Genomic DNA, 72,089 nt, shown 5'->3' with positions numbered 1-72,089 from the left:
TAAATTATTTCCTTAACATGTCTACTTAGATCTTAACTTTCCATTTTGCTTCATCTCAGAAAATAATTTTTAACTTCACTAGCTGCTAGATATTCACCCAGATATTGTCAACATTTTTTTTCTTTTCAGCAGTTGACATAATTATAATGGGCTGAGTCACTTTATCTGTGAAAATAATAAAATAGAAACCATTTGCATTTAACTCCCAAAGCCCAGGTTACACATAAGCAACATCCACAGACAACCAATGGCAGGTCATTGAGGCAATGAGGGGATGGGACAATAAGCCATGGGAAGGTAGGAAGCTGGCATGATCTGGCGATGTGATGAAGAGACAATGGGATGATCAGACACAGGCGCGATGAGGCTATGGGAAGATGTGATGATGCGGAGGTGGGGGCACGGGGTGACAGGTAATGGGATGATGGGGCAAAAGGATGACAGGAGGATGGGCCATTGGGGTGACAGGGCAACAGGGCCTGGGTGACAGGGAGACTTGACAACGGGGTGATTGGAAGACGGCTCCATGGGGCAAAGGGACGACGGGATGATGGGGATTTGGGACAATGGAGTGATGTGGGGACCGGCTGATGGACGATGGGACGATGGGGCTATGACATGATGGGGTGATGGGACGATGGGGCAATGAGGCGACACCATAACGGGAGGATGGGGCAACAGGGAGAAGGCACAGGGGATGATAGGGTGATGGGAGAATGAGAGAAGAGATGAGGGGATGATGGACGACGGGACGATGGGGTGACAAGAGGACGGGACCACAGGACTCGCCTGAACCGCAGTGAGGACGCGGTGGACAGAGCCAGTCACCAGCCAGCCTCATCTGTGTCATTGCTAGAAGGAAGTCCTGCATCCACACAGCACTCCCCTGACTTCTAGGCCGATTTTCGGGCAGGACAGTGGGGCAGCCAGCAGAACAGGATTGCACCCTGCAAAGGCGGAACCTGGAAACTCTCTCAGCGTCCCAGTCAACCGTCATTCACATGTCATATTTGACAGCAGATGTCAACTGAAAATGTAAAACATAAAACATCAAAACTTCTCATATTAAACATATTCAAGCTCATAATATTGTAGTCAACTTTTGAAACAGGACTGAAGTTATATTTTATTCATATCAAAACAACAATCGAGGGACAGCTGAGTGGCTCTGTCGGTTAAGTGTCTACCTTCAGCTCAGGTCAAGATCCCAGGGTCCTAGGATCGAGTCCGCGTTGGGCTCCCTGCTCCGCGGGAGCCTGCTTCTCCCTCTGCCTCTGCCGCTCCCCCTGCTTGTGCTCTCTCTCTCTCTCTCTCACACACACACACACAAATAAATAAATGAAGTCTTAAAACAACAACAACAGCAATTGAATGTACCTTGACTTTTCTACAATTGATGGAAACAAACTCAATGATCTATTGAAGATTACTTCTTTCCTTCTTTTCAGTTGAAAGACCTGTATGTTCGCCAATCTCTTGGGTCTCTGTGGCAATGTTAAATAATTTTTATTTAACTTTTGGTTAAATAGTTCTGAACTATTTGGGAGGTTGAGTCTGTGTGTGCAGAGAGGAGTGTGGCACCTAGCAGAGAATTTTGAGCAACACCAAAATTCCCCCAACACAGAGGGAGTATCACCAAAAGAAAGAGAGGAGGAGGAGCAGAAAAGCAGAAGATAGTGGGACATGGAAGCCCAGACGGAGGTCAGACTTGAACAAGAACAATGTGCTCCGAAGGGTCAGATGTTTGTGAAATGTCAGCCACGGAGACTTGACAGGAATCTCTGACCTCAGTGAGGTGTAGTTTCTTGGAAACCTTGGCTGAGCAGTTTCAGGAGAACAGGGAGGCTGAAGCCACGTTCCAGTGAGTGCAGGAAGACCTGAATGTGAAGTAGGAACAGACATGACAGAGAACTTCAAAAAGTTTGGCTATGAACAGAATGACAGAAGCAAGATAAAGCCTTAAAAAAAATTTAAAAAATAAAAATATTGAAATGGATCATCTTCTGAATATTTAAAAAATACAACTGTCTGGCATGGGGAAAACAGAATCTTCCCAGTCATGTCAATAAGGACTTTTGCATAACTGGGGGCTAGGAGTTCATATTCATCCCATGAATTAGTAAAATCAGACAGCAAATTAGGAGATTTTTTTTCTTTGATTCCTATCACAGTCACATATTGAGTAAGTCTTTATATGCATAAACATTTATCATAATTGTAAACATAGAGAAATATATTGTACTAAAAAATAGATCTTTAGATCAGCACATGACAAAGTGTAAAATTAAAAAACATTTAAACTTTTTTTCCTTATGATTTTATTTATTTATTTGACAGCGAGAGAGAGGGAACACAAGCGGGGGAGTGGGAGAGGGAGAAGCAGGCTTCCTGCGGAGCAGGGAGCCCGATGCGGGGCTCGATGCGGGGCTCGATGCGGGGCTCGATCCCAGGACCCTGAGATCATGAACTGAGCCAAAGGCAGACACTTAACGACCGAGCCACCCAGGCGCCCCAGAAAACATTTAAACTTTTAGTGAGTCTGGATTCCCCAGTAAATCCTTTCTTTCCTTATCAGCTCCCATCTGATCTGATACACCCACTTTGGCATGAAAGCATATGTGGATTTACTAAGAAAACATGCAAAATAGCCTATTGCTTTGAGAATATTTCTTCCATGAACAGATTACATTGAAAAGAAATCATATCCTCCTCTGCCCTTTCAAGGATAGTAGGAAAATAAATAAAATAATTTTGGCCCTGGAATCAAGTAAGTTTTTCTTCTTCATTAACAAGCTGACAGGAAAACTCAGGAATTAAGGAAAAGGTTTGTGACACTGGAGATACTGAAAGTCATTGGTGGTCACTGGTACATGAAACCCAGCAAGTGGCCAATTTCACTGCCCTCCTTCTTACTGGTTAGTGAATAAAGGAATGGTTGGTTGATGCAAATATTTAGAGCAGGCCGTGGTTAGGGAACAATTGGTGTGGCCTCCAACATTTTTTTCAAAACCTGAAGAATAAAAATTATTTTAAAATTGTATTTGGGATGATCTGCTGGGGCTGGGGGGCGGGGGGGGGGGGAGCCAAACACCAGCATCCTCTTTCTGGCAGCCTCCTCCTACTTCTTGCTGTTTCCTTTCTCATTTATCCTATTCTCATTATTACTCAAGCCTTGTAGATGGGGCCATCATTCCCCTTCTTTCTTGGATTCAGCATCTATGTTTTTCCCTGTGTGCACAGATATCAGGTCTTTTTTAAAGGAGAGTTAAATAGTTATACATGACTGCTTATCTCTGTCATGTATGATTTGAACTGGAAATAGGTAGGCACAATCTCAACTAGTATGTTGGAAGTGCTAAGTGAATGATGCCCCCAGTCTTAGTGCAGGCTGCTTAACAAACTGCCAAACACTGTGTCTTATAAACAACAAAAGTGTATTTGTCAGGATCCTGGAGGCTGGAAGGCTAAGATCAGGGTGTCAGCATGGTTCAGTTCTGGTGAGAGGCCTCTTCGGGCTTGCAAATGGCCAGCTTCTCTTTGTCTCCTCACCTGGTAGAGAGCAGACAGAGGCGGCAAACTCTCCTGTGACTCTCATAAAGGCATTGATCCCATTCACAAGACCGCCTCCCTATACTATCCTCACCTAATCCCAATTATCTCCCAAATACTCCACCTCCTCATACCATTACACTGAGGAGCAGTGTTTCAACATGAATTTTGGGTACACACATTCAGTCCAGAACACCCTGATAAGAAAATCCCCAAATATTGTGGGTATGACAAAGTTTTATTAGAATAGTTTTTAGTTTCCACATTTGCTTGGGATGAAGAACACATTTTTTGATGCTTGCTTCATTTTTTTATGGCACATTAATCCTAATTGTTGACTCGGTAAATGTTACAGTGCTACGCTCTGATGATGATCCTGAAGGAGCTACCAAATTCCATAGACTTTCTCAAAGTCTTTATCAAAAATGATGCCGATGCTCCTGCTGCTGATGATGATAACAACTGCAAATACTTTGCCCTTGTAAGGGACCCATTCAATCCTTTCAACGTAGTTGTTAATACTGTTATGTCCAAACAGCACCTCCTAAGAGTTTAGATAAAACAAAACAACCTAATAAGTCAATGGCCAATCCAGGTTTAAAAATCTGCTATCTCAGATTCCAAACTCCACCTCCTCATCCACAACATTCGACATCTGTGCAAACTGCATGTAGTGAACTACACTTATTTTCTGGAAAGCCTAGACTTCTTACACGTCAGCGTTCCTTTATTGTCTCCTACCTCACTGATTACAAATTCTCTGTGTTGTCATTGTCTTCCACCTCTGAATATGTTCATGCATAGACCAAATGACAACGTAATTTGATTATTTTGCATAAGCCAAATGAAATGATCAATTGGCAATTATTTCTGAGAGCCTATAATGTGACCAACAAAAGTAATAGTTTTATTAATAATTTTAAAATAACCATATTTAATATATCCCAGATGGCTCATTGAGATTGCTTTGTTATTTCTCACCATAAATTTTTGAGAATCTGGGACACAAGACCCATGAGAGTTCCAGCCCCTGCACCAGAGAGGGACTGAATTAGAAACATTTCAGTGACTCCTGTATAGAAAACACTGAGCTAGTGGTTCTTATGGAGTAAAAAGAACTATTACTCATGCTACAAATTTAGGTGAATATGGGAAATGATTGGAAAAATAGAAGATAACATATACTAAGAGGTAGAGTGTGAGAAATGGAGCAGAGCATCACCACTGCCATCAACAGAGCAACTGGGGAGTCAGAAATCCAGGCTTCCCCTGGACCACAGTGAAACCCAGCACGCAAGGCTCCGTCGCTGCACCCCCAATGGCCAGCAGGCGGCGCCCGAACTCACCGAAATGGCCCACCCGGCCCCGCCCACCAGCGGGACTCCTCCAGGTCCGCGAGGGCGGCGTCCCTGGGAGAACCGCAGCTTCGCGCGCCGCAGGAGCCCAGCCCCGGCCCAGGCGCCGGGGACTCCGGGATCAGATGAAGTCGCAAGGACAGTGAGTAAACTCTCCGTCGTCGGGCGTGACCGCCGAGGGATCCTGTGCGGCGCCTTGCACGGAGCTGTTCCTGTTCTGGGTCGGCCCCTGCGTGGATCCTGTCCTTCGCTGCGCAGTATTTTAGCCAGAGCGATGTACAAAGGGCGCGTCTTCTCGGGATGCACGGCCTGAACTGAGAGCGTGCTGCGTGGGGTATGTTTGCAGATCTGGGGAGATTGTTTGGGGGAGAAAGACATGAATTCAGGGAAAGGGAAAATGTGTGCCTATAATACAAATGATTTCATTCAATTTTAAAGGTTCATTTCTGCTACAATATTAAGGTGGTCAAAATTTTTTAATTTTAAGTAGTTTTCATCAGAAACTTTGCAGACCAGAAGGGAGTGGCACATTATATTCAAACTGCTGAAAGAAAAAAGCTTCCAAGTAGGAATACTCTAGCTGCAAAACCATCGTTCAGAAGTGAAGGAGAAAGAGTTTTTGCATAATAGAATTATGAGGTGAGCAGGGCTCAATTGTGGCATAATCATCTGGCTTTTATGCCTTTGGATACACCTGTCACAGTAACAACTATCATAGCTATGTTGGGTATGTCCCTGATGCTTTATGCAATTACTCAATTTTGATAACGTTATGAGTTGTTGTATTCTCACGATTCAGGGAATAGATCATGGGATGGTATATTGAATGGAATATGGTATTCTCATTATTCTTGTTTTGAAGCTGAGAAAACTAAACTATAGGACAATGAAAACAATTGCCCCAATCATGCACTAAATTGAGGGAAAGATTCAGAAATGCCTCGTTAACAAATGCATAGGTCACCTGAGAAGACCAGAGTAATCCACCAGAAAAAAATGGAATAGGACAGAAGTTGTCAAACACTTACTGACACAACTTTCTTTTTTTTTTAAGAGAGATAGAGAATGGGGGAGCAGGAGGTGGGGCAGAGGGAGAGGGAGAGAATCTTAAGTAAGCTCTGCCCTCAACCGGAGCCCTACTCGGGGCTTGATCTCACCACCGTGAGATCGTGACCTGAGTCGAAATCAAGAGTTGGTGGCTTAACCCACTGAGGCACCCTGGCACAACTATTTTAGGCTTATTACATTTGCCACTTTTATTAACCACCCTGAGGACCTACAATATCCCTAACGTGCAGAAGACTGGGTGGGAGAAGAGATGTAGAAGTGCTTCTGCTCTGGGGCGTCAGCGAATCACAAACATTTAAGTGACTCTCGATTATAAGGACCTGTGTAGGGGAAGGGGAGATAAGAGTAAAGGGCAAGGAAGTACAGGACCATAGGAAATTATTAGGATAATGAAAGTAGAAATATATTAAATGAAATGTATAAACCCTTGGTAGGAGTTTGGGGGTCAGTTTTTTTTTAAGATTTTTTTTTATTTATTTGACAGAGAGAGAGAGAGCATGAGCAGGGGGGAGAGGCAGAGGGAGAGGGAGAAGCAGACTCCCCACTGAGCAGGGAGCCCGATGCGGGACTCGATCCCAGGACCCTGGGATCATGACCTGCCAGGATGAGCTACATTGACCCCACCCTCTTCTCTCCTCGGGTGGAAATGGCAACAGGTGTCTCCAGTGGCTCTTCTCTGTATTTCATGGGGACTCCTCCTTTTTGGTGACTCCACTTTTTTGTGGCTCTTCTTTTCAGCAGTCACTCCACTCAGCCCTTTAGTGGCATTGACCCTGACCACATGGAGGTAGAGGACTATGGAGAGTCCTTTAGCATGTTTGGCCACGTTGGCTTCACTGGGCTGAACAGTGGTCCCAGGTGAACCCAGGAGAACGGCACCCTTGTCACAACGTGCAGAACGCACCTGTGGCGCGTGCCCTGTGTGTGCCCATGCCTCTACCAAGTATATGACAATCACAGAGGACCCCTCAGGCCTGATAGGCCAGCTGTTCGTGCTGAGTACAAGATCCTTCGTGATGTCATAAAGAATGGTTGCCAGGGCGCCTGGGTGGCTCCGTCGGGTGGCTCTGCCTTCAGCTCAGATCATGATCCCAGGGTCCTGGGATCGAGCCCCGCATCATCCGGCTCCCTGCTCTGTCTCTCTCCCTCTTGCTCTCGCAAAAATAAATAAATAAAATCTTTAAAAAAAAGGAATGGCTGTAAAAAAGGCACTTAACCAAAAAGGAGTTTGGCAGGCATTGTTTTTGTGCTCAAAGACACACACGAACACACGTACACACACTCTTGCCAAGATGGCACCAGGCCCACATCGCCTCTCCGTGTTCTAGTTGGTCACCAGCAGGTGGAGCCCGAGTCAGGTAGTGGGGAGAAGAGCAGGGGTGGAAGTGGCCTGATTAGTGGTGATGGGGACATTCTTGGTCCTTCCCGCCCAGGGGTCCTTCGAGCCCTCTGCATTTGTTTCTCTCCTTTTCACTCACTCGACGCCTGACCCTTCCTCACTCTCTCCTTACTTTCCTACAGGTGCTGTGTGTCTGCAGTGTGAACATTCCCATCACTGATGACCGCGGGACCCGTTTGCCCTGCATTGATGCTATGGAGCGGGGCAGCATCTCAGTGAGGAGGGGGCTTCCTTGCCCAGGGTGACTAATCAGCAGGGCGAGTTCATTCTGAGTTCAAAGTTGGTGTCAAAACAGATGGATATCACAGGTATTGCCCATGTCTCAGCAGCACTGACCATAGTCTCAGGCCTTAGCCCATCCATGTCAGGACCTAGCTTAGCAGTACCTCCCCCCCCCAGCCCCCCGGCCCACCTCCACCCCCCCACTCCCCCAGTTCTGTGCCCCCTGTGCCGTGGCTGCCTCTCTAATATCTGAAAAAGCCGAATTTTAAAGGAAGATCATCCTGTCTCTGAACCCCTTCAGAGCTGGGCTGCCTGGTGGTCATGGCTCAATTTTCATGTCCCTCGTTTGGAATCCAGTTCCCTTCCAGTGGCTGGAGGGTGACACGAGTGTTACTGGAAGATATGCGATCGTTTCTTCCCCAGGCCTGTGAGCAGTATTTTCTCCTTTCCCTCCCAGCTTTCCTAACCTTTCCATCAGCTGCCATTCCTTTAGCCACCTCCTGTCAGGAAGAAAAGCAGAGAACACCCCCTGCTTTAGCAAATCCAACCCACCCCTGGTCCACAGTTCCCGATGGGAGCTCCACCGCCACCAGCACTTTACCGGAACAGAGCCACGAGTCCTGGGTCCCCTCCTGGCCCAGAGCGTGTCCCATGGGGGGACGAGCGGAGACGGAGGCTGAGAACTGAGCAGCAGTGCTCACCTCTCCTGCTTTCCTCGGGAAAGGCGTGGGATCTTGGGTGCAGATGGACGCTGTGCCCTACCAGAGGTTCACGGTCATCGATTTTTTTTTTCCTCACCCTCTGAACTCAGGTCCTTCCCGACTTCAAAATTTTGAGTTCCACTTTGGGGAGCACGCCAATGCAATCCCATTAGAGGGGTTGAAGAATAGGGACCCACTCCCACATAGCGCTTTGCAGATGGTTTCACCCTATTCTTTGCGTTACATCCTCTTTCTTGCAACTCAGGAAGCTGTGGAGAGGCATGGGGCTCAAGAAGGGAGGGGACGTGCCCAAGGGCTACCGCTGGTAAGGGGCAGCATCCTATTTGAGCACAAGACAGATTGGGGACCTCTATTTTCTCCTCCACTCCACAGATGACAGGAGATAACTGAGGCCAGGTGGGTTGTGTGAGTTAGAGTTCCTTCTCTCCAGTGGGGCCAGCTCGACACCTTTGCAAGTGGTTGGTGCTAAACCTGTATGAAGTCCTAGACTGGCCTCAATCTCTGTCCTGAATATTTGGGTGCTACTTGAACCCCCAGATTCCTGGAGGGAGCCCTAGGTTTTTTTTTTTTTAAAGAAGATTGATTGACTGATTGATTTATAGCATGCGCCAGGGGGGCAGAGGGAGAGAGAATGTTAAGCAGACTCCACACTGAGCACAGAGCCCTACGCAGGGCTCTATCTCACGACCCTATGATCAGGACCTGAACTGAAACCAAGAGTTGATCACTTAACCGACTGCATTTGTGCCCCAGGAGCCCTATATCATGACTGCATTTGTGCTGGTGATAGGAGATTTGCTAACTACCTAGGCAGATCCTGTAGGAAGATGAGAATTGAGGTGGGGGGTAGCAAGGCACAGGGGAAGCAGGGCAGGGGCTCCCTGTGAACTGAGGCTCTAGAAGAGGTGACTCGTGGGCACTTGATCTGTCCTGACAGCCCACAACCATCTTGGGAGAGGGGATTGTGACATTTACTTAGTGTGTGGGTACACGGTCTCACAATCTAGCTCTCCCGGGTACACTTAACATGTTCCAAAAAGTGTATGTATATAACTTTTGTGCTATTCCTGCGACCAAAGCAGAACTGTCAACTTTTAACACGTACGTGGAATCCCAGAGAATGTCCACCCATGTCTTTAAGGTGGAGTACCCGGGGTTATGGGGATACAGGTACTCAATATTTCACCTTCTACCCCTCTCAGAAAAAATGCAGAGCACACAGCTCCAATGTTTATTTTTATTTATACTATATATACTACAGTTATAAAATACTCTGCATATTATAAAGTATATGTTTGTAATAGAAATTTTAAAATGGATAACTGAATCTATGATAAAACATTTTTAAATTGTATTTTTATTATTGGGGTGCCTGGGTGGCTCAGTCGGTTAAGCGTCTGCCTTCGGCTCAGGTCATGATCCCGGGGTCCTGGGATCGAGTCCTGCATCTGGCTCCCTGCTCAGTGGGGAGCCTGCTTCTCCCTCTGCTTGCTGCTCCCCCTGCTTGTGCTCTCTTTCTCTGACAAATAAATAAAATCTTTTAAAAAACTGTGCTGCAAGGAATATAATGATATTTCATAGAATCCAAGCAAAGGTTAAACAGTATAGCCTGAGGTAAGAACTACATAAACTCTAACAACTTCAGAACATTCTCATTAAGGTGATTTAGCTCCTAAGTCTCAGGTTCTGGCTTTCTTGAGTCAAATTCTTGAGAACAGCTCTCTGATTGGCTCACCCTGGTTTTATCAGCCATTGGCAGCGTGATATAGCTTGCAGATCCTGATGTCCTGGCTGGAGGGCAGTTCTAGAAGGGCTGTGAGAACAGATAATGAGTCCTACTCTGTTCCACCCTTGGCTTCCCAGTATCTACATCCTTCCCATTCACACTATTTCAGAGGTGCCCAATTGAGTGATCCCATCTGCAACTGTCATGACCCCAGTCAGAGAGGACAAATATCACATCCTTAAACTGCTTCTAATAAACATCATATACTTTGTCCAGTACAATCCTGTTGTGCCTTTTTGCAACTTATGGACCAAGTTGAAAATTTGAGCATGACCAGATCCATCCGAAAGAAGCAAAAGGAAGAGAAAAAACTTTTATAAAAAGGAATAATAAAGTTTTTCTTTTTTTTTTTTTTTTTTTACAATCCAAGAAGAAAGAACAAACATCTAGAGACTGCAGATCTAATTTCTGCAAGTGGTGACAAGGCAGTAATTGGATAGTAGGATATTCTTCTCCTCCCAACACATTCTCTTTGCCTATTTGGCTCCTCAGTTGGCCATGTTTATGCAGTCATATTTCTTGAGGCTCATTCTCCACTTCCTAGAGGGACCTGAGGTCTCTTACTTGAGTAACAAGACTTAGAAAGATGGTGTTATATTTGCAAATGACTTAGAAATTTGAGACAGAAAGGCGTCTATAGAGAAACACTGCAGATTATTCTGTGGACCCCTCCCGTCCAACTGCTGTGGCGCCTTCTTAAAGAGCTGATGGCATCAAATATGTTCAGTTTACAAATACAGCTCTAGTCCTATTATTTCCAGGATTCAATTGTTTCCTATAATACTATGAGTACAATCCAACGCTTTGGCATTTATAATAGACATCTGATACACAATTCAAATCTCCCTTCAAGACCTAAGGACCTACTCCCTCTGGCTACTGTAGGGCTGCTAGCGGACAGCGGCTGCTAGCGGACAGCCCTCCTTTATAGGCCCTCTCTGGAAACTCCTCTTTGTTACGGTGAGTCATTTAGCCCAAAGTTCTTCCCCCCACCCCCACCCCCGGGGGGCAGCCTATATCCATTACTGGTCCAGGTGGGGTAGAAAGACCTGGTCCCTGCACTCTACCTCTAAAGGGTCATCTCAGCTTCAGAGCTCCCTTGGGATCAGCCAAAGCCATGATAGGACTGGACTGCAGCTCAACTCCCTCTGCCCCAATTATTGACCCATGCACTTCCCAACAAACTCCTTGCAAGTAATAATCTCTCATCTCAGGGTCTGCTTCTTGGGAGCTAACCTCCAACAGCACAATATAAGAGATCTTCCATTTTGGACCCCCAGAAGCCCAAGCTGACATGATATTCCCCCAGACAGGTACATACTCTCTTTATGTGTGCTACTTTCTCTTTCTTGTTCTTCATGACTCATTTAGGACTGTTACTTTCACCAGAAAGCCCTGATAGTCTGAGTCTACTAATCTCTCAGAGCACAACTCCTATCATGTGGCATCCAGCACTAAAATGTAACAGATCATGTTTCTTTCTTCCAACTAGACTAGGAGCTAATTCATGGTGGGGATGGGACTCTTGATCTCTTTATCTGCAGTATATAGTACAATCTTTCACACATAACAAGACATTCTTGCCTGAATAGAAAAATATAAAAACAATGTAGTTTTAAAGGAAAGGAGGGATAAATCAATACCATATCGTCCTGACCTCTTAGGCATGGGAGAAAAATCTCTGTCTGGAGAGGAGAGAAGCCTGATTCCAGTTTGTGTTGCCAAGACATTCAAAACAATGAGAGGGCTCTGCTTGCCTGGCTCTGCTAAGGGATTATTTTAATTTTTTAGCCTTTTCACTCTTCCTAGATGGGCCATTTGGATTAACTATTTCTTGGAGTCAACAATGAAGGATCTCTCTTTCTCTGATGAACAGTTAGTTCATATCATTATATAGTAAGGGCACAGTAACATAATGACCTGAGACATAGGGCAGAACACTGTGTGGAGTTTCTCTTCTAGTGGACTCTTCTGGTCTATGTAGACGGTCATTTCTGAATACCGTATACTGTATTTGCCCTGGGTCCCAGTAAGGCTGATGGAGGCTCAGGGCCTAATTCTACAAACATATGAGAAGGATTAGAGGGCCCCCTCTCATGGCTATCTGACCTTCCTTTGCCACAGGTGAGGGAGCAGGGAAAGAGCAATCCAGTTTGGGGACTGAATCTCTTCTCTCTGACCTGCTGGGGGGATTCTTCCAAGGGGGCTTTGGAATCTTGGCCATGGAGTTTGTCCTTGAAGCATAGATAACTGAGGAGGGAAAGGTGGACTTGGGAACTGTAGGTCAAGTGAGGAGGTAGTGTTGAAAGACAAAGTGGGGGAGTAGGTTCTAGTATCTGCATGCTCTGTGTGTTAAAAGTAAAAGGCCAGTGGTGGGGTAAACATGATCCTTGGATATTATGGGATCCAGGGATAAAAATGGATTTGGAGGTGGTGATAAAATGGAAAATGAGGGGTAAAATGGCCCAGCGGGTAGGGAGAGGTTGGAGGTAAAGAGGTCAGAGCGAGTAGTGGACCCAGTGGATCCCAAAGATAACAGAGCACAGTCTTCCCTGGGTCCCCCTCCCTCCCCCTGTCCCAGAAAAGAATGTCAGCTCTCATGGTTGCTGTAGCTGCTCCAGAAAGATGCCCTCAAAAAGGAACTTGTGTATATCCCCTGCAGGAGACAGGAGGTTCATAGTGTTTCCGGGAGCAGACTGGGGACAGGTCAGGGTGTCACATAGCCCTTTACCGGGGTGGCTATGCTTGTCTGGACTTTCCTCAGTTTCTATACTTTGGCAAAATTAACATCTCTGATGGGAGAACAGTGTGATAAATGAGCTCTCTGACCAGTCAGCCACACTCCCTCCAAGGAGTGTTTAGATATTATTTATTCACATTGACAAAGATAACGCAAGTCATCTGATGCGGCCAGTGTGATTTGAAACCCATTTTCCTTAACTGTTCTGTGGTCTTGGTATATTCTTTAGTCACTGAACTCTGCGTGCCCTTTTTTTTTTTTTTAAGATTTTGTTTATTTATTCATGAGAGACAGAGAGAGAGGCAGAGGGAGAAGTAGGCTTCCCGCCGAGCAGGGTGTCCGATGTGGGACTTGATCCCAGGACCCTGGGATCATGACCTGAGCTGAAGGCAGACGCTTAACTGACTGAGCCACCCAGGTGCCCCTCTGTGTGCCTTCTTAATCACAAGGTTCTGTTTCACTCATACTAACGTACTTTTAATTTGGGAAATCTACAAAAAAAAAAAAAAAAAAACAGGTTCATTTGCACTTTTGACAACCAGAAGGTCTCGGTGTGTTTTAATTAGGTGCTGTCATAGTGAACAGCAGGTAACAGCTATCAGAACCATTCATTCATACTTATTCTGTGATGAACCAGGTAAAGTCCTCTCCTTCAAGGGGCTCTCCTCTTCTGGGGACAGAACAGAACAGAACAGAAACATAGATAAGGTAGTTAGTGCTGTAAAAAACAGCCATGGAGCAGCTCTAGGCATTCAGCATTGTGAGTTAAGGACTCTGCCAAGGAATAAGCGTTCAGTGAAGATGTGATAATTAGCTGGGCTTTTCACAAGCAGTGATTGGTCAATTTCCAGAAAGACATGGAACAAGACTGCTCTCTTTTACTACTGCGTCAGAGTTAGAAAGGATGTTGCAATCCTGATGCAAAGTTTGGATGTACAGAATTTCCTAATTATAAAATCAAGAGATCTGGTATAAAAAAATGGATTTGTGAAACTGGGAATTTACTATTAACAGAGAAATGTAATGCACCATGAAATACGAGCTTGGACTCAAAATGTCTTTGCAGTCCTTACCCTCAGATTTTAGGCCGTACCCACCTCCTAGTGTCAGACAGCATATGGAGCGGGTCATTGATCAGGATCCGTGAGTTTGCACAAGTTGGAGACAGGAAACATTCTGGCCCCCTTCTCTCACCATAGCTGCCCTAGGCCCAAAGTGTCATGCTGTGCCTAAACATGAAGACTCATTCTTTGTAACGAAGACTATGGCATGAGGCTGATTCCAATGTGAGGGTCAGTTCCTGCTAGGAAAGGGCCTCCTACCACAGTTCCACAGGAAAATTCCCCCAAAGGAGCACATCCACACAGACCAGAAGCCTGCCCTCCACAGACCCGGTCTCTAGCCCTGTCATACTCGACCATCTGGGGCTCTTATTAGCCCACAGTACTGCACCTGCTTTCTGCTTCCTTTGAACTATGTGGGCAGCTGCCCTGAGGCTGCAAAAATACTCAGCCTAAAAAAGGAAGACTTCTCTTCCATGTGCTTTTAGAAAACCTGGAAATCTCGTTCAACTATATACTTGTGTTCATCTGGGAAAACTTTTAGCCAGAAACCACCACAGGACAGGGAGCAAGCAGCTGTACTGAAAGGGCAGTGCAAGGAGAGGGAGGGAGGGAGGAGGGCTCCCTGGTAATTGCTGTGCTGAAGAAGAAGAAAACTGGGGCACCTGGGTGGCTCAGTCGTTAAGCGTCTGCCTTCGGCTCAGGTCTTGATCCCAGGGTCCCGGGATCGAGCCCCGCATCGGGCTCCCTGCTCCGCGGGAAGCCTGCTTCTCCCTCTCCCACTCCCCCTGCTTGTGTTCCTGCTCTTACTATCCCTCTCTGTCAAATAAATAAATAAAATCTTAAAAAAAAAAAAAATGGGAAGAAGAAAACTAGTGAAGGAATAGATGCAGGAAAGCAATATGTCTTTCCCATTCCAGTCTAGGAGGTTCTTCCCCATTTCAGATACGGATGCAAGCCACTGTGCTGACTGAACAGAAATCAAACATGGCTTTGATGTGATGCATCCCCGTTTTCTTCAGGTTTATTGCTAGAATTCAGCTGACTTTTGTCAGGCAGCGATCAAGAGTGAGACAGGACAGTTTCAAACAAGTTTATAGAAGACATGTAATGGAGAAAATGAAGTAAATGGTCAGCACTTTAAATGGTCAGCACTTATTAAGTGCTGACTCTGAGGAAGGGGGTGACCTAAGGGCTCTTAAATGTACTTACATCAGCTCTGCAAATATTTTTTACTCCATTTTCCATTTGAGATAACTGAGTCTCGGGGAAGTGGAGTAGCCTTTGAGCAGAATGGGAGTTCCATGCTGAATGCCACATAAAATTTGCAAGCAGAATCTCCCATAGTGAGCTATGGGTGATTTTAAGTTGGATTTCTGTTTTATTTTTTTATTTTTTAAAAGATTTTATTTATTTATTTGACAGAAAGAGAGAGAGCACAAGCAGGGGGAGCGGCAGAGGGAGAGGGAGAAGCAGGCTTCCCGCTGAGCGGGTAGCCCCATGCGTACTCGATCCCAGGACCCTGGGACCATGACCTGAGCTGATGGCAGGCGCTTAACTGACTGAGCCACCCAGGTGCTCCAGATTTCTGTTTTTTTAATCTTTTTTTTTTACTTGAAAAATTATTCTTCCTCTTTTATCCCCGGGCTTCTCTTTTTGGCAGCTACATTTGTACTTTCTGATTATTTTCATCTATTTTTTGTTCCTTACCTTAGATTTTTATGAAAGAGAAATTCTCTGATACAACTTCATTTTTCCATCTGATGAAGAAGTTTCTCAGAATTTTATATTCATTGCAGTATGGTTACATCTGAGTCCACAAAATTTCATGATTTTTATAAAGCCAATGCTGACCTCTATAGGACAGTTCAAAAGTTAATCAGGAAAGATCACCAAGCAAAAATATCCAAGAATAGAACAGGAAAAAATTTTTACAGATCTAGCTTTACCAGAAAATGAACTGGATTGTAATGCAGCAACAGTGTAAACATGGGAGCAGTAAGGAAACGCAGGTGGCCAGAATAATTAAGAAAATAATCCCAGAAATTGTTGTATTATCAGTAGTAATTAAGCTTGGAATTAAGGGTATCTTAGATGTTAATACAGAAGAAAAGAACTTTCAGTATATGGTAACGTGATAAATGCCTGGCGATCCAGACACAAACCAATTTAGATTCTCATCTCAAATCATAGATGAAAATAAAATCCTAATGAGATATAGAAAAACATGTAAAAGATTTAAAACATAATCAGGAACTGGTAATTCATAAGATCTATAGAGGAATGGGAATGGGAGAGTATTGGTTCTACATGTTCAATGTACTGGAACTCAAAAGAAAATATAAAGAAAATGGGACAAAGAGGTACATCATAGAACTGTAGCCACCATCTGCATGAGAGATTTATACTACTTTTAAGAATTAAGGATATATAAAAACATAATGCATAAGGACAATACAAAACTAGTTAATGTCAAAATAAAACCCAAATAAAGAGAACGAAAACTAGCAGACAAATGAAAAAACGTTCTAGCCCACTAGTACTTAAGCACGGTTGAGCAATGACGCCTGACATCTTAGCCTTTCATTTATTTTTTTTAAAGATTTTATTTATTTATTTGTCAGAAAGAGAGAACACAAGCAGGGGTAGCAGCAGGCAGAGGGAGAAAAAGGCTAGCTGAGCAGGGAGCCTGATGCAGGGCTCAATCCCAGGACACCAATCCCAGGACACCAATCCCAGGACACCAATCCAGGGCACTGCTGGGATAATGACCTAAGAGGAAGGCAGCTGCTTAACCAACTGTGCCACCCAGGCCCCTGGCACTTTGTTTTCTTTATTCAGCTTTTTATCTTGAAGGCAGGGATAGTGCCTGTGATTTAGATACTTAAGTATTACATGTAGCTTGAATGAAATGGATGAATGAACTGTACCTTCAATTGAGCTACAAAATACGTCTTGGTATTTATTAAAAATAAACAAATGCGAAAAGATTTGACAGTAAAACTTTAAATAAAGAGAATAAAAATATAGGGATGCCTGGGTGGCTCAGTCTGTTAAGCGGCTGCCTTCGGCTCAGGTGGGTACTGGGATCGAGTCCCCGCATGGGGCTCCCTGCTTCTCCCTCTGCCTGCCACTCCCCCTGCGTCCCTGGGCTGCTATCTTTTATATAAAAATACAGTGTAATAAAAGAATATAGTTATATTCTTACTAGTTTGCATATGCAAAAAGAAACTAGATTTAAAAGACATTGAACTCTTCAAACCATGGGAAATGTTGGAAGAAACTGTGTCAAAATGTACATTTATTCATAAGGCAAAATTGAAATTTACTACCGGAAAAAATGCAAGTTAATGAAAACATCCATAAAGCAGAAATAAATATGGGAGAAATGCACAAACATTGCTGGTGAGAATATTTTGGAAAGGAATTTTTATACGTCTTGAATCTTATCCTTAGTGTTTATCTAAATATAGGGGAAACTTCTGTGCCTAGATTTTAGTTTATTAGAGTGTATAAAACAATGAAGTACAAGAAGGTATATATTCAGGAACGAATAATGGGCATAGGGAACTATAGTATGTATAGTCATCGGAAAGTTGTGTAGCCATTTAAAACTGTGGGAGTGGAAAACAAGACGGAATTGTATTGCGCAGCAAAAATTCAGGCTATATTATTTACATACCATGGTCACAATTTGGTATTTAGAGACACATGATATGTGTTTTAAATGATTAGTAATATGAAAATATGCACCAAAATTATGATTGAGGTTGTTACTAAATTGTGCAGGATAAAAATCGAAGCTCAAGCGCTTTACTGAGGAAGTTTTCAGCATCTCTAGGCCCTCTTCTGCCGTTTCTTTTCAATTTATACAAAAGCCGCATTTCATTGTTATGCAAAAGACAGAAGCCAGGAAGTGTAAATCTTAAAAGTGTGAATTCAGCAGGAGAGCTCAGATGCCGTGCAAAGTGTATACCAAACGCGCAGCATCACATACGTGCACCCGTCCGGGCCGACTGAACCCCACGTACGGAGCGACCCGGAGAGAGAGGCCAGCTCGCGGGCACCCCGCCCGGTAACTCCTCCTCGACCCCCGCCCTTCGCGCCTCCCGCGCCCTTCCTCCCCATCCCCCGTACGCCCGCCCACTGACGCGTCAGGCGGCCGCGCAGCCGCAGTACCTGCCGCGGCCGCTCTTAGCCCGGGGGATCCTGGGACGAGGCCTTTCCGGAAGGACCGGCTCGGCGTCCGGGGCTAGGCCCGTGTTCCAGGCCCAGGCCCAAGCCAGGCCCGTGTTCCAGGCCGTCGTCCCAACGCAGTCGCCGGCACGGCGGCGACGCTCCTGTGACAGCGGAGGGCGCAGCGGGCCGCTCGCTGAGGTGGCCGGCCTCGCCGCCTCGCGAGCCGCGGTACGTGGCGGCGCCTCCCCCTTGGCCCGGAGCGGAACTGCTGGAGCAGCGGCAGCGCAGGCCTGACCAGGTGAACGGGTCACTTAACCGCCTTCTGGTGAATCATCTGCATAATAATCAGATTTGAGGTCCACAGCCCTTGTGGTCCTGCTATCGAACAGTTTTCCGTGGATGACTGACTGGTGTGTTGTGAGGGGTGCCACAGTGACTGCTTGCGCTTGATAAGGAAAGCGAGCTCTCCTGCTCTTCGGACCGCCTCGTTTCCTTGAAAGCCTTCAGGTTATAACTTCGTGCTCGGGCACAGATCTTTGTGCCAGAGGAAGGCGTTCACATGAAAGTGTCTCTTGGTAACGGCGAAATGGGCGTCTCCGCCCATTTGCAGCCTTGCAAGGCGGGAACCACACGTTTTTTTACCAGCAATACTCACAGTTCGGTGGTATTGCAAGGCTTTGATCAGCTCAGGATAGAAGGTTTGCTTTGTGATGTGACCCTGGTACCAGGGGATGGAGATGAAATCTTCCCCGTTCACAGAGCTATGATGGCGTCTGCTAGTGATTATTTCAAGGCGATGTTCACCGGGGGAATGAAAGAACAGGATTTAATGTGCATTAAGCTTCATGGGGTGAACAAGGTTGGTCTGAAGAAAATAATTGATTTTATTTATACCGCAAAACTTTCTCTTAACATGGACAATCTCCAGGACACACTTGAAGCTGCCAGCTTTTTACAAATTTTACCTGTTTTGGACTTCTGTAAAGTATTTCTTATTTCAGGAGTCTCTTTAGATAACTGTGTTGAAGTTGGACGAATTGCTAACACTTACAATCTTATCGAAGTGGATAAATATGTCAATAATTTCATCCTGAAGAATTTTCCTGCATTACTGAGTACTGGGGAGTTTCTGAAACTCCCCTTTGAACGGCTTGCCTTTGTGCTTTCTAGTAATAGTCTTAAGCACTGTACTGAACTTGAGCTCTTCAAGGCTGCCTGTCGCTGGCTAAGGTTGGAAGACCCTCGGATGGATTATGCTGCAAAATTAATGAAGAATATTCGATTTCCATTGATGACACCCCAGGATCTCATCAATTACGTGCAGACAGTAGATTTCATGAGAACAGACAATACCTGTGTGAATTTGCTTTTAGAAGCTAGCAATTACCAAATGATGCCATACATGCAGCCAGTGATGCAGTCGGATAGAACTGCCATTCGATCTGACTCAACGCACTTGGTCACATTAGGAGGAGTTTTGAGGCAGCAGCTGGTTGTCAGTAAAGAATTGCGGATGTATGATGAAAGGGCACAAGAATGGAGATCTCTAGCCCCCATGGATGCTCCTCGTTACCAGCATGGTATTGCTGTCATTGGAAACTTTCTTTATGTAGTTGGTGGTCAGAGTAATTACGATACGAAAGGCAAAACTGCTGTTGACACAGTTTTCAGATTTGATCCTCGGTATAATAAATGGATGCAGGTTGCATCATTAAATGAAAAGCGCACATTTTTCCACTTGAGTGCCCTCAAAGGACATTTATATGCTGTTGGTGGGCGAAGTGCAGCTGGTGAACTGGCCACAGTAGAATGTTACAACCCAAGGATGAATGAGTGGAGCTATGTTGCAAAAATGAGCGAACCCCACTATGGCCATGCTGGAACAGTGTATGGAGGCCTAATGTATATTTCAGGAGGAATTACTCATGACACGTTCCAAAACGAGCTCATGTGTTTTGACCCAGATACAGACAAGTGGACACAGAAGGCTCCAATGACGACAGTCAGAGGTCTGCACTGCATGTGTACGGTTGGAGACAAGCTCTATGTCATTGGTGGCAATCACTTCAGAGGAACAAGTGACTATGATGATGTTCTAAGCTGTGAATACTATTCACCAACCCTTGACCAGTGGACACCAATTGCTGCTATGTTAAGAGGTCAGAGTGATGTTGGAGTTGCCGTCTTTGAAAATAAAATCTATGTTGTAGGTGGATATTCTTGGAATAATCGTTGTATGGTAGAAATTGTCCAGAAATATGACCCAGAAAAGGATGAGTGGCATAAAGTTTTTGACCTTCCAGAGTCACTTGGTGGCATTCGAGCTTGTACTCTCACAGTTTTTCCACCCGAGGAAAACCCTGGGTCACCTTCTAGAGAATCACCTCTTTCAGCACCTTCAGATCATTCGTAGGACTAAAATGTAGTACCTTTGCAGTGCATCATGGATGATCTCACACTTTCCCTTCAGTTGTATCTTCTTATAATGATTGGTACAGTTATTAGATAAAATGGTAATTGATGTTATTTGTATTGTTTGGCTCTGTGTTTATCATATGGTTAACAAATGTATTCTGAAAATGTATTCAACATAGCCAGCTGTTTAAACAAATGTAAAAAGATATGTAGAAAAATGTTTTAGGTGTGCTTGTGGTGTTGTGTAAGTCAAATTGTAGGTGATTGTAGTAAATGTATAATTAACGTTAATTATGCTTCAAAGCTGCAAGTTTTCATCTTTGACTACAAAACATCAAAGGGAGGCCGCCTGCTCTGACCTAAGATAAACAAAAGGTCGCCAGATATTATTACCTACCTCCCTTTTTTCATGTAGTTTTTGACATCATTGCCAATTCACCAGATTGAGTGCATTCAGAATATGTGAAGTTTCTTAGGAGAAATAAACAGTATAGCCCTAAGTCAGGGTTTTTTTCTCTCTCTCTGGAGAGAGGGAAAGGGAGAGAGAAAATATAAGTATGTACGTACATTACAGACGTGTGTATACATTCATACATCCCTACACATACACATACAATTTTTAAGTTGTTTGGTATTTCAGCTATAGGGAAGTTGTTTTTAAATTGATTTTTTCTCTTCTACCTAGCAGCTATTTCTATTCAAACGGGACTTCAGTACCAGAAAATACGTATCTATAGAGTCATACTAAATTGAGATAGATAAGGGCTACAACGTTAAATTGACTACCAAATCTGTCATTTGACTAAATTGTTATTTCAGATGAAACATACTACTTTTTCTGCTTGTGTATTGTTTTCTATAGAGTTGCTTTCATACAGGCTATTTAGCAGAGTTCGGGTTTCTGAGAATTGGTTTTGCTGAGTAAGTTTAAGTAAGGTCTGCTATTTTCTGCCTTTTTGTTCAGTAAAACTTATATGAGGAAAGCTAAGAAAGAAATATGCTGAACAAAGCTATAGGATTTTAAGTTCAGTGTCCCAACTTAGTCATTCTAACATGATCATTTGATTTGGGGTGGTTGCTCTAGCCCGTGTGCATCCTGAGCTTTGTGTGATCTGCCTCAAGGCTATGATCTGAGCAAGCAGGAGGTAATACTCAGTTCTGTATCAAATCAGAACAAATGTCCTTTTGGCTATGTCTAAAGAACAGGACCAACTTCAGATTCCCTAAGAAGCCAGCTACAGAAAGCCTGGGACACTGCTGTTTTTCAGGCAGTACTAAAGTAGATGTTCAGCCTCTCAAATATCAAGGGCATCCCTACTGGTTGAGAATCGTATGGGGAGATCTTAATGAGACCCTTTCAGCAAATGGGAGTCATAGGAGTCCTTTGTATGTAGTGAGTGATTCTGGAGAGGTACTTTCCTGGAATAATTGCCTACCTGAAGAAAAATTTACATATTTGCATACATATAAGTATATCCCTACACTTGGGAGATTGTCATAATATAAATCAGGAACAATCTTCTCTTTATTGACAATCCCATAATAAAACTCAGGAACCCAGACAAAAGGAATTGGCTTCCAGGGATCTGAACCTTAACTGCTCATACAAGTGTTGATTCATTTTAATGCTTTTTATGATTTCTGCCTTGGCAGAAAATTTCATACTTTCTATGTTTTTTTAAATGACTAATTTTTTATTACTAAAAATAGCACAGTTGAGTACATTTAGAAAATAGAAAAAGTAGAAATTGATGTTAACTTTGTGCATTAAGTAAGCAAGAAATGGCATTCCAATCATTTATTAATGAGGTTAAATATTTGTGTTTTTTGAGTAGCTGTGTTTCCTCTTTGAATGTTCATGTCCTTTACCCTTGTGATACCTATTGGACTTGCTTTGTTTTTTCATACCAAGTTATAGGGTCTCTTTGTACAATAAATATAATTTAACTGGCATTTGCTTGCATTGATTTCTTTTTCTCAATCTATTACAGTTTTACAAAGACAGGGCCATTCAGTTAATTTTAGAGATAAAATTTGTTCATCTTTTTGCATTTTGACCTTTTGGGGATAATTCTGCTATGGTTTTTTGTTTTTTTGTTTGTTTTACCTAGTACTGATGTATTACTCTTGGTGCTAATTCTGACCTGCTGAGGTGATACTGCCCTGCTTGCCTTCTATTCTGCACAGGCTTTTCTCTTTGCCTTGTTGAAAAAAGGTTTTTGCCTTCTATTACAGTTGACTCTGTTGCTTTGTAACTAGCTAAAAATTGCTTAACCAGATAAGCTAATTATACCTATACCCCCTACCTCCAGCCTCACATGCTCCACCTCTCACCCTTTTAGAATTTTCTGTAGTGGACAGCTGTCTTGGCAGTCACAGAGTAGCTGACTGATGATATGCTGATGCTACTAATTATATCTGGAATTCCTTGCTTATAGATAAATTTTCAGTGGCTTAGAAATGATTGGGAAGAGACTATTTTCATAAGCTAATAATTTCTTACAGAAAATTAAGACTAGAAAAAAAGAAACTGCAAACACATTAGTTATTTTTAATGTTTATTATTTTTATTTTTCTAAGTTTCAAAATTAATGTTCATTAGTTTTCTGATTATAGAAGTAATTGTGTTATACAAAGTACAGGAAAATAAAAGTGGAAAGTGTAAATTATCAATGATTTCCAAATGCCAAGGGTAACTTCTGTTAATACTGGGTATATTATGCATATACATAGGTACAGACATTTGTCAAATATTTTTCAAATATGCCAGACCCTAACCTAAAATCTGCATGATAAAAGGAAATAAATCCAACTTTAAAACACATACACTGCTATCATTATGACTTTTTCTTCAGGCTTTATAAAATATGTATGTATTACAAAATAATGTGCTTTTTTCCTAATTATCAAATACATGTGCATTAAGAAAAACATTCTATTTTTACTCAAATCCTTACTTGTTTTTTTCCCTTCTTGCCAACAGAATTCCTGTAGTTTACCCGTAAAGCAAACACATTCAATCATGTTTTGAATTATAAAGACAAAATATGCTCCTATAGAACATTTAATTCAAAACTACAGAAACATACCATCAAGAGAAATAAAACCAATGTCCTATCCACAGCTCAACCAATTATTAACTGAAAAACCCTGGGGTAGGTAAGCTCTCAAAGCTAAAGTTTACCCTTTTGTCTATGGCATTAAGGTGAGTGTTAATAATTGTTGTATCTGTATCAGAATTACAAGTAGAGAATGTTACAAAGTGATTAGCATAAGACATGCGCAGGGAAGCATTTAGTAAAGGATAGTTGGTACTAATAAAGTTGGCATTTTGCATCATTTTTTACTTTAGTTTTATCTTAATGATTTTCATAGGTTATTTTTCTTAGAAAGTATTAAATGTCTGTACAATTTTCCACTCATGAATGTACCTTCATATTTTTTTCCATTTCCCTATGAGTGTATATTTAAATACCCTAAGTTTTCATCATTATAAGTTGCACAAGATTTAATATTCCTACATAAAATTTTGTCCATGTCTGACTCTGATAAATTCTAAAGAAGTAAAATCTGAGTCAAATAATGTAGGCTCTTGAAAAATATTCCAAGAGTGTGCCAATATGCATTTCCAGCAGAATGTGTTTAGTGATTATTTCGAAGGAAATCTTTACAGTTCTAGTTTTCTTGTTTTGAGTTAATATATTTTTTATTACAACACTGAAATTTTTGTTTATTGAGCATGTGCATTCTTCACTTGTGAATCATTTGTTCCTGTCTTTTGCTTTAAATGTCTTATTTGCTGCAAAGACTTCTTTTCTCAATTTATGGCATTTTTATGGGGGCAGGGCTACTCATATAGTTGAGATATAATGGACATGTATTAGTCGAGGTTCACAACATAATGATTTGATACATATATATATGTGTGTGTGTGTGTATTATATATATATATATACTGTGAAATGATCACCACAATCAGTGTAATTAATATTCATCACCACACACAGGTACAAATTTTTTTCGTGGAATGAGAACATTTTAAGATTTACTCTCATCAACTTTCAAATATACAACAGTATTATTAACTGTAGTCACATGCTGTATGTTACATCCTAATTTATCTTATAACTAGAAGTTTGTTCCTTTTGACTACCTTCACCCATTCCATTTAATGCAGTCAAATATGTCCATCTTTTTGCATTTTGAACTTTTAGTGATAATTTTGCGTTTTTTTTACATAGTACTGATGTCACATTTCTCGTACTTTATCCAATTGCTTTATCAGTGCTAATTCTTAACTTGCTAAGGGAGCATTTACTGCTTATCTCTTGTTCAAATCGCTTTTCTTCTTTCTGATTGAAATGAACATGAATTTTTAAAATAAATTTTTTTTCTTTTTTTTTTAAAGATTTTATTTATTTGACAGAGACACAGAGAGGGAACACAAGCAGAGGGAGTGGGAGAGGGAGAAGCAGGCCCCCCGCTGAGCAGGGAGCCTGATGCAGGGCTCAATACCAGGACCCTGGGATCATGACCCGAGCCAAAGGCAGATGCTTAACCAACTGAGCCACCCAGGCGCCCCCTTTAAAATAAATTTTCAAAAATTCCTTTCACATTAATATTAGTCTCTGCTTACGGTAAGTATTTTCCCATCTTTTTTCTTTGAGTATATGTCTTAATTTGCAAGGTTTTTTTCGTAATGTATTGAAATTACTTTTTCCATTGTCATTTTTTAATATTGTGTATTTTCTTCGCACCATGATATGGTATAATTATCTTAGTATTTTATATTACTGTTATGAATGTCACTTTTTACTAGACTTCTAGCATAAAATCTAATGTATGTTTTCAAATTATTATCCAATTGTCCCATCACCACTTTTTGAATAATTTTTACTTTCTCACTGAAATTTTATGCTTTTTAAAATCATACAATAAAATCTTTTTTTTTTTTTCTTAAAGATTTTATTTATTTATTCGACAGAGAGAGACAGTGAGAGAAGGAACACAAGCAGGGGGAGAGGGAGAAGCAGGCTTCCTGCCTAGCAGGGAGCCCAATGTGGGGCTCGATCCCAGGACCCCAGGATCACGATCCGAGCCGAAGGCAGACGCTTAACGACTGAGCCACCCAGGTGCCCCTACAATAAAATCTTATATGGGTCATTTAGGGTCTCTTTCTTCAGTTCCAATGACCTTTTTTTCATGTTGTCTTTGGTATAGATTGCTGTTTTGAATGAGATTTTGTTTTCACGTTGTATTCCAAACTTTATTGCAGCAGTAGTAGGAAATGCATGGTTTTAGCATGTTGGTTTTTTGTCATCATTACTGTCATTGATTCTTAAGTTTTTGGATGAAACATTAGTCCATTGATTCGTACCAGATTTTTGGGTGAATTCTCTTGTGTTTTCACCTTAACGAATCATATTATCTGCATAGTATAAAAACCTTGTTTCATATGATTTGTATCATAACTTGAAACATTGGTTAATACTTCCAGCGAAATTATAGTAGTGACACAAGTCATCGTGTCTTGTAGGTAATTTTAATAAGGGTGATTGTAGTTTTCTAATTTCTTTGCTAAAGATAGATATTCTTGCTTTTGTTCATTAAATTGTTCACAGTGCAGAACTGGTGAAGTGTTCCTTAACCAAATGCATGAATAATAGGTTCATTCCTCTATTTTCTTGGTAACAAGTCTCTGAGCAATCACTTTCTAGGGATTGATATTATTCTGCCATCTACTGGTTGGAATTAAAAGTCCTCGTTTTAGATAGATTCCAGAAAATGTATCCCTTAAAAACAACAAAACCCCAAAACCCCAGTAATGACAAAAAACACAAATTTTTGTAGCATCAAGTCTTCACATCATACTCAGTTACCTAATTAAATATATAAAACCCGGGGCGCCTGGGTGGCTCAGATGGTTAAGCGTCTGCCTTCAGCTCAGGTCATGATCCCAGGGTCCTGGGATCGAGCCCCACATTGGGCTCCCTGCTCAGCAGGGAGTCTGCTTCTCCCTCTTCCTCTGCCTCTCCCCACTGCTCCTGCTCTCTCTCTCTCTGTCTCAAATGAATAAATAAAAAAAATTATTTAAATATATAAAACCTATAACTCTTGGTGGATATAATGGGTCAGATAATCAAAGAGAATGTATTTTTTGACATCACATAAAAATACACATTTAAATTGCTTTGACCTTTATTTGATTGATTAATTCATATAAATTGCCAAATATCTAATGTCTGCAACATTTTTAAAGGATTTTATTTATTTATTTTAGAGCATGCGAAAAGGTACCGAACATGGGTTGTGGGGGAGGGGAGCAGAGGGGGAAGGGGAAAGGAGAGGGGGAGAATCCTAAGCAGACTCCCGCTCTGGGCTTGGGGCCCCACAAGGGGCTTGATCCCACGACCTTGAGATCATGACCTGAGCCAAACCAAGAGTGGGAGGCTTCACCGACTAGGCCAGGCAGGTGCCCCAAAAGTCTGCAACATTTTATCTAAGCATCCACACCCACTATTGTATGCTTTCGGGTGGGGGGGGCACATTCCCCATTCCTTTTTAATTTTTTTTTAGCAAAGAGCCTCATCATAAAGACAGTAAATATTTTGCAATAACAAAGAATGTAATATGCAATATATCCAGGTATAAATAAATCTGACAAACTTATAATATTCTAAGGGCTTTTATATTGCCTCGCGCATGTGGATGCTAGGATCAGATCACTGCTCCAGCCACAGAGCTTTCACTCAGCCTGGACAGCAACATACTTACACAACCACACAATAACTTCTGAACCAGCTGATTCAAATTCTTCAGAGTACCATCCATGGGCTCAAAGAAAGCCTGTTTCTTGGCTATCGGAACAGTAAGAGTGGCATAACTACCCATTTCTAATTCTCCAAAATATTATCCCAGAGTAAAATATTCTCATACATAAAGCATTCTTTTCCTCAGGATGGATATGACTGAAAACAGGTGAATTCTTTTTTTATATCAAAGATATTTTATTGAAGAAGATTATATCATATGCAGAAATAATCTTTTATGTTGGGACATCTATAGGATTTTTTCTTTTTTTAACTTTTTTTTAACATACAATGTATTATTTGTTTCAGGGGTACAGGTCTGTGATTCATCAGTCTTACACAATTCACAGCGCTCACCATACCACATACCCTCCCCAATGTCCATCACCCAGCCACCCCTTCCCTCCCACCCCCCTCCACTCCAGCAGCCCTCAGTTTGTTTCCTGAGATTAAGAGTCTCTTATGGTTTGTCTCCCTCTCTGGTTTTGTCTTGTTTCATTTTTCCCTCCCTTCCCCTATGATCCTCTGTCTTGTTTCTCAAAGTCCTCGTATCAGTGAGATCATATGATAATTGTCTTTCTCTGATTGACTTATTTCGCTTAGTATAATACCCTCTAGTTCCATCCATGTTGTTGCAAATGGCAAGATTTCATTTTTTGATGGCTGTGTAATATTCCATTGTGTATATATACCACATCTTCTTTATCCATTCATCTGTTGATGGACATCTTGGCTCTTTCCATAGTTTGGCTATTTTGGACATTGCTGCTATAAACATTGGGGTGCACGTGCCCCTTTGGATCACTACATTTGTATCTTAACAATTTTATTTACTTTTATTTATTTATTTATTTATTTATTTATTTATTTTTAAGATTTTACTTATTTGACAGAGAGAGACACAGCGAGAGAGGGAACACAAGCAGGGAGAGTGGGAGGGGGAGAAGCAGGCTTCCCGCGGAGTGGGGAGCCCAATGCAGGGCTTGATCCCAGGACCCTGGGATCATGACCTGAGCCGAAGGCAGACGCTTAACGACTGAGCCACACAGGCACCCCCGTATCTTAACGATTGTAAATATCTATGCCCCTAACAAGGGAGCAGCCAATTATATACGCCAATTAATAACAAAAATCAAAGAAACACATCGACAATAATACAATAATAGTAGGGGACTTTAACACCCCCCTCACTGAAATGGACAGATCATCTAAGCAAAAGATCAACAAGGAAATAAAGACTTTAAATGACACATTGGACCAGATGGACTTCACAGATATATTCAGAACATTCCATCCTAAAGCAACAGAATACACATTCTTCTCTAGTGCCCATGGAACATTCTCCAGAATAGATCACATCCTGGGTCACAAATCAGGTCTCAACCGGTACCAAAAGATTGGGATCATTCCCTGCATATTTTCAGACCACAATGCTTTGAAACTAGAACTTAATCACAAGAGGAAAGTTGGAAAGAACTCAAATACATGGAGGCTAAGGAGCATCCTACTAAAGAATGAATGGGTCAACCAGGAAATTAAAGAAGAATTTAAAAAATTCATGGAAACCAATGAAAATGAAAACACAACTGTTCAAAATCTTTGGGATGCAGCAAAGGCAGTCCTAAGAGGAAAGTATAGAGCAATACAAGCCTTTCTCAAGAAACAAGAAAGGTCTCAAATGCACACCCTAACCCTACACCTAGAGGAGCTGGAGAGAGAACAGCAAATAAAGCTGAAACCCAGCAGAAGAGAAATAATAAAGATCAGAGCAGAAATCAATGGAATAGAAACCAAAAGAACAGTAGAACAGATCCGTGAAACTAGGAGCTGGTTCTTTGAAAGAATTAATAAGATTGATAAGCCCCTGGTCAGACTTACCAAAAAGAAAAGAGAAAGGACCCAAATAAAGAAAACAGGTGAATTCTTACTGATGCCTCCTGAAGGCTATCAAGTGTAGTCCCATGTTTCTTTTCTAGATAGAGCTGAAGGAACAAGGTTATATTTCATGCAGTCTTAGAACAAGATGAGTAGAAAGCTGATGACAGCAGCTAAGGTCAGATGTTTCGTGTACATCCCCATCCTCACTTCTAAGTCCATAGAGTATTTTGGCTCTTTACTGGCCCATCTTCCAGAAAGCTGTTACTATATAGGTAGAGGTTTATCATCCTTTGCCACCTTTCACCCAAGAGCCCCGGTCAGCACCATCTGTTTATGTGTGGGTCAAAGGGCAGGTCTAATTTGTGCTGACTCGAACAACTTTATCCTAGTTTGGAAGCATAGTTTATCACTTAGAAGTGAAGGAAACATTCTTCCATCCAGGAATTCGTGATTCATAAAAAACTTTCTAATTCATGGTAAATCATTAACCAAAACATACTCAATATAGAATCCTAGAGTCAGTAATAACATTTATTTCTTCATACGAGGCAAAATTTTTACTAGTTTTTTTTTAATTAATGTCTCCATCCTTCTCTAGATGAGAAAATCACAGATTTCACAAAACCTTCCATCTATCATGTATACAGATAACACTTGAAGATGTCACTTAAGCTCAAAGACTGGGGAAAGAGTTTTCTAACCTTCAAGGCTGCTCTCCCTTGATGAGTTCACCCAGGCCCTGAATTGTTTACTTTATCCTGCAAGGGGAGTAGGTTATGGATTCCACTGACACTGTCCACTTCCTTCACTTCTTGGGTTTCAATATATTCTATATTCACCCTCACCACTTATCTGGTAGCTAATTCAGCCATGTGCAACAGGTTCATGGCTATCATTTGGGAAAACCTCAATGTGTAGACCAAACTCAAGAAGATCCCTCTCAACTTAGCTCCAGTGTCTAGAAATCGATGAGGATTTCCTGCTGGGCACTTCCTGCTAGTCAACACTCACAGTGAACAATACCCTGCTTATGTGGTATATCTATTAGTGCAGAAAAGAGAAGCCCTTCAAGATCTAAGTAGCAATCAGGATTATAACTTTGAGAATGACTTAAGTGTGCTGAAGCCTTGGTCTCGTGCAGAAGCAGGAGCAGGGAGGGGGCTTTATTCAGGAGAATGACAGAATTAGCCATCTTATTATAGCTATGAACCAGTCCTGAACTATAAACAAGTCACTAGCTAGATGTTTTATTTTTTTAAAAAATCATGAAAACAACTGATCATTCTGGTCCATAATTGTACTTCCCTGGGGTAGTTACTACACTTCAGTGATGTCATAGGATCCAGCCATTCTATTTGAAGAAATGGGCAGTTTTTGAATACTTAATCATACAAATGTTCAGGATGCCATTAGGGACATGACTAAAGATGGTGGTATCAGGGCACAAGAAACATGCAGAACCTGCTATTCCTAAGCTCCATACCTACACAGAAAGAGTGATTGGTTTTTCTCTAGTCCACTTTACTATATAACCCCCACCCACCCACTGCCGGCTTTCAGGAGACCAGGGGCACAGAGAAAAAACTCTCAGCAATAGTCTAACTCCATAACAGCCTTGTCCAGCCCTTAGGAATGACTTCACCCCCCAGACCTAACCTCTTCCATAGTCCCAATAGTTCTATTATCCTACCCAAATTGGGCATTTGACCTGCAAAAACTGCTTTTATTAATATCAAGGATATAGTACTGAGAAACATTGTTCTCTCACATTATAGATTAGTGTCTGTTCGTCTGATAGTGTATTTCTGAGTATCCTCTTTTTGAAGACTCTGAGCCACATGGCCACTTGGACACAATAGAACAGCAACCCAATTTCCCACCCAAATGCAAAGCTTCATATAGCGAGTTTTCATCTGCTACATTCCACATTTTTTCTGGCATTATAGTTTCCAAGGAAATAGGAACAGGATTCTCCTCAGTCCCATGGCCCATGACACACAATCCTCTCAGCTTCTGAGTGATTATTGCTTTCTTACCAAAATGACTACCCCAGCTCCACCGTGTTCCTAGAACCTCCAGGAGAAACACTAGTTCACACCAGCTCAAGCACTGTCGTCCAGAGCTGATATTCTTTTCCCTGATTTCCTTAGAATCATGTAGTCCGAGTTCAAATCCTATAAGAATCCCCTTTCTACCCCTTCCTACTGAACTTTATCATGATTCTTTATGGTGAATGCTCTCACAGCAGAAGTTAAGAAATCTGACTTGGTTTGACTGTAGATCTGTTGCTGTCGGTCTACACCTGCTGGGCTTCATTACATTCCAGGAAAGGAAGGAGTGTGAGAGTAACCAGAGAGAATAAGCACAATCTTCAGCCCCATCTCTGCTTTCAGTGGTCAGAAAGAAGATAATTTGGTGCTAAATTTTGGGGGGTGGGGGTGAGGAGGCTGGCAGATGCCCCTTTTATTTTATACACATGAATAATATTTTTTTAAGATTTTATTTATTTATTTGACAGAGAGAGAGAGAGAGAGCACAAGCAGGGGGAATGGCAGGCAGAGGCAGAGGGAGAAGCAGGCTTCCCACAGAGCAGGGGGAGCCTGATGCGGGACTCGATCCCAGCACCCTGGGATCATGACCTGAGCCGAAGGCAGTCACTTAACCAACTGAGCCACCCAGGCGCCCTACACATGAATAATATTTGAAACTGTTTTTTAAATATGAGAGATTTTAGAAACAAAAATCTCTTCTTTCTTAGACTAATGTGAAAAGAAAAAAACGAGGATGGGGGAAATCTATAACAAAGAAAGTGTGTCCGTTACTTTCTCATAGCTATCATGTAGATATTTTGAATATTAAAAAATCAGCAATGTGATCACATCTTGCACCCAAGTCCCTTGAAGTGAGAAGAGCACTATTGGAAACACTTTTGAAGACCTGGAAGATGACAAACGGATTTGATAGGCTTGGCTTCTAAGAGTGGAAAACACACAACCTACAGGGTGAGAACGACAAAAATCACTGAAGAGCAAGAGAAATCACAGGGAGACTCTGTGACAGACTGCCTTCCAAAGATGGCCACAACAGTACCTCCCATCCTACACGTGTCTTGAGAACTTCGCCATTTCTCAAAAGGTTGAATCTAATTCACCTCCCGTTAAATATGGGAGGGCTTGGAAATTGCTTATAAAAGAATTTGTTAGAAATAATGTTGCGTGACTTCCACGATTATGTTAGAGTTTATCACACTTGACACTACTGATACTTGAGGCCAGACAGTTCTCTGGTGGGGCCCTGTCCCACGCACTGTGGGATATTTAGCAACATCCATGGCTTACACCCACTAGGTGCCAGTAGAAGCCCCCTCCTCAGTTGCGACAACCAAAAATGTCTCCAGACATTGCCAAAAGTCCCCTGGGGGACAAAATCATTCTCACTGAGAACCACTGGGTTAGGTCATGAAAGATGATACAGCTTGTCACTGGGACCCTCATTTTTGAGCCCTCGGTTCCCACGTAAACAGTGCAACTGTACTGGGCCCACCAGTCTGTCAGAAAAACCAGGCCTCAAGGAGAAGTTACAGCGAGGTGCTCCCGTACCCAGCGCTGGCTGAGATCCTAGCTGAGACATGTAAGCATCAGACATACCGGTGAAAATGCCTACCAACTGTCCAGTCAGACCCCGCCATCCGGTGGGGCGGGTTCCAAGCTGAGGCCCCAGCTGGGCAGCAAATCCCTGACTCGCAGAACCTGTGAGAATAAGACACTTGTGATTTAGGATCATGCATTTTAGAATAATTTGTTTCAAAGCCATAGTAATAGGGATAGTTTGTATCGGAGTGGAATGATGAAAAAAATAAGTAAATAACAAACCCTATTTATCAGATCAGACCGAGGAAGAGACTGAGGAAGAGACTGTAAAATCTTTTAACACTTAAGAAAGATTTAAGGTCATGCCTTGTAGATTTTCAAACAAACACATGGCCTCTAAGGATCATAAAGGAATGCCTCACAGATTCTTGCCATTAAGCAAGAGGATGCTAAGAGACCCAATTATTGTCTCAGCCTGGTGGGGAGCCAGAAGTGAAAAAGGGTGTATTTGAAGAGATTTGTGGGTGTGCCTACTATCTAATGACATTCATTATAAATTGATATACAGCCCACCCAAGAAATTTTTAAAGTAACCTATCAGTTTAGACTGAGTAAGAGAACACAAAATAAAGAGGCCTTTGGAGCGCCAAACTTTTCTGGAAAGGAAGAAGGTTGAGAAGCCAACGCAGTACACGAGCCACTTCTTGTGGAAAAGGAAGGATAACTTAAAAGGCAGAACCAAGAAGCACAGAGAGGAGGAAAATCAGCCATGGAGAGTAACTCCCAGAGAGTTGGCCTGAGCCCCAATCTGAAAACCGACACCACCTGCCCTAATGGATGTCAGATTTACAATAGACCAGGGAGCGAGCGCTGTGTGCTTTCTGCTTCGCCTCGTTCTGAAAGGGAGTGTTGGTAATGTTCCCTTGTCTCTGCCTTAGACATTGTGTATTGATAGTAAAGGAACCAATAACCCCTTTGTTTGGATTATAAGTCTTCACATTGAGAAAAATGACACTTACAGAGCAGTGCTGCAGAAATTGCCTTACTCGTGATTATTTCAGTTGCAAATGATAGAGGCACAGTGAAAGAGAATGAATAGAAAATAAATACTGTGGACAGAAGTAGTTTTCAATTAGCAATAATCGCGCCCCATCGGCTGTGATCCTGCCACTGCGCAAAGCTTGGACAGAAGTAGTTAGGGGCAGGGAAGCTTAACCTTAGAGTTCACATAACCCTGCCAGCTCAGTCTCCCACCCCTGCTTTCCCCAGGTGTTCTTACTACTGGCCAGCTTTCTGTTTGCCAGGTGCCTCCCAAGGCTAAAAGCAGGTAGGGAGCCCAGGCTAGGAAGAGGTAGAGGTTTTAACACACTAAGGAACTGCGGGAGCAGACCCTGAGTGCAGGGTCAGTCTTTGCTGAGGGAAGCGTGGCCCTGTGGGGAGAAAATTACTCCCAAGATCCAAAAGCTCCCAGCCCATGACCTATAAGAATAGAATACCAAAATGACTTGCCATTCACAACAGAAACCAGATGTCAGGAGAATGGACTTGTGAGCTGGAGGAAGGCAGGCAAAGGGGGGCTGGGGAGGTGCTGGAGGCAGAGGGTGGGAGGGACCCCAAGGGCCATTGGCTGCTGGGGGAGGGGGCCAGGTCCTTGGGGGTCTTCGAAATTTTATGCTAGGCGCCACACTCCATCTTCTCTGCACATACAATCTCAACCTCCCAAATAGTTCTGAATGTCTTCTCTATGATTATGACTTCCAGGTGTGTCTTCACCCAGAGTCATATCGCCAAACATTAGACCCAGATTTCTACCTGCTACCCTAGAACATCTCCACTTACCATGTGCAGCATCAGACATCTATTTTCAACCTTTCTTGCCCTTAAGGCCTGCTCTTCTTCCTGTGTTCCCCTTCCGTGTGAGTGGACCCATCCTTCTGCCAGACATAGAGACACAGACGTCATCCTTGAATCCTCAAATTCCTCAAAGCCCATACCCAGTAAATCCCACACTATCCTTTGAACACTTGTAGTATCACCTGTCATAGTGATGGCTTCCCATCTCTACAACAACCTTCTACATTAGGGGATAGTCTACCTTAGGAATCCTATGTCTTCAGTTGTGGGTTTTTTTGTTTTTGTTTTTGTGTTTGTTTTTGTTTTTAAAGCAATCTCCTACATCCAACGTGGGGCTTGAACTCATGACCCTGAGATCAAGAGCCGCATGCTCTACTGACTGAGTCAGTCAGGTGCCCCTCAGTTGTGGTTTTTTTAAAAGATATCCACAAACTGCCTCAAACCTTCCTGTCTCTCCCCTTATGTGCTGGATGTTGCAGCTCCTCTCTCTAATGTTATATACATAGCATATGGCTGAAAGATTGTGTGCAATTTCTAAAACAATGTACTGCCTTCTCCACGTCTATCTTTCTTTTATCACTCTGGTAGAAGTCAGCTGCCATGTTGCGCTAACACAGTACTCCAATCACTCCATCTCCCCATCGTCCCAAGTTCCCTTCATCCCATCGCAAGATCACACCATGGTCCTGTCCTAGGGTCAACCTGTCATCCCATCATCCCGTCGTCCCATCATCTGGTTGTCCCATCGCCCGGTAGCCCTGTCGCCCCATCGCCCCATCACTTCATCATCCCATTTTCTTGACGTACCATCGCCCCACCGTCCCACAGTCCTGACATCCCACAGCCCCATCTTCCCATCGCCTCATCATCCCATCACCCAATCACTCCATCACCCCATCGTCCTATGTTCCCTTCATCTCACTGCCAGGTCACCCCATGGCCCCATCGCCTTATCGCCCCGTAGCCCTATTGCTCCATTGCCCAATCATCCCATCGTCCCATCATCCCATCATCCAGTGATCTCAACATCCCATTGCCCCATCGCTTCAGTGTCCCAACTTCTTGAAGTCCCATCGCCCCATCATCCCACAGTCCCGTCAGCCTGACATCCCACAGCCTCATCATCCCATCGCCCCATTGCATCATGGTCCCATTGTCCCATCCTCTCATTGCCCCATCATCCCATCGCTCCACCCTCCCATCGCTCCATCCTCCCATGGTCCCAGCACTCCATGCTCCCATCATCCCATCGCCCCATCCTCCCATCACCCAAACATTCTGTCACTCCATCATCCCATGTTCCTTCCATCCATTGCCAGGTCACCCCATCATCCTGTCATCCTGTCATCCTGTCATCCCATTGCCCTGTCACTCCAACATCCCATTGTCCTGTGATCCCGACATCCCATTGCTCCACTGACCCATCGCTTCATCTTCCCATCTTCTCGAAGTCCCATCTCCCCATCGTCCCACAGTCCCATCATCCTGACATCCTACAGCCCGAATGTCCCATGGCCCCACCATCCCATTCTCCCATTGCCCCATCCTCCCATCAGCCCATTGCACCATCGACCCACAGTCCCACGGTCCCATCACCCCATCGTCCCAGTGTCTTGTCATCCTGATATCCCACAGTCCCATTGTCCCATCGTCCCATCACACCCTCGTCCCATCATCCCATCCTCCCACTACCATACTGTCCCACAGTCCCATCATCCCATCCTCCATCGTCCATCCTCCCATCACCTCATCATTGCACAGTCTCATTGTCCTGACATCCCACAGCCCCACTGTCCCTTCGCCCCATTGCACCATAGTCCCATCCTCCCATCACCCCATTGTTCCATGGTCCCATCGTCTCTACATCCCACAGCCCCATCGTGCCATCCACCCATTGCTCCATAGTCCCATTGTCCCATCCTCACATCATCCCATGGACCAATCTTTCCATAGTCCCGTCATCCTGATATCCCCCAGCCCCATCGTCCCATCCCCCCATCCTCCCATCGCCCATTCTTTCCACAGTCCCCTGGTCCTGACATCTGCAGCCCCATTGTCCCATCCCCCCATTGCATCATTACCCAAGGTCCCATCCTCCCATCACCCCATTGCCCCATCACCCCATCACCCATCTTCCCAATGCCTCGTCCTCCCATCACCCATCATTCCACAGTCCCATAGTCCTGACATCCTGCAGCCCCATCCTCACATCCCCACATCATCCCCCATCCCATCCTCCCATCGCCCCATCTTCCCAACATCCCATTGTCCTTTTGTACCATCATACCATCACCCCATCATCCCAATACCTCATCCTCCCATAGCCCCACCATTCCACAATCCTGTCTTCCTGACATCCTGCAGCCCCATCGTCCAACCATCCCATCTTACCATTGCCCCATCGTCCATCCTCCCATTGTGCCCATCGTTCCAAGGCCCATCATCCTGACATCCCGCAGCCCAAATCCCCTTCACCCCAACATCCCAGAGTCCCATCATGCTGACATCCTGCAGTGGCATCTTCCCATCACCCCATACCCCCATCACACCATCGTCCTATCCTCCCACTGCCCCATCATGCCACTGTCCCATTGTGCCATCGTCCATCCTCCCAATGCCCATTGTCCTGGCATCCCACAGCCCCATCTTTGCTTTGCACCAACATCCCATCATCCCATCTTCCCACAACTATCATCACCCCATCATTCCACAGTCCCATCAACCTGATATCCTGCAGCTCCATCATCCCATTGAATCCCATTGAGTCCCATTGCCCCATTGTCCCATAGTCACATCATCCATCCTCCCATTGCCCCATCTTTCCACAGTCCCCTTGTCCTGACATCACTCACCCCACTATCCTATCTCAACATCGCCCCATTGTCCATCACACCAACCTCCCATCATACTGCTGTCCAGCCTTGTCCCCTACCCACCATACTGACTGAGCCTCTCACGGCCGCAACATCAGGCACACACATGACCCCGAAGCTATAAATGCGACTGAATGCGCTCCCATTCCGAGCCTCAAATCCCTGTACAAAAACGATTCAGCGGACTATGGTCGGCCAGCAGTTTCTGCAGGAAAAGCGAGCCCATGACTCAGGGCCGAGCTCAGAACATGCAAGGTGCAGGACTTCCTCCTAGCCAAAAATGTCCCTGCCTAAAGAGCCACAGATTGGCATACTCAGCGGAAAGGGCAGCCCAAAGGATGAGTTTTTGTGAACTATATAAGAAGGACAAAGCTGGCTCCTGAGGCAGCAGCTTAGCCTTTGCCTGAACCTGCTGCCAAAAAGGACGACCACGCGCCCCTTTGCCACCGCCTGGAGAATTGCCGAACTCCTCCTGGCCCACCTCTCCTGGCTAGCTCAGGAGCCCCGCTCTGCTGCATCCCTGCCTGCTCCCTTGCTGGACACCTCCCCTGGATCCGTAGCGCAGAGTGCACAGACATCCTCGTACTGTGAGACAGCTGAAAAGTGTCCCCTCTCACACATGCCTGAAGGACAGAACCTACTTCAGAGCTCACATCTTGTTGGTTTTTCTTGAGTATCTTATGTGAAGTATTGACGTTGAGTTCATGGAAGTTATAGAAAATGTATGTAAGTTTAGAGCAATAAAATTTACATCAAATAGATGGCCCACCAGAGGACTCTCCCTCCATCATTTGCTTGATCTCAAAGCTGTATTGTGAGAGGTGGCCTTCCCTTACTTAGTAGCCGCCATTGGTTGTCTGTTTATGTTGCTTATGTTGGAGTCTTAGTGTGAACTGGGCTTTAGAATTAAAAGCAAGTAGTTCATATTTGATCACTTAATTCTACTGAAGTTATTAAACACATTAAATAATTATGTCAATTGCTGAAAAGAAATAAATATTGAGAATATCTGGATGAATATCTAGCAGCTGGTGAAATTAAAAATTATTTTCCGATATGAAGCAAAATTAAAAGTTAAGACCTAAAAATACATATCAGGAAAATACTGTAAATTTTCAATTGTTTTGAGCACTTCTAATAAATTTTTAAGTATATCATTGCAGTCATATTGTTATTATTATGTATTGGTATAATTTTAAATTTGAATATTATTTTAATACATTACTATTTATATAAGTATGTATATTAAAATTTGCTCTGAAAACTTAGCTAAAAAATTAAATAAAATGTTAATAACTTTTAATTTTACTTTTAGCTTAAAATTTTTGTCAATTTTAATCCTGCATTGGATAAAAGAGTCAAGTTTGGTACTCTTTCTATGTATAAAGTACAGATACATAGAGAGGACATAAATAGATATAGAGGATAACCGTCATTAAAATTTCATGAAGGATTCAATTAGCAAAAAATATCTAAAATGGCTCTGGGGTCAAGAGAAGGGGAGGCAATAATGAAATGAAATGGTTGAGAAACACTGCTCTAAACCTATTTGGAGAATGCAAAATGAAAAACAAAAACAAAAGTAGGAAGTAAGAGGAACATTCAGAAAAGGGAAACTAATGTGTTCCCATTTAAGAGCATGCACAAGGGAAGATGTTCAGAGAACCTAGAGTCACAGTTCCCAGAGTTGCCCACCCCAGCCAGGCCAGCAGCATCTGCAGGATCCCCAATGGCCCTGCCCTTTTCCTTCTTGGTGGCCCAGGTGGTGCTCAGCTGCTCTCTGGGATGTGACCTGCGTCAGAACCATGGCCTGTTCAACAGGAGGGCCTTGATGCTCCTGAGACAAATGAGAAAGATCTCCCCTTTTTCCTGCCTGAGGGACAGAAATGACTTTGCCTTCCCCAAGGAGGTGCTTGATGGCAAGCAGTTGCAGAAGGCTCAAGCCCTCTCTGTCATCCATGTGATGAACCAGAAGATCTTCCACCTCTTCTGCATAGAGGCCTCATCTGCTGCTTGGAACACGAGCCTCCTAGAGGAATTCTGCTCGGGACTTTCTGAGCAGCTGAGTGACCTAGAAGCCTGTCTCATGCAGGAGGCTGGGATGGCAGAGACTCCCCTCATGAAGGTGGACTCCATCCTGAGGAACTACTTCCAGAGAATCTCCCTCTATCTGCAAGAGAAGCAATACAGCCCTTGTGCCTGGGAGATTGTCAGAGCAGAAATCATGAAACCCTTCTCTTCATCAACAACCTTGCAAGAAAGGTTAAGGGGCAAGAAATGAGACCTGGTTCAACATGGTAATGACTCTCACTGACAAATAATATCATACTTCCGTGTGTTCTGCCATGTCAAAGACTCTCATTTCTGCTATAATCATGACATGATGGAATCAATTTGTCAAATGTTTTCAGGAGTATTAAGTGACATCATGTCAGCTATAAGCACGAGTTGCTTTCAGACAACCATGCTGAAATGATGACCATTAATCAATTAATTCTATTGATGTATCTATTTAACAACTTATTTATTTAACTATTTATAAGATTTAAATTATCTTTGAACAATATTAGGTATACTTTCCCTTTGTAGTTAAGAGAAAAAATTTATCGTTTATATTTGTTAAATTTATTATTTCCTTTATTAAATATTTTGTATAGAAAAATTATTGTATTTGTTTATTATTTAAAAAAGAAACAAGTCTGATTATAACCTGATGAGAGAATGTATTGTACGACACACTTACTCATTATTACGTTATTCATGCTATAAGTTAAAAATAGACTTTCTCTAAGCCAGTTTATATGTTGCTGTCAGGATAGAGGTGGACATAACAAATCCAATCCTGCTTTGTACCACTGATTTTTGTGGAGAAACCAACCTAAAAGCAATAATCATACTGAAGTAGTATCAGTTATGTTAAGTGGCATAATGAGAAGAAGGGGAAAAATGGAGTTCTCTCAGCAGAAGCTGCGGTAAGTCATGTCAGGAAGCAAAAACAGAAGCAGTAGATATCTCCTACAATTGACTGCTAGACTTCCAAGTATAAATATTCTTGGAAAATGTATATTTGAGTCTGCAATTTATAAGCAACTCCATTAACTGAAAGCCTAGGAACAGAAGTGGTCACATGGAAAGAGTAGAGCATGAGAAAAGAACTTAAGATTCATTCCTCGAGGGGCACCTGAGTGGCTCAGTGGGATAAGCATCTGCCTTAGGCTCAGGTCATGATCTCAGGGTCCTGGGATGGAGTTCCGAGATGGATGGGCTCCCTGCTCATCGGGGAGTCTGCTTCTCCCTCTCCCCCACCACTCCCCCACATCCCCACTTGTACTCGCACTCTCTCTCTCTTTCAAAATAAAATAAAATTAAATTAAATTAAATTAAAAAGTTCAATACCTTCGAATGGTAAGGGAGAAAAGAGCCACAAAGGAAACAAAGGTGGAATGGCCCTAAGGCAGTAAGATAAGAGAGAATATTGGTAAGAGTATTTCAAAGATGAAAAGTGCTTCAAAGAATTGCATCATTGCAAAATGTGGATGGAAAGTGCCCACCACACTGGGATATAGGGAGACTGAAACTTTAGTGAGAGCTGGCTTGCCAGAATTCATCATTGGGGGGAGCGATAATGTATTTGGAGAAAATAGTTGTGAGAGATTTGCCTTCTGAAATGCAGCAGGAAAATAGAATGGGAATTGGAAGTTATGGGCATTTTTTTTCTGCAGAGTTCCTTTTTGCAATGTATGTGTCTCTGGGTTGATTCATGGACTTGAAGTATTAGCAAATCATGTCAATCTGTTTAATATGTATTTCTTTTAAACCATGGCATATATCACTACTCACAATGCTAATTTATTATTATTTTGATTACTACTGTGTGGAATGTCAGTAAGCTGCTCTATGGATTGAAACCATCCGGTACATGGGGAAGCAGATGGAACTGCCCATAATGAGAGCAGGCTTGGTGGAATTCACAAGCAAAAACCACAGGGCAACAGGTGGAAGGCAAGGTTGCAGAAGAGAAGAGCTCCCGATGTTTTTCTCTCACCTGGGAGTCACCTTAGTGTTGTCACTCCCTTCCTGGTCAGACTGTCTTTCAGTTTCTGTTGCCTCAGTGCATCCAGATGTGATGACAGCTTTCTAGCAAAGCTGACTGGAGAAAGAAAAAAAAATGATGTATTGAAAGTGATGGAAACTAATGGTACAGGCCCTTTCTGTTTCCATTTTTACGTCCCTAGTTTGGTACTGACCTCAAGATGAAATGGAAAGGAATTCAGAAGAGTAAGACAACTCCTGTCCAGAAATTACTAAATTAAAACAAACATATACAATTTTAAAAGCTCTGAACTAGTCAAGCAAAGGTGGCTAGTTTTCTCTAGCATCCTATGTGGCCTCACTGCCCCACGTTTTCACTGTGAGACAGAGCTTGAGGAATCAAAGGGCTCAGGAGAAGAGGACTGACTCAATAATGCAGGGATGGTCATTCCTCAATGGAAGCCCATGCACAGCAGAGAAAGCCACACGGAGTCCCCTACAGCCTCAAAAACTGAGAGCAGAAGGACTCCACAGTCTAATGAACTGAACTCCACATAAAAATCAATATTTAGGGATGCGTGGGTGGCTCAGTCGTTAAGCGTCTGCCTTCGGCTCAGGTCATGACCCCAGGGTCCTGAGATCGAGCCCCGCATCGGGCTCCCTGCTCAGCGGGAAGCCTGCTTCTCCCTCTCCCACTCCCCCTGCTTGTGTTCCCTCTCTCGCTGTCTCTGTCAAATAAATAAATAAATAATTTCTTTTAAAAAAAGAAATCAACATTTAGCAAAATAAAATTGCTGTCGCTATTTAAGGTAAAATTTTTTTTAAAAAAGGGGAGGGATAATTCACCCACACCCGTGCCCCTGACACACACATGTAGTACATAATGTTTACCTTGTGTCCTCTGGAAGACATGGAAAAATATGACACTTGAATAGCTGACGGAAAGAAGAGGAATTGGTCACAGAAACACTCTTGGGTCTTGGGCCATTGAGTGTTTAGGGGACAAATACAACCCCCCTCCAAGACAGGTTTGCTCAAAGCTGGAAGTGTGATGAGCTGACTCCGGGCAGTCAGGTAGAGAGAGAGGGAGCGAGCGAGGGAGGGAAGGGGGGAGTGAGGAGGACGAAGATGGAACACAAGAGGCTGTGGGCACGCGGGCCCACAGCATAAGATGCAACCTGCACTGCTCCTCGGGATGAGGTCCTGTCCAGAAAGGACAAACAGATGTGCGGCTGAAAGTAGAACGGAAACATCCAGGTGTACCTAAAACAATTAGGAAACCAGCCTGGGGGTTGGGGAAGCACTGCTGAGTCATTAGTAGGACAAGGTGGAAAGAGTCTTGAGGCCCCTGTACAGCACGGCACGTGGCCGTCCTTGGAAGTCGTCTTTTGATGCCCTGAGCAATTAATATGAATGCTGGCCAATGATCAAGGTGTGGGAAGACCCCTGGGGGAGCTTGTCAAACACAGGGAACACATCCATTCTGAAGAGGACAGATGCCCAGGGATAAGGCAGCAGAGCTGAGGTGCAGAAATGAAAAGAGCGAAAACAGAGCCTGGGAGCAGAGGTAAAATTGTGTTCTGAGCAAGGAGAACAAAGCTGCATACTTGTGACTGTGACACAAACATTTTTTTTTCTCATTTGAAAGCTTTGGCTCCGTTTACATAGAACCATCTCAAGTATTAGACAAATTAAACTTCGATGAAAAAATGAAAAAATAATTGAAATGGGTGATGTCTTCCAATCTCATCTAAGTAAAGCAAATGTAAAGAAAAGCAAACAAAAATTAAAAGGCATAAAAAGTGTACAGGAACATTCTGTAAATGAAAACTACCCTCTTCTATTTAAGAGTCAGGAGTAGAAAGAACTGGAGAGGAACTGGGGGCCACGGCGCCCCCCACTGGTCACCCTGGCCACCGGACTCAGCTATGGCAGAGATTTGTGAATTGTCAGACCAGGAATTCAAAATGACTATAATTAATATGCTGAGGGCTTTAATGTATCCATATTCTCATTCATTCATTCACTCATCTATTTTATCTACTATACTATTTAAAATAGATTTTTTCAGCAAGATGCCCTTTTAAAAATTAAAAAAAGTTTTGTTCATATAATACCATATTTACCTTCATAATATGTTTGAATGTAACAAAATTTGTTCATCTTATTTTTGTCAAATTGTTTTCTTTATGAAATTCTTCCCCAGGAGATTTTTCAGATTTGTTAATTCTTAAAAAGAGAGATAGCCTGAATTTGTGACCCATATTGAAGAATGGATGATAAATTCAAATCACTCATTCATTTCTCATTTGTTATTTTAAAACTGCGTATCTCTATGCCAGATTATGTGGTTATTCTGGGGACACAGAGGTGAATAAAGCAATTGTAAAGCTTATTCTCTTTGAGCTTTCCATTTTGAAGAGAAAGAAACATACAGCAATAATCATGTTTAAGGAATTTCAATTATATTTCATATTAAAACATGAGGTAGAGCACAAGAGACTTTCACTAGCAGCTTGAATGAGGGATGTCAAGAGGGGAGACAGAGCAGATGAACTCTTTAAAGCAGATGAAACCTCTAAACAGACATTCCGCCAGTAGATACGTCCTTGGATCCAGAATCTCCAACAGAGTATATTGTGGAGATATTAATTTACAATTGTTTGTTGCATATTTGCAAATCAGGGCATGATAATAGATGTGTTCACTTATGAGTAGATTGTAAAACGAGGAGATGACCTAAAGCTTATGAAGATGTTGAACTTTTACGGTTAAAAGAGAAGAACTTGCAAAGGGCACAGAGATGGTGTAGCCAGTGGGTAGGAGACAAGAGAAGAATGATCTTCAGAAAGTACTGACTAAAAAAGAAAGTACTGACTAAGCAAACAAAGGGTTTAAATTTGAGGGGCATCTTAGAGAAGGATGGGGCTAACTTGTCCCAGTGGATCTGGAAACATAGGTGCCATTGGTCACTTTGGTAAGATCTGATTAGGAAGAAAAATAGGCCATGTTGATAGATGAAGAAAGACTGTGGTAAGTTGTCTCCTCTTTTTTTTACGTAGAGCAGCATTGCTATGGTTCTATAAATTTACTGAAAAAACATATTTATAAGAAGCTCTTGGTTTCTTTGATTTTCTTTAGAGTTTTTCTAGTTTCTATTTCCTTGATTTTCATTATTCTCTTTATTGTTTCTTTTCATTTATTTTTTAATTGTTTCTTTTATTTCTAGCTTGTTACAGGGAAAGTGAAGAATCCTGACTTTGGACTTTCCTTCTTCTCTAGCCTGAGCATCTAAAGCCATAAGTTATACTTTAATCCTGCCTAGCTGCATCTCACAAATTTTGATATGTTATGGGTTTTTTAAATTTTTTTCATTTATTTATTTTTAAAGGAAACTCCACACCCAACATGGAGCTTGAACTCGCCATCCTGCGATCAAGAGTCACGTGTTCTACCAACTGAGCCAGCCAGGAGCCTCCAATATGTTGTGTTTTCATTTCCATTTATTTCAATGTATTTTCATACTTCCCTTGGGATTTCTTCTTTGCCCCATGAGTTATTTAAATGTTATTTAATTTCCAAATATTTGGAGATTTTTCAGGCATCTCTCTGGTATTGTTTTCTATATTTTTCTATTGCAGTTAAAGAACTTACTGTATCATCTCAGTCCTTTTAATTCTATAGAAAATTTTTATGACCCGGACTCTGGTCTATATTTATGATTGTCTTAAAGAAATCTGAAAAAAAATATGTGTCACTTGTAATATTTGTGATATTTTCCATCTCTAAAAGTTCCTATCGGTTTTTATTTGTGTCTTCCATTTTTTCCCTCACTGTACCTTGAGGAAGAAAGTCATCTTAATTATCAAACTCAAGGAGATGTTGTTCTTTGTCTCAGCATCACGGACAGTTTTCTAGTTATTTCTGCTAGGAGCACAGTTCAAGCCTTCTTCATACATTGTGACTGAAACTGCACTACTTTCCTTCTTATTTTTTATTTTATTTTTTTTAAGATTTTATTTATTTATTTGTCAGAGAGAGAGAGAGCGCGCGCACAAGAAGGGCAAGCAGAGGGAGAAGCAGGCTCCCTGCTGAGCAAGGAGCCTGATGCGGAACTCGATCCCAGGACCCTGGGATCAGGACCTGAGCTGAAGGCAGATGCTTAACCGACTGAGCCATCCAGGTGTCCCTACTTTCCTTCTTAAAATCCAATCTTACATCAAATCTGTATTTCATCAGGATTTTATTTTCATCTATCATATGATATGAGAGTTGACATTGATCTCTGCCTGGATTAGCAGGTAATCATTGTGGAATCATTTCTTTTTTTTTTTTTTAAAAGATTTTATTTATATGACAGAGAGAGACACAGATTTTATTTATTTATTTGACAGAGAGAGACACAGCGAGAGAGGGAACACAAGCAGGGGGAGTGGGAGAGGGAGAAGCAGGCTTCCCGCTGAGCAGGGAGCCTGACGCGGGGCTCAATCCCAGGACCTGGGGATCATGACCTGAGCCGAAGGCAGACGCTTAACGACTGAGCCACCCAGGCGCCCTGGAATCATTTCTGGACAGTTAATCCCACCATTTGAACATCAGATACATCCTTTATCCTAAGCCTAGCTGTCAATGATAACACAACCATTTTGGGCATGATGTGTTTTACCAATCTGGTTACCTAATTTTCCTCTTTGTTACATTGCATTTTCTGTTATTATGAAATACAGCTTATTTTTACATAGAGATTGATATGCCCAGACTTTACGGCTTCCTTTCTTCCTGACTAAATAAAAATTTGATCTTTAGGTAGGGCAATGACTTCAGAAAAATGATAAATTCTTAGGCATTAATAAATAATGAGTTTGCAATGAATATAATGGCCAGGGACACTTCCCTCATAAAATGAAAAAATGAAAGTGAATCAGAAACTTTCTCTTTTCCAATATCCGAAGGGCCAAATTAGGTGAAAACCAGTAAAAAGCCAGAGCACCATCAAACAAGACAGAGAGCAAGAAAATGTATAAATTTGGGATGAAAATATATGAGAACTACAAAATAAGAATTGTAAGGAATATTTATGACATGTGATACAGGATTATGTACTGCATCTAGATTTTGCTAAGGAATTTAGATGTTTGATCCGGAATAATTCGCTTAATCTCTTTGGACCTCAGTTTCTCCAAATATAAAGGAGGCTGGAAATGTTCCTTGAGTTGTGAGTAGTAAATAATCTAGAACACTTAGAAGCACTTGGCAGCATATTTCCCACTGAATGAAGCTTTAACAGATGGTGACTCTTTTCTTATTTATTCATAGAGATCTAGAAGAGAATAGTGGACTTCTCCTAGCCGCCTCTCTGTTACTGATTGACAACTGCTGATGGTCTAAAACACAGAATTGGGAACACGTGGCTCATCGATTACATACACAATAGTATAATATGTATATATATATTGTACATGCTTTATATACACTATATATTCTGATTCCTAGCACATTTCCCCCTTCTTCCCTCCTTCCCCCAATCCCATCCATTCACCCCCATATTACAATGTTTCCCTCTGCCCATGTAGAAACCCCCAGTGAGCTCTGCCTTCCTCATTACTCTTCAGGAGGCTCTCCTGCCCATTCACACAGCTGCTTCCTTTACCCTTGTGGTTTCTGGCTGGCAATTTTACTTCTAAGTACAAAGCCGCTAACTGAAACCAAGAGTTGTGTGAAAGTTCTAGGTTTTTGGAAACTCTGCTAGGAGAGGCCTTGTTCTCTTCTTTTTCTCCTGGTGACTATTTTTGGACCTGAGGGAATGTCCCCACTGCAGAGATGTAACAGCCGCTTTAGCAAAAAGGAAATAAAAAGCAGGATCAGTTTACTCTGTGGCCTGTTAAAATATTTATGAAGGAAGAGTGCCCCCTACTGGCTAAGATGGACAGAGACAGTGAGCAAGTCTGGAGACGTTTCTGTTCTATGCAGAAGCCTTTCTCCTGGCAGATGTTTTTCCAGAGCAAAAAAGGCTCATTCTTGGAAGGAACTGACTCCAATAGTGTAATAAGCCAATTTCCATAGCTTTTGTATATTTTTGAAAAAACATACTTTTCTTAAAGAGTAGTTAGCTTCAGAGCAAAATTGAGTAAAAGATATCAAGATTTTTCTCATAGTCCCTGGTTCTGTATCTACATTGTCTCTCCCATTACCAACATTCCCCCACCAGATGGAATAGTTGTTACACTTGCTCCCAAGAGTTACAATTGCTTCTTTTGGTTGAGAACCAGTCTGAAATATTACGATGGTCTGTGGCTCTCCAAAGCTTGACCCTGAAGCGGTCTAACAAAACCTTAGCATTTCTTGTCTCTCATTGGGTTTTCTTGGGTTTTACACAGAATCAATGACACAGAATTCTTGGAAGATACCCAAACTGTCTGCAAGATCAGTGTGACAAACCTAGGAATAACAGGAATAATTTAGGATTGAAGGAGTTTCTCTCCATCATTTCCTACATCTCAAAGTCTGACCTGGAGAGGGGATCTGTGCTTACTTGTGAGCTGCCATCCGATGTCTTGTGGATGTTGCTTGTCTGAGCCTCCCCAAGAAGGGAAAATATGAGTTCTGTAAGCAGAAAAGACTTCTTGCAGGCTTTGGCAATAAAATACAAAGAGATGATGTTTTATGATTTAGTTGTACAACACTCATTCAGCACATCAGTACTTACCTAGTGCTAAACAGAAAACATATGTTGACAATGTCTTCAAGAGTATGTAGCAGCAGGTGAAGGTAAAAATGATTTTGTCATATGAGGCAACATTAAAGTTCAGTACACTAAAAACAGATGTTAATAATAATTTAATTTTTCACTTGCTTTTAGCCATTTGGAATGATTTTACCTGTTTAAGTACAGCAAAATCGTTATGTCTTTTTAGAAATTGTTAATTTGCATATGTACGTTATATATTACAATTGATCTATGTAAGTAAACTACAAGTCATTCATCGCATTTACTTTTATACTTAAGCATCAATAGCTTTAAAATTTAATTTCTTGTTTAAAATTTTTAGTCATTCTTAACCCTGAAGTGGATAACTTTACACTTTCTTTTTTAGCTATAAAGCAGAGAGATAAATACAATATGTACCTATATATACTGCGTATCCATGCTATTAAGTTTTCTTGAAAGGTTCAATTAAAAAACATCAAAAAAGACTCTGGAGGCAGGGGTAATACTGGAAAAATAACAAATGGTTGAGAAAACCATGCTCTAAACCCAAGGAGAAAGTGCAGAAAGGAAAGTAAAAAGAGAAGTAGAAAGTAAGGGAAACGTTCAGAAATTAAAAACTCCTATGTCCCCTACTTAAGCCACACTCACAAGGGAAGATGTTCAGAGAACCCAGGGCCACGGTTCCCAGACTTGCCCACCCCAGCCAGGCCAGCAGCATCTGCAGATTCCCCAATGGCCCTGCCCTTTTCCTTCTTGGTGGCCCTGGTAGTGCTCAGTTGCAACTCGCTCTGCTCTCTGGGATGTGACCTGCCACAGAACCACGGCCTGTTTGCCTGGAGGGCCTTGACGCTCCTGGGACAAATAAGGAGAATGTCTGCTAGCTCTTGTGACAAGTACACAAGTGACTTTGCCTTCCCCCAGGAGGTGCTGGATGGCAAGCAGTTGCAGAAGGCTCAAGCCCTCTCTGTCGTCCATGTGATGAACCAGAAGATCTTCCACCTCTTCTGCACAGAGGCCTCATCTGCTCCTTGGAACGAGACCCTCCTAGAGGAATTCTGCTCCGGACTGTCTGAGCAGCTCACCGACCTGGCCACCTGTCCCATGCAGGAGGCAGGGCTGGGAGAGCCTCCGCTCATGAAGGTGGACTCCATCCTGAGGAACTACTTCCAAAGAATCTCCCTCTATCTGCAAGAGAAGCAATACAGCCCTTGTGCCTGGGAGATTGTCAGAGCAGAAATCATGAAAGCCTTGTATTCATCAACAACCTTGCAAAAAAGATTAAGGAGCAAGAAGTGAGACCCGGTTCAACATGGAAATGATTCCCTCTGACTAATAATATCACACTCCCCGGAGTTCTGCCATGTCAAACTGTCACTTCTGCTGTTCTGGTGACATGAATAGACTCAATTTGTCACATGTTCTCAGGAGTATGAAGCACATCAAGTTAACTCCACAGACACTTGTCGCTTTCAGATGACCATGCTGATCTACCTATTTAAGTATATATGTATTTCACTATAAGATTTAAATTATTTTTTATTGTATAATAATAGGTATACCTTCATTTTGTGGTTAATAGAAATATATGTGTTTTACATTTATTACATTTTTAATTTTTTTGTTCATTAAATGTTTGTATAGAAAAATTCTTGTATTTGTTTCTTATTGAAAGATGAAACAAGTCCAATTACAACCTGATGAAAGAAATGCATTGTAGAACTCATTGACTCATTATTTAATGATTCGCATTAGAAGTAAAACCATAGACTTCCTTGAAGCCAGTTTGTATGTTGTCATCAGGATAAAGGCGGACATAACAAATCCAATGCTCTGTCTGTATCTTTGAGTTTTGTAGGAAAACCAACCTCCAAATGCTAGTCATAGGGAAGTAATACCAGTTAAGTTAAAGGGTAGAATGAGAAGAAGGGAAAATATGAATTCTAGAAGCAGACGAGGAAACATACATGTCAGGACATAGAATCAAAAGCGCTAGATAGCTTCCACAGTAGACTGGTAGACATCCAAGTGTGACTATTCTTTATAAATGGATCCTTGAGTCTGCCATTTACAAGCCATTCCATCCATTTAAGGCCCAGCAAGGGAAGTGGTCCCGAGGGCAGAGAGTTTAGAATAAGAAAAGGACTTAAAAGTGATGCCTCAAAGGTCCAGTGGTTAAGGGAGAAAAGAGCCACACTACAAACAAAGGAGGAATGGCCCTAAGGCAGTAGGGTAAGAGGGAATATTGGTTAAGAGTGTATTTCAAAGGCAAAAAAGGCTTCAAGGAATTGCATCATAGCAAAAGGTGAATGGAAAGTGCCCCAAGGCTGGAAGTGGAGGGGGTGTGACCCAGGTGCAAGCTGGTTTGACTGAATCAATCACCAAAAACCATACTGGCCTAGGAGGAAAGGTGAGGAACAGAAGGGAAGCTAGTGAGTATAGATAGGAAATAGTTTTGAGAGATATACCTTTTTTGGGCAAATTAAAGTTTGATGAAAAAAATGAAAAAATAATTGATATGAATGATGTATTCTAATCTCTTCTAATGTATGAAAAGCAAATATAAAAAAGCAAACAAAAATTAAAGACATGCAAGTGTACAGGAACATTCTGCAAATGAAAACTACCCTGTTCTATTTAAGAGTCACGAGTAGAAAGAACAGGAGACGATCTGGGGGCCACGGCGGGCCCACTGGTCCCCCAGGCCACCAGAAGCCCTCAGGTGCTGTGCCCAACCCCTCTGCGGGGCTCCGGCTGGTTCCCTGTGACAGCCTCTCAGCTCTGGGCTGTGACTTGCCTCCAGGCCCGGGTGGCTACACAGGAGGACTTGTTGCTTCTGACACAGAGGAGGAGGGTCTGTCCCTTCCCCTGACTGAGGGACATCTCCTCTGGGACATAGTGGGTCGCCTCCAGGTCCAGAGACCTGGGCCATCTCTGTCCTTCACGAGATGCTCCAGCAGACCTTCACCCTCTGAGTCAAAATCAGGAGACCCATCTCTTCATAGTCAAATGAAGAAACAAGGCAAGGGAAAATAAAACAAAAAAGAAAGCAAGAAAGGGACCCGGAAATGATATTCTTGACCTACAACATTAAGTCACATGCCCACGTGTTCCGTCTTTCCAGGGACTCTTCTTTCTGCTTCAGTCATAGAAGGCATTGAGTTAAATTATTCAAAATTGTGGTTAAAATGTGTCTGTGAACCTGAGTATCTCTAAGGGCATCCCTCCGTAGGTGACAGCTATACTGAAGTTGTTCACGGGTTCGTGTATTGCAGGATCCTTGGTTTCCTGTCCAACACTGAACCACTTGGAACTTTTTCCTGACCTCACAGCAGGAGCACCAACAACAGAAACAACCACAAAATGCAAGACAATTGAAAACAACAACTCTTCTTAGATCCATTCACAACTGAGGTTCCAGGGCCAGCCTCAGCACTGGTAACCAGAGAAAAAGGAGCATGCAAACAATCACACCTTACCAGGAGCAGGGATTGGGAGGAACACGAGCTGTAATGGAAGCATTGCTTGAGGCTCTGTGTGCTTACACTGGAGAGTTACCAACTCCAGGGCTCCCTAGTTACTGGAGCCCACAGGTTTGTGAGTTTTACCTTCAGAATCCCCACTAGGCTCTCGCTGTGAAGATCAGAGGAAAATCTGCTGGCTTTTCCAGCAGAGGGACGGGGAAAGGAATCCTCCTAAAATAGTCTGAATCTACCTCTTCAGAGAAGTAGAGGACAAGGGATTGTGTCACCAGGATCTTGAAGGAGGGATGTCGACAAGAGGGGAAAGCTGACTTCCCACTGGTAGATGCATATGTGAATCTGGAATCTCCAACATTTCACGTCCTGGAGACATTCAATCCTAATTGTTTGTTGCATATTTGGAAATCGAGGCATGGTATTGAAAGTCCTTCTGTGTGAATGAGTGTGGAATGAGAAAATGCCCTAAGGCTTTGGAGCACCTTTAACTATTAAGGCTGAGAAAGAGAAGGGGAGCCTGCCAAGGGCACAGAGATGGGGCAGCCAGTGCAGGTGGGACACAACCAGGGAAGAATGATCTCCAGAAAGTGTGGAAGAAGAGAGGTTTCAGAATTTCCCAAGATGAACCTTTGGTAGGAATTTATCACATGGCCTCTAGTACTATGCACTTCTTCTAGCTTCTGCTTGCGATCTAGTTGTTTGACCTTGAGAAACTCACTTGAGAACTCTGAAGCTCAGTTTTCCCAAATGTGAAGTGGGGTGGAAATATTCCTAGAGCTGTTGTAATAATGGAATAGCACATTTAAATGTATCTAGTGTCTTCCACTGAGAGTTTAAGAAATGATGACTATTATTTTTTTCATAGACATCTCTAAGACAAAAGTGATCTTCTCCTAGCCTTCTCACTGTAACTGACTGCAAACTGTTGATTCTCTAAAATACCAAACCGGGAACAGGTGGCCCATGAATGGAATGTAATTATAGACACAATAATATCGTATGTATCCATATACACTGTACGGACATACACATACTCCAGACATTCTGTTAGAGCACATTTCCCCTTCCTCCCTGCTTCCCCAGACCCCATCCTTTTACTCCCAAAGCACAGTGTTTCCCTCTCCCCCAGGGTAGAAACCCCCAGTGAGCTCTGCCCTCCTCCCTGCCTCCTCAGGAGCCTCTCTTGCCCATTCATACAGCTGCTTCCTTTCCCTTTGTGGTTTCTGTCTGGCCATTTTACTTCCTATTACAAGGCCACCTACGAAGGGCAAAAGTTGTTTTAGGTTTCTAGGTTTTTTTGAAACTCTCTTCCTTTCTCCTGGTGACTATCTCTGGACCCGAGGGGATGTCCCCGCTGCAGTGAGGTAACAGTGGCTGTAGCAAAGGGGAAACAGGAGTGGAAGGTTGCTGTTCCGTGGCCCGTCACAATCTTTCTGGGGGGGGGGGCTGCCAGCGAGTGGGCAAGGTGAGCTAGACAGTGACCAAGTCTGGAGACTGGGCTTGTCTTGTATGTAGAAGTCTGTCCCTGGTGGGAGAGTTTCCTCCGGGCCAAAAAAAGGCTCTTTCCTGGAATGAACTGACTCTGCGAGTGGAATATGCCAATTTCCATGGCTTTTTATGAACTTTTACAAAAATATACTTTTTTTTTTGTAAAAAAGAGCATATGTTTACAGCCAAAGTGAGTAGAGGGTCCTGAGTTTTTTCCTATCCTCCCTGTTTCTGTAGCTGCACAGTCTCTCCCATCACCAGCATCCCCGCACCAGACGGAACAGGTGTTACAGTTGCTTCCAACAATGTACCAAGTAGTTCTTAGGGTTGGGAACAAGTCTTCAGTATTCCAAGGTGTGTGGTATGCCAAAGCTCAGCCTTGGAGCAGTCTCACAAAACCTCATCCTCAGTATTTATTGTCTGTCATTGGGTTTTCTTGGGTATCACACAAGAAGCATGGACATGGAATTTGTGGAAGATACACGAAATGTGTGCAAGATAGTGCCCCACTAGGAATAACAGGAATGATCTGGGATTGGAGGACTTTCTCTCCATCATTTCCTGGATCTCAGTGTCTTACCTGGAGTGGTGATCTTTGCTTACTTGTGAGCTGCCATTGGCTACCTGGTGGACATTGCTGATGTTTGAGCCTTGCTGTGAATCAGGCTCTGGAAATAAATACAAATAGATTATACTTTATGATTTAATTCTGAAAAACTTATTCAACACATCAGTAATTCTATCTAGTGCTAAATAGAAAAAATATTTTGATAGTAACTTGATGAGGATCAAGCAGCAAGTGAAGTTAAAAATTATTTTCTCATTGAGGCCACCTAAATACAGTACACTAAAAACAAATGTCCAATAAATAATTTAATTTTTATTGGCTGTTAGCAAATTGGAATGATTCTAAATATTTAACTATATTGAAATCATTTTTACATCTTTGTAGAAATTCTTAATTTGCATACTTTTATATTTCCATTGAAATAAGTAAAAAATTAGAAGTCGCTAATGAAATTTAGTTATCCAGTGAAGAATCAAAGGTATAAAATTGAGCTTTCTGTTTGAAATTTTTAGTCATTCTCCACCTTGAATTAAATAAACAGAGTAAAATTGTCACTTTCTTTTTTATCTATAAAGCAGTGCTATACATACATAACTATATAGACTGCAGATCTCTGTTAGTGACTTTTCTTGGAAGTTTCAATTACATAACATTCAAAACACTGTAAACGGAGGGGGCAATAAGAAAAAGAAACGGTTGAGACACCCATGCTCCAAACCCAAGTAGAAAGTGCATAATGGAAAGCAAAAAGAGAAGTAGAAAGTAAGGGAAACGTTCAGAAATTGAAAACTCCCATGTCCCCTACTTAAGCCACACACACAAGGGAAGATGTTCAGAGAACCTAGAGCCACGGTTCCCAGACTTGCCCAGCCCAGCCAGGCCAGCAGCATCTGCAGGATCCCCAATGGCCCTGCCCTTTTCCTTCCTGGTGGCCCTGGTGGTACTCAGCTGCAGCTCCCTCTGCTCTCTGGGATGTGACCTGCCTCAGAACCATGGTCTGTTCGCCTGGAGGGCCTTGACACTCCTGGGACAAATGAAGAGAATGTCTGCTAGCTCTTGTGACAAGTACACAAGTGACTTTGCCTTCCCCCAGGAGGTGCTGGATGGCAAGCAGTTGCAGAAGGCTCAAGCCCTCTCTGTCGTCCATGTGATGAACCGGAAGATCTTCCACCTCTTCTGCACAGAGGCCTCATCTGCTGCTTGGAACGAGACCCTCCTAGAGGAATTCTGCTCGGGAATTTATCAGCAGCTGACCGATCTAGAAGCCTGTTTCATGCAGGAGGCGGGGCTGGGAGAGCCTCCCCACATGAAGGTGGACTCCATCCTGAGGAACTACTTCCAAAGAATCTCCCTCTATCTGCAAGAGAAGCAATACAGCCCTTGTGCCTGGGAGATTGTCAGAGCAGAAATCACGAGCTCCTTGTTTTCATCAACGATCTTGCAAGAAAGATTAAGGAGCAAGAAGTGAGACCCGGTTCACCATGGAAATGATTCCCTCTGACTAATTATATCACACTTTCCCTTGTTCTTCCGTGTCAAAGACTCTCATTTCTGCTGTGATGGTGACATCAACAGAATCCATTTGTTAAAGGTTTTCAGAAGTATTAAGCGACATGTCAACTCTACAAGCAGTCGTCGCTTACAGTTGACCATGCTCATGTCTATTTATCTATTTAAATATTTATTTATGTAAATATTTATAAGATTTTTATTTCATATATTATGTGCACCTGTATGTGTCAGCAATATAATAAAATGTATTCTTGATATTTAATCAGTTTACCATTTTTTTTTTTTTATTGAACTTTCACTACTGGAAGTGTTCAAAGAGTAACACCACGTCTAATTGCAGCTTGGTTGAAAAATGGTCAGCAGATCGGCTCCACGGTGGCTCAGTTGGTTGACTGACTGCCTTTGGCTCAGGTCATGATCCGGGAGTCCCAAGATCGAGTCCCGAGTCAGGATCCCTGCTCTGCGGGCAGTCTGCTACTCCCTCTAACCCTCTCTTGTCTCATGCTCTCTCTCTCAAGTACATAAATAATATCTATTTAAAAAAAAGAAAGAAAGAAAATGGTCAGCAGAATGCATTTATCCATCAGATTATGTACATCTGAAGCAACAACTGACTTTCACTTAGACAACTTGTACGTTGCACTTCGGCTATAAGACATGACAAATACAGGTCCCGATGTCTACATGTTTGGTTGTCGTTGGATAGGAATCTAAAAACAATCCTCAGACTTAGTGTTACAATGAAGAAGGGAAGGAAGTGAATTCTCTCACCTGATGCTGGAATGGAGAAGGTCAGGAGGTACACATAAAAGCTGGGGACCCCTCGACTGGTGACTGGTAGACATGGAGGCACAAATGTCCAGTGTCAGGGGAGAGGTGATTTTGTGCTTGACAAGAAATGCCATGGCTGAGGTCCGTATCTACAGGGAATGCCAGAAACAGAGGCGTTCATGCGGGGAGACCGTGTAGTGTGAGAAACAGACATAAACTTGATTCTGAGGCTCTCCAACCATCGAAGGGAGGGGAGAGAAGAGCCACAAGGAGACAGTGGACTCATGGCCACACAGTACATGGATAATAAGAGAGGATGCCGATGAGTATATTTAAGGACATAAATGTGCTTCGAAGACCATCAGTGGATTCCTGGAAGATGTGGATTGAAACTGCCTGGCGTGTCAGAAAACTAGATGCCTTTGCTGACCTCATGAGAGTCGGTTGGGTGGAATCATAAGCAGAGACCACACTGGAGCCGATGGGAGCATAAATAAGAGAAGTCAGTGCGTCTGAAGTGGAGAAGAATATAGCATGGCATCTGGGAATAATGGGGTTCGTTTTTCTGTGCATAGTTTGTCCTTTTATGCCGTATGTTTCTTCTGGAGTGATTTCATGGAATTGGTATTTTGGCAAATCTTATTAATGGGTTTGATACTTTATTATTTTGAATCATGACTTAATTACTGACAATGGTTTATCCTGTCTTGTTTTTTTTTTTTTTTAAGATTTTATTTATTTGACAGAGAGAGAGATAGCGAGAGCAGGAACACAAGCAGGGGGAGTGGGAGAGGGAGAAGCAGGCTTCCTGCCGAGCAGGGAGCCCGATGTGGGACTCGATCCCAGGACCCTGGGTTCATGACCTGAGCTGAAGGCAGACGCTTAACGACTGAGCCACCCAGGTGCCCATCCTGTCTTGGTTCTTACTACCTTATATATCAGCGAGCTGCTCAGCTTCAAAAATTCACTACTCAAGAATAGATAACTCATTCAATCCTTCATCAAATTGTCTATTACTACTGATAAAAGAATGTTTCCTGGAATGACTGGCTTTATTAATTAGGTTTCTTAACTCCTCATTGTGACCCTGTTTACTACAGCAGCAGTATACCCCATTTCTTTTTCTCCAGTGTTTGATATGATTCACAATTGTAACAGAATGTTGTGAAGATTAACAGAACTCATGCACTTAAAGGCACCCAGCATTGTATTTTTCATAAAGGAACGACTTAAATATGGTACATATCCTCTTGTTTTAATTCTGACAGCTACATATGAGAATACTGTTTGTGTCTTTCTACAAAATTCTTGGGAACAGTGTGTCCTATGATTCAGTAACTGACTTCCAAAGGGGGCAGCCTCCAAAACCGGAATTCTATCGTAAATTCTAGAGAAGGCTGACCAATTCATTCCCCATGGCGAAGAAGGGTTTTTATTTATATTCAATGATGAAAGAGTGGCTTGTATGAATATCTGAGAGTTGAGAATAAATATCTAGGTGGAAGTGTGGAAGAACATGCTATTTCTTTAACCTTCTAGCACCTGCCCCTGTCCTGCTCTTCCATATTCTAGGACACATTGCCCTCCTGTTTCCTTCCTCTCTAAGGCAGAAGTCCTGACAGTATCCTTGGCATTCACTCTCTTGAGCTCTCAGCCTGTTCACGCAACAGCTTTCTTTTTTTTTTAATTTTGTTTTATTATATATTTTAATCACCATACATTACATCATTTGTTTTTGATGTAGTATTCCATGATTCATTGTTTGCGGATAACACCCAGTGCTCCATTCAATACATGCCCTCTTTAATACCCATCACCAGGCTAACCCATCCCCCCACTCCCCTCCCCTTTAGAACCCTCAGTTTGTTTCTTAGAGTCCATAGTCTCTCGGTTCGTCTCTGCATCCATTTCCCACCCTTCATTTTTCCCTTCCTACTATCTTCTTCTCCTTTTTTTTTTTTAACATATAATGTATTATTTGTTTCAGAGGTACAGGTCTGTGATTCAACAGTCTTACACAATTCACAGCGCTCACCATAGCACATACCCTCCCCAATATCTATCACCCAGCCACCCCATCCCTCCCACTCTCCAACTCCAGCAACCCTCAATTTGTGTCCTGAGATTAAGAATTCCTCGTATCAGTGAGATCATATGATACATGTCTTTCTCTGATTGACTTATTTCGCTTATCATAATACCATCTAGTTCCTTCCACGTCGTTGCAAATGGCAAGATTTAGGTGTTGGTTTTTTTTTTTTTTTTGATGTCTGCATAATTTTCCATTATATATATATACCACATCTTCTTTATCCATTCATCTGTTGATGGACATCTTGGCTCTTTCCATAGTTTGGCTATTGTGGACATTGCTGCTATAAACATTGGGGTGCACCTACCCCTTCGGATCCCTACATTTGTATCTTTGGGGTAAATACCCAGTAGTGCAATTGCTGGGTCGTAAGGTAGCTCTATTTTCAACTTTTTGAGGAACCTACATACTGTTTTCCAGAGTGGCTGTACCAGCCTGCATTCCCACCAACAGTGTAGGAGGGTTCCCCTTTCTCCACATCCTCGCCAACGTCTGTCGTTTCCTCACACAACAGCTTTCTGTTCGGTTGTGGTCTCAGATTAAAGGTTTCCTTACAGAGCAGCACATCGCAAGTAGAAAGCAAAACTGAAATGAAATCTCTAGGTTTTGCAGAAAAACCTGCAAGAGAGGTTTGTTCTGATTTCCATCCAATGTGATATAATAGTAGCTGTGGCTAAAAGGAAACAGAAAGCAGGATCAGGTTGAAGAGTGGACTAATGAAGCTCCTCCACAGGAAGACCGCCCCTTGGTGGCCACGTGTGACCAGGGCGGCGACCAAGATGGAGGCCAGGCTTGGGATAGCTGCAGAAATGGGACCTCTTCCTGAGGATGTCCCTTCAAGCTACAAAAAGGCTACTTGTTGACAACCAGAGATTCTAATGCTGTCATAAATCTGTTTCCTTACTCTGTCTATGATAAAGAGTAAGTCTTGTCCTGAAAATCCGTACAGCCACCTTCAGTTTTGATCCCAGTATTATGGATTATTAAATATTGGAAAGTGTTGGAGAACCAATTGGCAGGGACAGGGGCAAGGGTGAGGGGAGTGAGCACCACCATCAACTTTCCATTCGCAGGGGCTCTGGTCAACCTGTCAGGGGATGTGGGGGAGACAGGCCTCGGGGCCAGGTGCCCACTGATGGGCTGCGAGTGATCACCGTGCAGTTTACCGGTCACAAGCAGCCAAGGCTTGGCAGCTTCAGGACAAAGGAACATACGCGGCCTCCCTCCACCCTGCCTGCCAGCTGACTCGTGCGCTGCGGAGCTGAAGGTCCCCCGGACATCCAGTCCTGCACAGAAATACACTAAATACTGGGAACCCTGCCCACACGTCTACACCCAAGAAATCCAGGAGCTCAGCCGTGCCTGTGCCTGAGGTCTCCTTTGCTCTGATTAAACTAGGTACAGGATGCTCCTTTGGTCAAAAAACCACAGCATGGAAACATGAAAGTGTGGAAGGTCAGTAGCAACTTTGGAACCTGTGCGGAGAAGAGAAATGTGGAAATGTCCACTGGATCAGCGACTTGTCCTCAGGAGGTGGAACAGTAGGAATGGGCAGCATGGAGTCAGCTGTCTCTCCATATCCTTCCCGAGACTGAGATGATTCAAGTGGACTCTGCGAGCACAGCGTTCTCCTACGCAGACGTGGCCCACAGCAGTGTCCCCAGCACGGGTGACACTGACGCGACAGCAGCCTGCAGGGTATTGCAAGGAGGAGGGTTACTCCAGTACCAGCTGCAAGTTCTCTTTCGTTGGCAGAAAAGTCTCCTGCCTTATGAGTATTTAAAAGGGAGTCTGTCAACTTTTCTGAGAACTTCAAGTCCATCAGTTCAGTTGACTCACACCACACCCCCTGTTGCCATCCAGAACCACAGCACTTTACATTTGAAGTGGAATCTGGACTCCTTGATCCCTCACCCTCCCCTCCTGACTGATTTCATGCCATGGCCTCTCCTGGTTCTTAAATCCTCTCTCCATTTCTATCTTTCACCCCTTTCAACCGGTGCTTCCGGACAAGCCAGTATCTCACAACTGCTCATGTTCGACCTTGGATCTTTGGTAGCTTCAGAATAATTCATCCCTCCACATTTCTATTTCTCTCCAAACAGCTGTATAAATAAGTGGAATCCAAATGGGGATATTGAGAGGATTGAGTTAATGATTTCAAGGATCTCCGAAGAGTTAGCCTGAATTCAGCTTTGGGTGTTATCATCATGAAACATCATCATCATTATTCTTATCCAGATGAAGAGCAGAATCTTTTAGGATCATCCAGTTCCCTCTGTCTTAATATTGGATTTCTCAAGGCAAACTTTTCCTGGCCTGAGTGGATTTATCAACTAGGTAGAGCGCTCAGGCAGGGCGAGTATCCCCTCTCCTTCCTCAGAGGGTGAGCAGCTGGGGTTCTGGTACCATTCTCTTGTGAGCTGGTTGGTGTGACTCCTCTCATCTTTCTTCAGAGCTGAGCATATGTGGATTGAATGAAAGAAAAATCAGGTGGCTGGTCTTGCAACGCTGAGGGCTGCTTGGGACCCCCGAGTTGGTCTTGTGTGAGCCTCTGGCCGAGTCAGCCACTGTCCTGACTTGGGGTAATTCAGTACAGCCTTCTTTCCCCCTCTGCCAGAGCTGCTGGTGCCCAGTGTTGCTGCATTCAATTTTGCTGATGTACACTCTGTCATTTTTCTCAGCAGAGGCCAGTCTTTCACATTCTGACATTCAGATGTAACATTTGTCTTCCCCCCTCAACCCGCCCCATACACCACTGTCATGTTTTGCTTTCTAGGAAAGTTGAAATGAGAAACAGAAAACTGATGTCTTGAAAATGGTAGAGAAACCCGGTGCAGCCCCTTGACCTTTCTTTTACTTCCCTTTGTACGATCCTCACGATGATGTAGAACATGATGCAGGAGCAGCAAGTCGGAGTGTGTCCAGTAACGCACTGTGGAAAAATGAAGATATTCAAATTCTTTTTGTTGTTGTTATTTAAACTGAAAATGCAATATCATGAATAAGGAAAGGCAAGAAGGCTGTTTCTCCCTGACATCATAGCCTGGGCCTCACCCCCCTGCATTCTGAGCACCAGACAGATGACCAGACTAAGATGGCCAATAGAAATATGCAGACTGAATGAACTACTGAAAGTCATTACTTTCTGTGCTGGATGTTTCTCCTGAGAGACACAATCAGTGAATCCCCCGTGCCCAGTCCAGAAATTTTGAGGCAAAGAAGTGTGCCGTAGTTTAGGTAAAATTAGCACACTAGGGGAGCCTGAGTGGCTCAGTCCATTGAGGATCTGATTCTTACTCTCCCCTCAGGTCTTGATCTCACACTGTGAGTTCAGGCCCTATGTTGGTCTCTACCCTGTGTGTGGAGCCTACTTAAAAAAAATTTCAAAATTGAAAAGTAAGGACTGTGGTGGCAAAATTAATGTATTCCCTTACTCAAGGTAAAATGATTACAGTAGGCTCTTTCCTCTACTTGGAGAAAACAAACGTTCACCCTCAGTATCTGAGGACTGTTGACACTTTTGATACCTGGTCAGGAGAGGAGGAGGTCAGCACCGAGTGCTAGGGTCCCCAGCACAAACACTCCAGGGGCAAGGGCAAGGATCTAGGGCCAGTCATTGCTTTGCTGACAAGGAAACCAGCCCCTGCACAGTAGGGGCATCTAAAGTCCTCAGGACATGCTGAGCCTGCCCTCAGGGAGTGAGTCCAGGAGAGCTTGGGTGGAAGACACTCAGTCACTCCAGAGGAAAAATGTTAGTAGAGGTGATAAGTACCTTGTCAGGGAGGTGTGGCTGGGAAAATCCATTTATCAGGAATTAGAACCTTCACACCTCCACACCCAGACAAGAACCAGGCTTCCTGCTGGGGACACTGGCACAGCCTTGAAGCGGTCTAACAAAACCTTAGTATTTATTGTCTCTCATTGGGTTTTCTTCGGTATGACACAAGAAACAATGACATAGAATTCTTGGAAGATACCCAAACGGTCTGCAAGATGAGGACGACAAACCTAGGAATAAGAGGAATAATTTAGGATTGGAGGATTTTTCTCTCCATTATTTCCTACATCTCAAAGTCTGACCTGGAGAGGGGATCTGTGCTTGCTTGTGAGCTGCCATCCGATGTCTTGTGGATGTTGCTTGTCTGAGCCTTGATGTGATGCAGGCTTTGCAATAATATACAAAGAGATGATGTTTTATGATTTAGTTGTACAACACTCATTCAGCACATCAGTACTTACCTAGTGCTAAACGGAAAACATATGTTGACAAAGCCTTCAAGAGTATGTAGCAGCAGGTGAAGTAAAAATGATTTTGTCATATGAGCAACATTAAAGTTCAGTACACTAAAAACAGATGTTAATAATAATTTAATTTTTCACTTGCTTTTAATAATTTGGAATGATTTTAAATGGGTTTTTTTAAAAGATTTTATTTATTTGACAGAGAGAGAGACAGCGAGAGCAGGAACACAAGCAGGGGGAGTAGGAGAGGGAGAAGCAGGCTTCCCGTGGAGCAGGGAGCCCAATGTGGGGCTCGATCCCAGGACTCCAGGACCATGAGCTGAGCTGAAGGCGGATGCTTAATGATTGAGCCACCCAGGCGCCCGGATTTGAAATGTTTAAGTACACCAAAATCATTATATCTTTTTAGAAATAGTTAATTTGCATATGTCCTTTATATATTACAATTTATATATATAAATAAATTATAAGTCACTCATCAAATTTCCTTATATACTTAAGCATCAATAGCTTTAAAATTTAACTTTTAGCTTAAAATATTTAGTCATTCGTAACCCTGAATTGAATAAACTTCACACTTTCTTTTTTACCTATAAGGCACAGATATAAATACAATATGTAACTATATATACTGTGTATCCCTGCTATTAAGTTTTCTTGGAAGGTTCAGTTAAAAAACATCCAAAAAAACTCTGGAAGCAAGAGACAATAATGAATAAAATAATACATGGTTGAGAAACCCATGCTCTAAACCCAAGGAGAAAGTACAGAAAGGAAAGCAAAAAGAGAAGTAGAAAGTAAGGGAAACGTTCAGAAATTGAAAACTCCTATGTCCCCTACTTAAGCCACACACACAAGGGAAGATGTTCAGAGAACCTAGAGCCACGGTTCCCAGACTTGCCCAGCCCAGCCAGGCCAGCAGCATCTGCAGGATCCCCAATGGCCCTGCCCTTTTCCTTCCTGGTGGCCCTGGTGGTGCTCAGCTGCAGCTCCCTCTGCTCTCTGGGATGTGACCTGCCTCAGAACCATGGTCTGTTCGCCTGGAGGGCCTTGACACTCCTGGGACAAATGAAGAGAATGTCTGCTAGCTCTTGTGACAAGTACACAAGTGACTTTGCCTTCCCCCAGGAGGTGCTTGATGGCAAGCAGTTGCAGAAGGCTCAAGCCCTCTCTGTCGTCCATGTGATGAACCGGAAGATCTTCCACCTCTTCTGCACAGAGGCCTCATCTGCTGCTTGGAACGAGACCCTCCTAGAGGAATTCTGCTCGGGAATTTATCAGCAGCTGACCGATCTAGAAGCCTGTTTCATGCAGGAGGCGGGGCTGGGAGAGCCTCCCCTCATGAAGGTGGACTCCATCCTGAGGAACTACTTCCAAAGAATCTCCCTCTATCTGCAAGAGAAGCAATACAGCCCTTGTGCCTGGGAGATTGTCAGAGCAGAAATCACGAGCTCCTTGTTTTCATCAACGATCTTGCAAGAAAGATTAAGGAGCAAGAAATGAGACCCAGTTCACCATGGAAATGATTCCCTCTGACTAATAATATCACACTTTCCGTTGTTCTTCCGTGTCAAAGACTCTCATTTCTGCTGTTATGGTGACATCAACAGAATCCATTTGTTAAAGGTTTTCAGAAGTATTAAGCGACATGTCAACTCTACAAGCCACAGTCGCTTACAGTTGACCAGGCTCATGTCTATTTATCTATTTAAATATTTATTTATGTAAATATTTATAAGATTTGGATTTTTTCATGTAATATGTGCACCTTTATATTGAAGAATATAATAAAATATATTTTTTTATTTTTTTTTAAGATTTTATTTATTTATTTGAGAGAGAGAGAATGAGAGAGAGCACATGAGAGGCGTTAGGGTCAGAGGGAGAAGCAGACTCCCTGCCGAGCAGGGAGCCCAATGCGGGGCTCGATCCAGGGACTCCAGGATCATGACCTGAGCTGAAGGCAGTCGCTTAACCAACTGAGCCACCCAGGCACCCAATAAAATATATTTTTAATATTTAATGAGTTTATCATTTTTTTCTTTATTGAACTTTTACTAAGCAAAGTGTTTTTAAAGAGTAACACCAAGTGTAATTGTGCAACTTGATTGAAAATTGGACAGCAGAATGCATTTACCCATTGTACTACATTAACATCGGAAATAACACTGACTTCCTCTAAGACAACTTTCATGTTACCCTTAGAATATAGGACGTAATAAATACAGTTCCTGATGTCTACATCTTTGGTTGTTGTAGGGATAGGAATCTAAAAACAATCCTCAGACTTAGTGTTATAATGAAGAAGGGAAGGAAGTGAATTCTCTCACCTGATGCTGAAATGGAGAAGGTCAGGAGGTACACATAAAAGCTGGGGACCCCTCGACTGATGACTGGTAGACATGGAGGCACAAATGTCCAGTATCAGTGGAGAGGTGATCTTGCATTTGACAAGAAACGCCATGGCTGAGGTCCATATCTAGCAGGGAATGCCAGAAACAGAGGCGTTCATGTGGGGAGACCGTGTAGTGTGAGAAACAGACATAAACTTGATTCTGAGGCTCTCCAATCATCGAAGGGAGGGGAGAGAAGAGCCACAAGGAGACAGTGGACTCATGGCCATACAGTACACGGATAATAAGAGAGGATGCCGATGAGTATATTTAAGGACATAAATGTGCTTCGAAGACCATCAGTGGATTCCTGGAAGATGTGGATTGAAACTGCCTGGCGTGTCAGAAAACTAGATGCCTTTGCTGACCTCATGAGAGTCGGTTGGGTGGAATCATAAGCAGAGACCACACTGGAGCCTATGGGAGCATAAATAAGAGAAGTCAGTGGATCTGAAGTGGAGAAGAATATAGCATGGGATCTGGGAATAACGGAGTTTGTTTTTCTGTGCATAGTTTGCCCTTTTATGCCGTATGTTTTTTCCTGAGTGATTTCATGGAATTGATTTTCTGGCAAATCATGTTAATGTGTTTAGTACTGTATTTAGTGTGAATCACGACGTGACCGAGTGAATGTCATGCTTCCTTCCCTCCCAGGTAGCTGTGGCAATCAGTACAGTCCAGTGCCCACCAGTCACCCCTCCTGGAGCCCTGAATTCACAGAAAGCCTCTGCCTTGCTCCCCCTGTGCCTCACGCCACCCCCCCCATTCTCCTCATTCTCCTACAGCATTTATCTAGGTTATGAACAAATCTTCTGTCACCATCGTGAATACATTCAAGACCCCAAAGAATCCCCCTCAGTTATACTGAGATATAATTGACATATAACATCATATTTGTTTAAAGTGTACAACATAATGGTTTGATATATGTATATACTGTGAAATGATTACTAAGTTTAGTTAACTTCCACCACCTCATATGGTCACAATTTTTTTCTTCTGATGAGGACTTTTAAGATCTACTCTAAGCAACTTTCAAATACATGATAGAGTCCTGTTAACTATAATCATGCTGTGCATTATATCCCCAGAACTGATTTCTCTTATAATTAGAAGTTTGTGCCTTTTGGCCACCTTCACCCACTTGCCCATCTCCCCCACCTCTGGCATCCACCAGTCTGTTGCATACTTTAATGCCCTTCATCTGTATTTACTCATTTCATACACTAATCCTTGAAAACATACCATTATTGTCCCTCATATTAAGGATGAGGAAACTAGAGAACATAGTGTTTATGTTATTTGCAGAAGTTCTGCTAATAGTGTATAGCAGAGCTGGGATTCAACCTTCAAACTCTGGCTCCAGAAGCGCATTCCTTAACCACTAAAATAGATGGTACGAGCTATCAGGCCAAGCTGGGGCACAGTCCAAAACAATAAAATGAGATGTGTTGGAGAATAACCGCTGCCCTCCACATAGCACTTTGCATATAGCTTCACACCCACTCTTCCAGTGTATATTCCCTCACATGTAGCTCAGAACACCATGCCGAGGTGTGAGGTTTTGAGATGGCAAGGTGTTTGCCCAAGAGTCACAGCTGGTAAGAAGAAGTCAGATGTGATCTCAGAATGGATTAGGTCCTATTATTTTCTTATCCATTTCACAGAAGACAGTAGTAAATAGAGGCCAGGATTAAATGTGTAATGGTCCCCTACCTTGAGGAAGCCCAGCTAAGCATGTTCCCTGGGTTTGGTGTTAAAGTTGTAAGAAGTTCTAGATGTGCCTTGTCTCTGTACCGAATGTTTAGATGCAACATGGTGCCTCAGAATTCTTGGGGTCTTAAAGAAAGACAAATACTGGGGCACCTGGGTGGCTCAGCTCGTTAAGTGTCTAACACTTGATTTTAGCTCAGATCATGAGCTCAGGGCCGTGAGTTCGAGCACCGCATTGGATTCCGCGCCCAGTGCAGAGTCTGCTAGAGATTCTCTCTCTCCCTCTCCATCTGCCCCTCCCCCCATTGGCAAGCTCTCTCTCTGAATAAACAAATAAATGAAATCTTAAAAAAAAAAAAGAAAAATACTATGTGATCTCACTTATATATAGAATTTAAAAAGACTGAACACTATTGAAAGTGACTATTCATACCCAGTCTTGGAATCTCACTTCCAGGAAGTCTTCTTCTAAATATCTTTGACTCAGGTTCGTCTCCAGCTACTGACAATGTCCAATGTAGCATTTCTATGAGAAGCAGTCAGAGCCGTCCTCCAGGAATAACAGAAAGGAAACACTCAGCTTTTGGTGGAGCAACCCTATATCCCCATTGTCCAGACTATGGTCTGAGTCAGCTCACAACCCAGAAAAAAGATGGGGCTAGAGAATGGATCTACTTTAAATTCTTTTTTTAAAAAAAGTTTTCTGTCAAATATTTTAGGAGAGATTTGTATAAACACTTTACCAAAGAAGTATCCAGGTGACAAACAAAAATATGAAGAGATGCTCAACACCATTAGTCATTTGGAAAATGCCATTTTACACACTCAGACACCTCTACATGCTGATGAAAATAGTTAAAATGAAAAAGACTGACCATACTGAGTGTTGGGTAGGATGTGGAGCAAATGGAACTCTCCTTCATTGCTCATGGGAAAGTATAATGGTACAACCATTTTGGAAGACAGATTGGCTTTTCCTTGAAAAGGTCAACATATACTTCCATATGATTAAGCCATTCCATTCCTAGATATTTACCTCAGAAAAACAAAAACAAAACAGATAGACCAAAATTGTACTTTGTTTTCTCTAATGTCTTTCATCTTCCCTATTGACTATCCTATAGGAAAAACAAATAAGCAAGCAAACAAAAAACAAATAACAATATTTTTTGGAATAAAAATGTATTTAATAAAATTTAAAAAACACAATAGCCAAGTGCATGGTATAAAGTAAGTGCTCAAAGACTGTCATACAAACGACTGGTCTCCTATAAGCATAATTTCTCATTTCTTCACCAACATATGTCATCACTCTGGCTCTAATCGATAAAGATCGCCCCTTACCCATTTTGTCATATCTGCACTACTTGAGGCTTTTTGAGAATTAACACCTCCCTCTCCTTTCTCTTATTGCTAGGAAAATTTACAGATTCAAGCTCTAAACGGATGTACCGGGAGAGAATAGAGCTGGAGGTTTCGGGCAGTTCTTTACAAAGTCTCATTAGTGGTCAAATACATACCTGCAGGGGAAAAAAGAAAAAATGTACTTAGTGAAAAAAAAATGTGTGTGTGGTGTGGTGTAAAGAAAATTGCCCTAGCAGATCCAGGTTATCAGATTTATTATTATTATTATTGTTATTTAGATTTCTTATGTAAACCTTAAACTTCTGTGGGTCTCAGGTGATTTTTTTTCCCCTCAGGTCATTTATCTACATGACGTTGGTCACGTTTGTGAAAATACAAGATGTGGTCCAATTGCTTTCTGAAGTCATTTCTCTATCTGGGATCCTACGGGAAAGATCTAGAAGAAATATGTTCTGGGGTAGGCAGAGGGTACCCCTCTGCTACTATTTGCTCTTCAGCTCCCCTGAAAAGGAAACTCCGACTATGGTTAGACCAACCACAGGATAGTTGAAGGACAACCTGCAAGGTAGTGCCTTAAAAGGCATCCTTTGAGACCTTCATTCCTCACCTGAGGCGGCTGGAGCCCTAATGGACTCACCTTGAATCTCAGTCCCACCTTCTAGAGCCTTCTGTCTATCCCCTGCTTTGAACTGTTTCCACGTTCATCTGATTTCTGTCCCACTGCCTCCTACCTGACTGCTTTCTTGCGACATTCCCCCTTGAGCCTGACGAGTAGCTGGAAGGTCACTTCTTTTTTTTTTTTTTTAAGATTTTATTTATTTATTTGACAGAGAGACACAGCGAGAGAGGGAACAAAAGCAGGGGGAGTGGGAGAGAGAGAAGCAGGCTTCCCACCGAGCAGGGAGCCCAATGCGGGGCTTGATCCCAGGACCCTGGGATCATGACCTGAGCCGAAGGCAGACACCTAACGACTGAGCCACCAAGGCGCCCCTGGAAGGTCACTTCTCAGTGACTCCAGTGGTCCCAGCTCATGGTCTTCCTCATTGTGCACATCACAGAGACCCAAAGATCAGCCATCTTGGTCCTCGGCGGGAATCCTAGTCCAGCTTGCTTGAAAGGGGTATCAGAAAGCCCCAAGGGATGGAGATAAAATTCGACTTTTTATGGTCCAAACACTTAGAATGATCCTCTGATTATTCCAGGAAGGTTGTTGAGCCTGGCTGGAAAAAGTTACTTTTCTCGCCTCATCATGAATGAATCACAGTGAATTTTCTTCTGGCTCAAAATACTTCGGTGTTCATTCCGTCCTTTACTATCCACCCTAATGTCAGCCCTCTCTGACTGTCGCGCCCTGCCCTGACAGCGCATCCTTATCATTCTGGGCCACACAGGGAGTGCTTGTTGTCAGGTGATCATGACATAGCTCGTGAGAAGCCACCTGGAGGAAATGTCCAGTGAGCGTATGCTCTTAACGAATGTTTTCCATGAAGGAAATTACTGATGGGTTATTGATGGGGGTGGGGGTGGGGTGGGTGAGCAAATTTGCATAACAGAACTCAAGGATTCTTAGAGAAAACAGGAACCCAGAGCCCAACCCCATTCATCCCAAGACTCAGTTATTAAAACTTGGTAATCGTCTTGGTGTGGTGCTTGGTACAACACAGCCCCAGGATACCAGAAACACTTACAAACAAAAGTGCTGATGAAATACAAATGTCTCTTTTTTGGTTTAAACTGGCCTGTTTATTACACTATGCCAATTATATGTATAAACGTACTTTGGAGCAAGAAGATGACTATGTGGGTCTAAGAACATTTCACATTACTGCGGTCACTATTACGAATTAGAATTTATTCTGCCTCGCTTACACACTTGTTTCTTTGTTTTTAAATGGGCAGAACATCAAACATGTTCTTTCTTTCATTTCTAATTTCCTGCCTTCTTCCCCCCTGGAGGCCCTGGAAGGGAGACCCAGTCTCTGAGGCAGGAATTGACCTACGTCCAGTAGATGGCAGCGTAACACCAGCTTTCCACACCTTTAAGGCCCACATCGCTCACTACTCAGAACGGACTCCGAAGGAAGCTGAGAGCCGGCAGAACAGAGAAGGAACTGTTGCCTAAAATCTTTATTCTCTCTTTGTTTTAGCTTGATCCCCAGTCCAGCCCTGGATAGTAAATCACCAAAGAGAGGCCACTGAAGGCCTACAGTGACAGATGGAGAGCGTGGAGGGGAGGAGGCCCCGTGGCTTATACTCTACACTCAGACTAACTTGATTCATCTGCCTTTTTGGTTAAAGGTTGGAGGGAGCCATCAAAAAGGGGTAGCCTACATGGCACTCATATAGATCTTCCATTTGTTTGCTTAGTTGTAAGTGTACCTTACTGCAGTTTCAGTATGAATCTTGAAAAACATGTCAGAAATACAATGACTAATAACGGCAATAAAATTATTCTCATTCAAAGATTTTGCATTCCAGGATGAGAACCGTCTTCAGAGCCAATTTAGTAAGTAGCAAGAATATCAAAGTCATTGCCTTACAGTCATATGCTTCATCTTAAAATTGTTTAAAGCAAGGTGATTACCACCTGACTGACCACATGACCCCTGAGACGTCCAGCGATTGATTACATTTGGAATATAGGCACTTATTTCGCATACTGCACCCAATTTACTGCCATTCTTTTTTTTTTTTTTTTAAGATTTTATTTATTCATGAGAGACAGAGAGAGGCAGAGGGAGAAGCAGGCTCCCAAGGAGCAGGGAGCCCGATGCAGGACTCGATCCCAGGACCCTGGGATCATGACCTGAGCCGAAGGCAGACGCTTAACCATCTGAGCCATCCAGGCGCCCAATTTACTGCCATTCTAAGAGCATTCAAAATTAAATATCTTTGTTTTCTAAAATAAGAAGTCAGGGCACCTGGGTGGCTTAGTTGGTTAAGCAGCCAACTCTTGGTTTTGGCTCAGGTCGTGATCTCAGGGTTGTGAGATGGAGCCCTGTGCTCAGCACGGAGTCTGCTTGTCCCTCTCCCTCTGCTCCTCCCCCACTCGCTCTCTCTCTCAAATAAATTAATAAATTCTTTAAAATCAAATAAAATAAAGAAGTCAATTCCTATTCACTAACTTTTTAGACCTTCTCCTCTGTTTATATATGAACATAAATTCACATGCATATCTTTGTGTATGTCTCTTATGTACAATTGTTATGCTGACTACTAGCAACAGTGCTAGTAAGAACTGGGAGTAAATAGGGACACCTGGGTGGCTCAGCCGTTAGGCGTCTGCCTTTGGCTCAGGTCATGATCCCAGGGTCCTGGGATCGAGCCCCGCATCGAGCCCGGCATTGGGCTCCCTGCTCGGCGGGAAGCCTGCTTCTCTCTCTCCCACTCGCCCCGCTTGTGTTCCCTCTCTCGCTGTGTCTCTCTCTGTCAAATAAATAAACATTAAAAAAAAAATTGGGAGTAAATAAGAAAGTCAGTTAAAATCCATTTTCAATTAAAATTTAAAAATTTATTTCTAAAGTATTGTACAATTTTTCACTCAAAAATTAAGAGATAATTTAAATTGTTTTAAAAACATATTGTCTTTGATAATAATTGGCGAGCTGGAGGGAATATGACAAGTGTCAAAAAAATAAAAGTAATATAGACAGTAAAGCATAAATCAATACATTTGAGAACCAAACATATATGGTTAAGATTATAAGTATAAACTCTTGATTGATTTAAAGCACAAATTTCATTATTACTTTGCACAGGGAGATAAGCCTAAAATCAAATAATACTACATATATAATACTAAAATGGTTCAAGGAAAGATGGGCAAAGGCAGAGCAAGAAAACTCAACGAAGGAAAGTAATTAGAGGTGGCAATATTAATAGGCGATATTGATAATGATTAACAATACTGACATCCATGAGAAATGAATGAGTTACATTTGAGAAAGAGGGTCAACATACATAGGACACAAATATAATCTGTAAATTATAAAAGACATGGAACTAAAATTCAAATAATATAAAACATTAAGCAAAAATTTTTAGTAATATATAGAAAGGTGAACAAAAATATGATGGTAGCTTTGCAATTTTAGGACAATGTCTATAAAATAATTATAGAAAAATAATAAGGATGAGAAGAATTGGAAAATATGATTTAAAAGAGTAAATTAGTGGTTAAGACTCCAGGGCACCATAATTTCTTTCAAATATTTATAAATCATTC

At 42.6% G+C, this 72,089-nt stretch overlaps 5 protein-coding genes and 1 pseudogene across 5 annotated transcripts; 5 read left to right on the top strand and 1 right to left on the bottom strand.

Moving 5' to 3' along the window:
• The first annotated feature begins 18,101 nt into the window (after nt 1-18,101).
• KLHL9 (kelch like family member 9) lies at nt 18,102-22,449 on the top strand. Its single transcript, XM_036082649.2, has one exon. It carries the CDS (start codon nt 18,641-18,643, stop codon nt 20,492-20,494), a length of 1,854 nt encoding a protein of 617 aa, XP_035938542.1. The 5' UTR covers nt 18,102-18,640; the 3' UTR covers nt 20,495-22,449.
• Nucleotides 22,450-33,790: 11,341 nt separating this feature from the next.
• Nucleotides 33,791-33,955, bottom strand: LOC144380178 (U4 spliceosomal RNA; annotated as a pseudogene).
• Nucleotides 33,956-39,229: 5,274 nt separating this feature from the next.
• On the top strand, nt 39,230-39,798 carry LOC118529705 (interferon alpha-like). The gene has a single exon (XM_036082647.2). It carries the CDS (start codon nt 39,230-39,232, stop codon nt 39,779-39,781), a length of 552 nt encoding a protein of 183 aa, XP_035938540.2. The 3' UTR covers nt 39,782-39,798.
• Nucleotides 39,799-48,912: 9,114 nt separating this feature from the next.
• LOC144380117 (interferon alpha-1/2-like) lies at nt 48,913-49,577 on the top strand. The gene has a single exon (XM_078062168.1). The coding sequence runs from the start codon at nt 48,974-48,976 to the stop codon at nt 49,535-49,537; it is 564 nt and encodes a 187-aa protein (XP_077918294.1). The 5' UTR covers nt 48,913-48,973; the 3' UTR covers nt 49,538-49,577.
• Nucleotides 49,578-54,677: 5,100 nt separating this feature from the next.
• LOC118529702 (interferon alpha-1/2-like) lies at nt 54,678-55,241 on the top strand. The gene has a single exon (XM_078062167.1). It carries the CDS (start codon nt 54,678-54,680, stop codon nt 55,239-55,241), a length of 564 nt encoding a protein of 187 aa, XP_077918293.1.
• Nucleotides 55,242-63,332: 8,091 nt separating this feature from the next.
• LOC118529703 (interferon alpha-1/2-like) lies at nt 63,333-63,896 on the top strand. Its single transcript, XM_036082644.2, has one exon. It carries the CDS (start codon nt 63,333-63,335, stop codon nt 63,894-63,896), a length of 564 nt encoding a protein of 187 aa, XP_035938537.1.
• The last annotated feature ends 8,193 nt before the right edge of the window (nt 63,897-72,089 follow it).

Source organism: Halichoerus grypus, chromosome 14, assembly GCF_964656455.1.
Source record: "Halichoerus grypus chromosome 14, mHalGry1.hap1.1, whole genome shotgun sequence".
Lineage (NCBI taxonomy): Eukaryota > Metazoa > Chordata > Mammalia > Carnivora > Phocidae > Halichoerus > Halichoerus grypus.
Note: the sequence above shows the minus strand (reverse complement) of the source record. Positions and strands in the feature narration are given on the sequence as shown.

Bases quoted from the DNA above. Each gene is read 5' to 3' on its own strand.
- KLHL9 (XM_036082649.2), top strand. From the start codon at position 18,641: ATGAAAGTGTCTCTTGGTAACGGCGAAATGGGCGTCTCCGCCCATTTG.
- LOC118529705 (XM_036082647.2), top strand. From the start codon at position 39,230: ATGGCCCTGCCCTTTTCCTTCTTGGTGGCCCAGGTGGTGCTCAGCTGC.
- LOC144380117 (XM_078062168.1), top strand. From the start codon at position 48,974: ATGGCCCTGCCCTTTTCCTTCTTGGTGGCCCTGGTAGTGCTCAGTTGC.
- LOC118529702 (XM_078062167.1), top strand. From the start codon at position 54,678: ATGGCCCTGCCCTTTTCCTTCCTGGTGGCCCTGGTGGTACTCAGCTGC.
- LOC118529703 (XM_036082644.2), top strand. From the start codon at position 63,333: ATGGCCCTGCCCTTTTCCTTCCTGGTGGCCCTGGTGGTGCTCAGCTGC.